Here is a 70,100-nt window from a genome sequence, read left to right as displayed (position 1 = left end):
GGATTTCTTTTATTTATAGAAAATCTTTTAAAATTATTTTTGGGGGAATTTTATTTTTTAATTGTTTATAAAATATATTTACTACAAGAAATGTTCCTTTTTGCAAATGTTTTCTTTGTGATGCAATATGTTCAGACCAGGTTTATGTGTCTCAAAGTGGCTGCTATTCTATGGGCAGGCCAGGTTGGTGCAAGGCAGCTTTGCCAGATTGAGTGTATTTCACCCTCGTTGAATTTTATATCGTATAAAATCGTATAATTTTAATTTTTTTTAGATTATTAACATAATGAGTAAGAAAAGAGGATGCAAATTCAACGATGATCTAAGAAGTGAATTTCCTTTTCTTAAAAAAACTAAAAGCGATCACATGGTAAAATGTGAGAAATGTAATGGTGAATTTTCTATTTTGCACGGCGGGAAGAATGATATTTCAAAGCACTTGGACACACAGAAACATAAAAGATATTTAAATGCTGCTGCATCTTCCTCCAAAATACAGGATTTTTTTGGGAAAACAACTTATGGAGACGAAGAAAAGAAATTAGCATTAGCAGAAGGACTTATGTCTTTTCATGCTATTAATCACCATTCCTTCAGATCTATGGACTGTACATCACAAGTTGTCAAAACGTTAGTCAACAAAAATTTTGCCTGCGCTAGAACAAAATCAGAGGCAATTGTGTGTAATGTGCTTTCCCCATATGCATTTTCAGAATTAAACAAAAATCTAGAAAAAATTAATTTTATATCCATATATTCTAATACATCTAATCATAAGGATATAAAGTTATTTCCAACCATTATTAGATTTTTTGATTCGGAAACTGGAATACAAATTAGAATTTTAGATTTTGTTTCTTTGCCCGGCGAAACTTCTGAAATAATTTTCAGTTCCTTTATTAATATTTTGGAAAAAAACAATTTAAAACATAAAATAGTTGCACATTGTGGAGACAACACGAACACAAATTTTGGAGGAAAACCAAGAAGAGATACAAATAATATTGTTTATAAATTAAACAAAAACCTTAATCAAAACATTATTGGTGTTGGTTGTGCAGTGCACATAATACATAACGCTTTTCAAACAGCTGCTGACTTGTTGCCCGTAGATGTGGAAAATATTGTTTTTAAAATATATTCTTATTTCTATACATACACTGTGCGCGTTGAAATGCTTAAAGAATTTTGTGAAACTCTGGAAGTCGAATATCAGAAAATACTTGGATGCAGTAAAACGCCCTGGTTAGCTCTTTTGCCAGCTGTCGAAAGAATTTTGAAAATATACGATCCTTTGAAGTCCTACTTTCTATCACAGGATAAATGTCCTAGAGTTTTAGAAGAGTTTTTTGAAAAAGAATCTTCAAAAATTTGGCTAGAGTTTGTACACAATCAAGCAGCTGTTTTTCAAAACAGTATAAAACTTATTGAAGGTGACAAAATTTCGGTAATCGAAGTAGCAAATGAAATTAATAATTTAAAATTTCACTATCAAGAGCGGTTAGAAAATATTTTTATTCCGATAACTATCCGTAATAGTATAAGCCAGCTAGAAGAAAAAGGTGCAATAAATCATGCAGACATCATCAATGACATTCAAAAGTTCTATAGTAACTGCGTAGATTATTTAGAAGAGTGGACGGTACAGTACAATGATATTGAACATTTTCATTGGGTTGCATTAAAACAAGAACTTAATTGGAATGATGTGCAAAAATCATTCGATCATATTAATCAAAATTTCCCAAATAATAATATTTCTGTAAATAATCTTTTTGATGAGGTATCATTGTTAAAAAAATATATTGATAAGGAAAAGGTTGAATCTTGGGCATCAGCAAAAATCACAATAGAGAACAAATGGTTAGAAATATTTCATCATTTTCAAACAAACCATATTCCATACAATAATGCATTAAAAATTGTGGAATACGCGCTGTCCTTACCAGGAACTAATGCTGCGACTGAACGCGTTTTTTCTATGGTAAATGAAGTGTGGACATCAGAAAAATCACAATTAAGTGTTGAGACTTTGAAAGCCATTTTATGTGTGAAATATAATTTAACAAATTCTTGTGAAAAATTTCATGACCTTTTAAACAACGACAGCAATCTACTAAAAAAAATTCAGTCAAGTGAGAAATATGACAAAGAATAAAATAATACTGTATATAATTTTGGTAAATATATTTATAAATATAAATGTAAATAAATGTATTATATTTGTAAATTATAGTTATGTTGAAATAAAAATATATATATTACAATACTATTTTTGCGTTCTATGAAAATTTTTGTTGCTCCACGTAAATTTTTTAATCAAAACACACACACACACACGGTCAATGGTGTCCCTCTTTACAAATATGAATATCTGGTCACCTTACATTAGGCTCCTCTCCAGATTATAAAAAGACTGCTTGTGCACACGGCCCTCTTGCAGAAGTCAACGCAGGAACTAATGTTGGAGAACATTATGGTGAGCTTGGCAGGCTGGATTGCTGCCACGTCTTATCTGTGCTGGATTGCTGCCCAAGCTTGTCTGTGCCGGTTTGCTGCCAAGGACCTGTCTTTCTGTTAATTAAATGCCGTAACTTATCTTTGGCTCGGAGTGTTTGTGGGTGTGGAACGAGGGGGTCAGAACACATAACTATTGTTTTTAAAGATCAAAACATTTAATAAAAATTATTTTTTAAAAATAACACATACAAATAAAACTTTTCTTTGTTTTGCTCCTGGGGGAGTTTTATTTGCTTTTGATTCCATGTTGCTCTTTTGGTTGATTTTTCTTTTTACTAGATGGTTCTTTTAAGTTGTTCAGAAGGCCTACGCACAGCCTGTTTTTGGGAAAGTTTTTTTTCTTGCTATTCTCTTTTTTTTGGAGGGATTCATTTCCCTTTTTTCATTGTCTTTTTCATATATTTACCCACAGATATTTGTATTCTTTCTGTGCATATAATCCTTAAAGGTATTGCTCAAACCAATCAGGAGGGCCTTTTTCAGGAGACGCACTGGGAGGGGCCACGACAGACAAGATGGCTGTGCAGTCAAAGTGGGGGGAGGAAGTGGCTCTCAGATCTCCACTGGAGCAGGAAATGAGGGGCAAGGAGGAGGAGGAACCCATCAGGGAGTCCAGGGCCCATAGTTCCCAGCAGCTACTTAAGAGGAGGGAGCCACACTTCTCAGAGGAGGGACAGGAAACATGAGAAAAAGGCTTCAGGACGATGCCCCCTTGAGGAGAAATGGGGAATTGTCTCTTCCAGAGGGATCCACCCTTGGTGGGGGTTCTGGAGGGGGGAGGAAAATGAGGGGAAGGGGAGGCACTTCCTGATGCACTGCTTCCACCTTCCAGAGTAGAAAAGGGCAGGCAGACGCTAGCAGTCCTCCTAGCACTCTGGAGGGGCCCTTGGATCATGGTGGGGCCTTGGTGAGGGGGATTACAATAAGGATACTTACCCCCATCCTCCTGGGTTCCTCCAGCGCTTCAACCCCCACCTATCCTGGATACACCAAACGTTTCTTCTTCTGGCATGAAGAAGCCCCCTTCCCTCTAGTCCCGGCATGAAGGGGGCTTCTTCATGCCGGGACTAGAGGGAAGTGTGGGCTTCCTTCCCCCTGCCCGACTCTCAACCGGAATCTTTCTCTGATTGGAGGGGTGGACTAGATGCCCCCTTAAGGACTTTTAAGGCCGCCACGAGTCCAGGTTGGGTCTGCCAAGATTTCAGAAGGGGAAAGTGGAGCCAGGGGTCTCTATGGAGAGCCTCCATCCTCCAGGTCATGGTTGTCCCTAAGATGCTTTTCCAAAAGGAAACGGGACTTTCTTGGTTTTTCCCCCCTGAAAACGTTTCCCTTCTCATCCCAGAAGCTTCCCCAGTTCTGACTGAGTTGTGGAGGATGGAAGGATTGATATTCCTTGCAGTCCTTTGGTTCTGAATCAGGGTGCAAAGGGGTGCGGAGCCTTCCTGAGGCTGCTGAAAGGACCCTGTTGTAGACCGTAGGAGGGGCGTCCTTTCCCCCCTTCTGTTGTGGGAGGGCTGCTGGTTTTGGCAAAGATGGCCGCTTTGGCCCCTCTCTCCATCCAGGGCTCCTCTCTGTCCAGAAGGTGGACGTGGCTGTCCCAGAAAGAGCCACCCAGGGCTTTTCAGGTGCAGATGGACCTCTCCTCCTGATGGGTTTCTCCTTTGAGACACAATACAAATCCTTCCTTTCTCCCCCCACCCCTCTCCTAGTCAGAACTGAAGAAGCTTCTTAGATGAGAAGTGAAACATTTTCAAGGATTCTTTTTTCCTTCTGACTCAGACCCGGGGGGGGGGAGCCCCCAACAGCGGCCAGTCCGGAGTCTTTTTTAGAGGATAACAGGAAGGGGGAGGCAGAGAGACGCTGGGGCCCCCAGACACCCCTCCCTGCAGCCCTGTTTCTGCCTGCATTGGCTGGTTAAATTCTCAAGTTTCCAGAGATGAAAAGTTCTTCCTCCCGAGAGCCCAGAGTGAAGGAACCCCCAGATAAGTTCCCCCCAAGCCCACCCCCAGGAGAGACGTCCCTTCAGCACCAAGGACTCTGCGTTGGCCTGTGGGACAGACCCTCCCTCCAGAAGTTGCTTCCTGCTGCAGCTGCCCTGGAACTACAGTTGAGGAATGGGAAGCCAAAGTTCTCTCCTTGGGGGGCCAGCTGGTCCTGGGTTCAAATCCCGATGCTCCCAACCTCACCTTTGAGCCTGGTATGGTCTGGCCCAGGTCCTGCTTTGATCAAAGGTCCGTAGAGCCAGGTCGGATGATCTCCGGGGAAGGAGCTTATTGAAGGGGGTGAGTCGGGACCCTGAGGAGCCCCTTTCTCCCTCCTCCTTCTCTCACAAGTACTGAGGGTGCCTCTCAGGCCCGCTCCTCCCACAGACAAGCCCCCTCCTTACGGGGAGTCTCCTTCCCCGCTTCGCTTCCAGGGAGCCAGCACCCCCCTCCCCCGCAGCAGCATCGGGGGAATCCTAGCAGAGCCCATCGATGCTGCCACACAAGCTCCCCCAAAGAAAGGCGAGAAAGACGCAGATGGTCCCAGCCCCAGAGGCCGCATCTGTGAGTCTGGATTGTGGGGAAGGGAGCGTTCTCCTTGGACTTGGGAATTGGGAGTAGCCGCGAAAGCGAAAGGACCAATGGGAATTCTCCTTTCTGCAGCGTCATCAGTCTCCGGGCAGAGTCTCTTGTCTTCACACGCTGGAGGAGAGAGTTCAGTCTTTGGGGAGGGGGCGCAGCTCGAGGGGGGCGTTCATTTCAGAGCCAGAGGAGAGCGTGGACTTCTTTTACCCCTCCCCACCGATCAGGCGTGGAGTGGGGCTGCATTGGATGAAAAAAGAGGAGGCGCAGCCCAAGAGCCCGTGAAGACTTTGGGGTTTCAGAGTCTGAAATTGGCTGGTTAAATTCCCTGTCTCAGCATCAACTCCTGGAGAGGTAAAACGCCCCCGCCAAGAGCCTAGAGTGAAGGAGCCCCCAGGAGATGCCCCTCAAGGAGAGACACCCCTTCAGCAGCAAGGACCCTGTTCTACGCCTGTGGGACAGACCCTCCCTCCAGAAGTTGCTTCTTGCTGCAGCAATCCCGGGCGACAGATGAGGAATTAGAGGCGAAGGTTCTCCCCTTAGGGAGCCAGCTGGTCCTGCGTTCAAATCCTGATGCTGCTGTGGCCTGGCCCAGGTCCTGCTTTGAGCAACAGTCCTGCAGAACCAGTTCAGATGATTTGGGGGGGGGGAGGCTTGACTGCAGGGGGTGTCTGGGTGATGTGAGAAGGGGACTCCCAGATTCCCTGGTTATACCCAACTTTTCTTCTCCCCACAACTTGTCCTACCAAGGTGGCGCAGTGGTTAAATGCAGCACTGCAGGCTACTGCTAGATCAGCAGGTCAGCGGTTCAAATCTCACCGGCTCAGGGTTGACTCAGCCCTCCATCCTTCCGAGGTGGGTAAAATGAGGACCCAGATTGTTGGGGGCAATATGCTGACTCTCTGTAAACCGCTTAGAGAGGCCTGAAGGCCTATGAAGCGGTATATAAGTCTACTGCTATTGCTATTGCTATCAGCATTTCCATGAAGTTGGGGTTCATTCCTCTGTCCCCTACAGCCCCCCAAGGTCATCTTAAAGGGAGGGTGTCCAGGGCCCCTCAACAAAGGAAGTTTGTGGGACCCAATTCAGGGGAGCAACACCCCCCCCCATATGCTTCTCCCTCAATTTCCACTTCCCATCCAGGTTCGGATTCAGCAATAGGGCATTATAGGATTGGGGTGGTGGTGGTTCTGGGTCTCCTCAAATTCAGGATCTCCCCCCAAAAGGGAATTGAAGCTCAATTTCCCATACCTTAAAAATGGAGATTCAGAAGAAAAACTGAAGTTGCAAAAACACTTTTGCCAAAAAAAAAGCATCTTTTTCGATGCAGGAAACTCAGTCTCTATTTCAGGCTCCGGAAGATCCCACTCCCACCCAGCCACGAGTGGCGGGGGGGCATGTCTTATCCACATCGGGGGGCCTCTCCGCCACCCCTTCCCACCTCGGCCACAACAAGGGAATGGGGGGGGGTCCCTCTTCGTCCAGCGTGGGGGGATTGCGACAAGCAAGGGGGCGGAGACCATGCGGAGATCGAGATTCCTGCAGGATCCCGCCTCTCTTATCCTCGACCCCTTTTCCCACTGCGGAGATCACAGCCTCTTTCTCCCCCCCCCACTCCTTCCCCCAGGAGCAGCGAGGGTCCCTCTCCTCCCACAGAGGAGCCCCCTCCTTACCCCCTTCGCTTCCAGTAGAGCCCATGGATACTGCCCCACAAGCCCCCTTAAAGAGAGGAGAAAGACACAGATGCTCCCAGCCCCAGAGGACGCATCGGTGGCTCTGGATTGGGTGGGGAGGGAGCGTTCACCTTGAACTTGGGAATTGGGAGTAGCCGCGAAAGCGAAAGGACCAATGGGAATGTCCCCTTTTGAAGCGTCATCAGTCTCCAGGCAGAGTCTCATGTGTTCACACGCTGGAGGAAAGAGTTCAGTCTTGGGGACGGGGCGCAGTTCAAAGGGGGCGTCCGTTGCAGACCCAGAGGAGAGCGTGGACTTCTTTTTGCCCTCCCCACCGATCCGGCGCGGAGTGGGGATGCAGTGGAGGAAAAAAGAGGAGGGCAGCGGCCCCAAAGCTTCCGAAGACTTGGGGGTCTCTGTGAGGACTGAACGGGGAATCCTTGGGCACCTTAAAACACCTGCGCACGCACAAACAGAGAGTGTGAAATTTCCCGCGTGGGAGAGTCCCTCCCCTAACCAGGTAGGGTCGCTGACACCTCAGCCCTTCCCGAGCCCCCACCCAACATTCCACTCCCCTGGGAAATTCGCCGCTGCGCTCTCTCGGGAAAGGCTCAACTTCGCTTCCCGGGAAAAAGAACCGAGATTCCTTTCTTGAAACACGTGTCTCTCTTGCTCAGAACGTCGGTAGGAAGCGGCTCCTCCGCATTTCCCGCCCCTCGACCCCAAACGTGACACAGATACCTATCGGAGGATCAGAGGAGGATTCGGAGCACGTGGTCCTAACTGGGGGCGATATTGGACTGAAGGGGCAAAGAGAGGAAGCGGCTAAGGGGCGGGGCTTCAGGGCGGGGACGGGACCCGAGAGGAGAACAGAAGCCCCGCCCCATCCCATCCCCCCTACTGGATCTCCATTTCCCTCCGCGTGTCCCGCTTCGACGCTGGATCCCTCGGGAGAGATTCCTGGATCCCGCTCGGGTCAGGTAGGGCTTCTCTCCCTCCAGCCTGGAGATCTTTTCCCTGCCAGGAGGGAGGGAGCTGCGGATCCCGCTCTTTGGGTTTTCCTCGGGTAGATCCGGCTCTTGCGTTCCCTGCAGGTAGCGGATCCCTCCCTTCCTTCCAGGGAGACAAAGGGGGCTCCGTCCACGCCTGGATCTGCCCCCTCCTCGCCAAGGCTCCTCGGGGAGCTCCGGGTGGAGCCGGGAAGGAGCTTTGGGGAGGTCGCTTTCAGAAGGTCTCTGTATGATCCGTCAGAGCATGAGGTCTCTGAGGAATCCTATCCAGCACGTGCAGGTGGAAAAATGGAGCTTTAAAACCTTTGTTGAGACTAATCCCACTGCAGTAGGGAGGGGGAGGGTTTTGGAGGAAATAAAAGTTTAAATAGAATTGAGTCCCTCTTTCTTTCTTCCCAATATATAAGGTGAACAATGAAATCCTTTGCTTTTTCACTGATGATTATTTTGCTTCTGATTTTAAAAGCTGGGTAGAGTCAGTAAATACCAGCATTTTCCTTCTTCTTCCCTGAAAGGGCTATGAAGTGGCAGCCCCTTCTTGATGGATTTTATACAAAGCACAAATTCTAAGGAGGTTTTGAGGCTGGTCTTGTAAAGCAGGTAACAGAATAAACTGATGGCCAAAATTTGGCTGCCTTTCATAATTGTAAATATTTCCCAAAAGGCCTATCCAAGTTGGCTCTAGGGCCCAGGAAGCCTTGAATATTTGCAGCCTCCAAAAGAGCCGGAAATAGCATCTCTTTTCACACCTGCTCTTCCTCATCTGATCTCTCTCACCTTCCTTTGAGTTTCTCTACTCACAACTATGCATTGGTCCCTCCTGGGCTTCCACCTTGCTGGTTTCTTCCATGGAGGTTTATCAAGATCTTCTTGAATTTTAGATCCTCTCTCCATTATTTGTAACATAAACAATTAATTCCATTTCCTCCTCCCTCTTCCAGGTCATTTATAGACTATGTTCAACATTACAGTCAGCATCTGAGTCTCTTTCATTTCTCTTTGCAGGAGATCAGTGAGGATGTCTCCGTGAACTCCAAAGAGGAGAAAGGGGCTTTGTGGGATCACAACCCACAAAGTTTTATCTGTGACTCCGTTCTAGAGAATTGGGAAATCTTGGTTCAGTTGGAGAAGCGGCTTCCTGCGCAAAGGGCCAATCAGTTAAGGAGAAATCTAACCGGTCAGTGGTTACGGTCATACCTGGCCTTGACCCAGAGGTGTAACAAGTAACCCAGAGGCCTCTTAACTGCAAATTTAAAAGTGAGTAAATAAATCTTGGTGACATCTTGATTTGGAAAATAAGCATTTTGATCTTTAGTGGACAAATGAGCAATGTAGAAAAATTGGCTTTTGCTCCAAAGGTGCTGAATGAAAGTAAAATATAATTCCATTCGGGTCTTCACATTGAGTGCTATTGGTCAGCCAGTCATAAATCCATCTGGTGGTGATGCTGTCAATCCCTCATTTTTCTACCTTGCAAAGAAGTAGGCCGGGGTCTACTTTGTCACACTCCGTCCCGAAATCCAAGTATATTGTCTGCACTGAATGTTCCTGTTCCATTAATTCTGTCACGTGGTCAAAGAATGCAATAAGGTTTCTCTGCCATGGTCTGTTTTTGACCAACCCATGTTGGATTCTAGTAATAGCTTTGCTTGTTTCTAGACTTCCCCAGATCCCTTTTTGATTATCTTTCCCAGGATCTTCCTAGGTACTGATGTCAGGCTGTTGAGCAATTTCACGGGTCATTAAGCAGACAAGATCCCAGGTAAACAATCTGGGGTTGCCTTATGTGGGAGGAGAGGCCATGTGAGTCCTGGCACAGGTCATAGGCCAGTTGAGGGGCTCCTGGAGAAGTTTTGGAGATGCTTTGTCTCCAAAGGACCTTCCCCGCCGCAGAGACTCCCCTGAATCCCCTGGCTGGGCCTTTCTCCACTTAAGAACCCATCAGATCACTTCATATCCGCAAACAGGAGTTTGGGATTATGATTGTTCAGACCTGACCCCTCATTTACTGAATGCTTCACTGAATGACCAAGATTCCAGTCCCAATTGTAGCCATAAGTTGAGGACTAGCTACATTCAGAGCGTCCTTTTCACTGTGTCAAGGGACAGGAACCAAGGAGAAATAGATAAGAGTCAAGGAACAACAGAAGAATTTGCTTCCTAGGTGTGTTGGGCGACCAAAATAACTGGATATTTCATCTTCGGTGTCCTGGGGGCCCATGTCCCATTTTGGAGGAAGAGGCGAGACTGGAAGACCTTCAAAGTCCCCTCCAAATGTAAGTTTTTGTGATTCTCTGTGTTTCTCAAAATAAAATACAACTCCTTTGTTCTTCCTTCCAGCAGGAAAACAGCTGTAACCAAAGATTTACCCACTAGATAGTATCTTCTATCAGTAGATAGTAGAAATTCAGAAAAGCCGCCGCCGCCAGAAAGCATGGAGGATGGGAAATTCTGGGCTCCCCCGTCAGACACAAGCAGCACCCCAAAAGACCACAAAGGAACCCATGAATGCTCAGAGTGTGGGAAATCATTTGATTTTCAGTCCCTCCTTTTGACCCACAGGAAGGTCCATGTGGGAAATGGATCCAGTCAAGATTTGGAGGAAGAGAAATCCTTCTCTGGAAAAGACGCCAAAGTTCTCAGAAGTCCCCCAAGACTAAAACCCTATAAATGCGTGGAATGTGACTTATGCTTTGATCAAAAATCAAACCTTCTTACACATCAGAAAATCCACACAGGAAAGAAACCTCATCAATGTCCGGAATGTGGGAAATTTTTCGGTCAAAAAGCCGACCTCAGAAACCACGAGAGGATTCACACAGGGGAGAAACCTTACAAGTGTTGGGAATGCAGGAAGAGCTTTTTTTACGAGTCAGGTCTTCGGCGCCATGAGAAGATTCATTTGGGAATAAAGCCTTACAAATGTTTTGAGTGTGGGAATTGTTTCACCCGGAGTACATCTCTTCACAATCATTGGAAAATACACACAGGGGAGAAAAATGAAAAGTGCCTCGAATGTGGGAAATGTTTTATCCAGAAATCACACCTGCGGCGACATCAGAGAATTCACACCGGAGAGAAACCCTATGAATGCCCAGAATGTGAGAGACGATTTGTGGATTCTTCTGAACTTCAGACACACCAGAAGAGGCACAAGGGGGAGAAACCCTATCAGTGTGGGGAGTGTCGGAAACAGTTTCTTACTCAAGGAGAGATCCAGATTCATGAGAGGAGCCACACGGGGGAGAAGCCGTACGAGTGTGGGGAGTGTGGGAAATGCTTCTCCACAAAACAACATCTTGGAAGGCATCAGAGGGTCCACACAGGAGAGAAGCCTTACAGATGCGTAGAATGTGGAAAATGCTTTCGATTCGTGGGAGACCTTTCAATACATCATAGAACCCACACAGGGGAGAAGCCATATCAATGCAACGAATGTGGAAGATTTTATCGTAGCTCATCAGCCCTTAGAAGTCATGTGAAGATTCACACAGGGGAAAAAAGCTACAAATGTTTAGACTGTGGGAAAGCATTTGCTCATTCATCTCGCTTTAGAAGTCACAGCCGAATCCATACAGGAGAGAAACCTCACAAATGCTCAGAGTGTGATAAATGTTTTTCACGGAAAGATTCTCTTGTGCTGCATCAACGAATCCACACTGGAGGAAAAAATGTCTGCAATGTGGGAAATGTTTTGCCCAACCTTCAGAACTTTGCAGAAATCACGCAGGAGACTGGCATCACAAGTGTGCAGAGAGTGAGAAATTTTTTCATTGTAAATCAGAACTAAAAATGTACCAGAAAGTCCATAGCAGAGATAAATCTCTTCAGTTGGGAACAAGGCAGGAAACATTTTCTTTTCAAAAATCACACCTTACCGTTCATCAGCAATTTCACACAGTGAGAAGAGGGAAATCCTACAATAGATAATTAAATTATAAAGGTTGTTCTTTTAGGGTTGATGTTGAATTTGCTGGCTGAGGATGAAGAGGGAAAGTTTATTTTTCCTATTATGTTTTTTGGAAGGGTTTATTTCTGTTTTCACCTTGTCTTTTTCATATATTCGCCGACATATATTTGTATTATGTTTCTTTGATCTCTGTACAACATCCTTACTAAAATTATTGTTCAAAATAATCAGGAGAACTGTTTTCAGGATACAGGCTAGGAGTTCAAAAAAGTCAAGATGGCCGATAGATTGTGCCATGCTTTGCAGTCAAAGTCCTGCTGCTTTTTAGCTTTATATGTGATGCCCTTTAAAACAGCCGCCATCTTGATTCTTTTGACTCCATCTTCTCTAGATGGACACTGCTGACTTCCAGGGTGGAATCAAAAGGAGTAGATTTCGGGTGAACTTTAGGGAAAATGTCCTGGAGATTTGGATGGACTCCTGCTCCTAAAGGCAGATCACTGGTGGCTACCTACATGTGCCTGACACACTCATGATTATTTTGCACCACATCTTACTTAGAACATATAGGTCACCGGAAGTACGACTTTGAATTATGTAATCGGTTTGGTGTGAATAGTTAATTGGTAACAGGTTGCATCTCAGGCACTCCAAAATTTAGTGAATTTAGTTAGTTTCAAGTGCTCATAATGGAGGGTCACACAAGCACCATACTAGTGGCTATTATAGACCAGTTTATGACCTGAAGATACCTGAATTTTTTAAAAAATCCCAAGAGTTAAATTAAAATGTTTACCATCCTGTTAAGAGAGAACACCAACAAAGTCTTCAAGCAGCTTAGAGTTTGGTTCCAACCGTATGAGAGATGAAACACAGGCCAGATGTCCCCCCAGAGAAGCTGCCTTTATTAAGAGACAGTCAAAGGCCTTTCCCACCTCCCTCCCTCCTGGGGGTTAGATACGGAGGTCGTGGGTGAAGGCTGTAGAAAGCCAAAGGCTCAATGCTCCTAGGAGATCTCTTCTTTGACCAACAGTCCCATCAGGAAACCCACCCAGGCTCATGGTCTTCAGAGCCCCCCCCAATTTAAATTCTCACGATGGAATTATCATCATATAACCTCTGAACCGGGGCTACTACAGATCAGTGTATGACAATGATTGCTGAATTAAAAGCTGCTGAGAGTAAAATTAAACATTTACTATCCAGTTAGTTGGAATCACCAACCCAGTCTTCTAGCACAGTGGTCTCCAACCTTGCGTGACCTGTCAAAACCACGCTCGACTAAACCGCGCCCGATTAAACCGCGTCGCTGATGTCATCAACAAGGTGACAACAGCCAGCGCGGAGAAAGAAGGACGCTTTAAATAGCGCTTTGAAAGCAAGCCGATTCAACTTAAGGTAAGGGTTAGGTTTAGGTTTAGGGTTAGGTTAAGGGTTAGGGTTAGGATTAGGTTTAGGGGGGTTAGGGTTAGGTTTAGGGGCTAATTTTAGGTTTAGGGTTTACAGCGTGCTTCTGTCTCCGTGCTGTTGTCACCCTGTTGATGACGTCAGCTACGCGGTTTAGTTGGACGCGGTTTAGTCGAGCGCGGTTTTGTGGTGGAACCCCAACCTTGGCAACTTTAAGACCTGTGGACTTCAACTCCCAGAGTTCCTCAGCCAGCTGGCTGAGGAACTCTGGGAGTTGAAGTCCACAGGTCTTAAAGTTGCCAAGGTTGGAGACCACTGTTCTAGGAGAAAGAAAAAAAAGGTGACTGAAGATGGCTGGGACTTCTTGCCCCTTGAACAGAGTTTTCCTAAACAAAAAATAAACTGAAAAGGGGAATCTCTCTTTTGGCCTCTCTGCCTGCCCTCCTCACCCAAGTCCGATCCGGGATATTGATCTCCATGGTTTTTTTTTTACGTGTTTCTTCGTGAACACCTTGAAAAGTTCCCTGTTAGCTTAATAGCCCAGTTTTGGGGTTTTCTAACTTGCTTGTTTGTGGATTGGCCAATTGTACTGTTAAGGTTGCAACAGTTTCCTGGAGCCAGTGAAATGCCAGAGAGAGGGAGACTTGAGACGAGGCTTGCAAAAAATAATCAGCTTTTATTTATGGTTATCGTAAAGATGGTGACAAAACTATATCCAAAATATTCAAACAGATGCATGTAGGAAATATCTACACCCTGCAAGAGTGGCTCAGAGTATTCTATACATTTTAGGCAGATAGAAACAAAGTTTAATCAGAGACAAAGATTCCTTACCAAAGTGATCTTTAAAGCGTTCTATTGTTCAAGCACCCGAATCTGTCTACTTTATCTATGGAATATTCCTATAGCCTTATTCAGGGGTGGCAGCCTCCATTTGCCAAGTTGTTTTTCGGCAGAATGTTTTAAGGCAATGATGGCTAACCTTTTCCCTGTTGCGTGCCAAAAGAGGGGGGAGCGCAGGGGGGGGGTCGTGCACGGGTGTGCCCACCCATAATACTATGTGTTCTGTCTCCCCTCCATCTGGTAATGAACACAGACACAGGCTTAGCTGTTTGCCACTCTTTATTCACAGCAATTATAATCCTGTTGGCTGAAAGCCCAGACACAACTCACTGGCAAGACGTTGGCAGCAACCCAGACTCCAACAGACACGGGAACACAAGGCAGACCAGACAAGGAGTTCTCCAGATTAGTACGAACGGTTGTGTCCTGCAAAAGGACTCCTCCCAAAGTCTCTTCTTATATACTCTCTTGGGAGGGGCCAAACCACAACCACCTGGGCTTCATTATATCTTATGAGTCTGTCTCTGTAACTGCTGCCTCCATTTCTCTGCCCTCCGTTGCATGGCATCAGGGACAAACTCCCTTTGATCTTCCACACTGCTCCATGCCTCAGGCGCATCCTGGTGGCCAACCAGCCTCTGTGGTCCCTGCTCTGAGTCTGAACTTTGCCCAGGATCCTCCACTTCTTCCATAGCAGACTCATAGGGGTCCTCGCTATCGATCCATCTGCAGTTCCAACTGCTCCTGCTGGGCAACAGCTATGCATGCGACCCCCACGCTCCCCGCTTTTGGCGTGCAATGGACCCATTTTTCGCCCTTCCCAGGCTCCAGAGGCTTTCTAGGAGCCTGGGGAGGGCAAAAATTGCCCCGAGGTCCTCCGGAATGTGAAAATCCAGCCCGACAGCCAAACCGGAAATCGCTTCCGATTTGCTCATAGGGCCGTTTTTCGCCCTCCCTTCAGGGAAGCCTCCGAAGGGCGGAAAAGGGCCTTAAAAGATATATCTCGGAAGGCCCATTGCAGAAACGGAGTAAACAAAGTTTTAAAGCATTTCTTGAGATTCATAGTGTGGTATTAAAACGCCCCGACCTCGTTTCAATGGGGAGGAGAGAGTTTGGGGGAAAGAAAATGTTTAAATTCACCGAATTGAGCTCAGCCCACCTGAGATCCTCTTTTTTCTGCTCCATCTAAAAGGCGAGCAAGGAAACCAATGGCTTTTATGCGAATGTTTACCTTACTTCCGCTTTCAAAAGCTGTTTGGAGTCTGTCCAAAGCAACATTTTCCTTTTATTTTTATCTATTTTTGCCCTGAAGAGGCTGTGATGGGTCAGCCCCTTCCTGGTGGTTGTTTTACCAAGGAGAAATCCTAAGGAAGTTTAGAGGCCCATCTTACAAAGCAGGTAAGAGAAGCTGATGGCTAGAAAGGCTGCCTGAAATCATTTTCAAGTTTCAAGTTTAATTTTATTTATAGGCCCAAAATATTTTAAATATTTTGTTCAAAATGCCTATCCTATCCAAGGCAGCTCCAGAAACACAGAATTTTTATGCTTTGCAGCCTCCAAAAAGAGCAGGAAACAACAGCCCTTTTCCCCATCTGACCTTTCAGTTTTCCTATTTACAACTGTTTCATCTCCTGTCCTCGACCCCTTTCCCCACTACTAAGTTTTCAAGGGGGAAAAAATCCAAGAAAGTCCAGCTTCCTTTTGGAAAAGCATCTTAGGGACAACCATAACTTGGAGGATGGAGGCTCTCCATAGAGACCCCTGGCTCCTCTTTCCCCTTTTGAAATCTTGGCAGACCCAGCCTGGACTCCCAAGGGCCTTAAAAGTCCTTAAGGGGGCATCTAGTCCACCCCTCCAATCAGAGAAAGATTCCCGTTGAGAATGATGGGGTGGGGGTTGAAAAGGAAGTCCACACTGCCTCTGGTCCTGGCATGAAGGAGCCCCCTGAAGCTGCAACCCACCCCCAGACAATATCTTCCCCTCTCTCACCTTTTCTGCTTCTATTTGCGTGGGGGTCCGAGTTTCTCTTCCAAACTCTCCCTTTGGGGCCCCTCCCTTTGAGATGGACTTGTGGGGGCTACAAGGGAGTCTATTTGGGCGTGGGCAGGAAAGAGGCATTGAAAATTGTTCAAACGAAGCTCTCAGGGCTGAAGATTGGGGGGGGAGAAGAAAAGTTTGGGGTATCCAGGATAAGTGAGGGTTGAAGGGCTGGAAGAGCCCAGGAGGATGGAGGTAGGTATCCTTATTGTGACGCCCTCCCCAGATGCCCCCCAAAGGCCCCACTGGGATCCTCTCAGCTTACACGTTCAGCAGCAGGCTTGGTCCCTTAACAGGGTCGCTTTTCTCTGCGCCCAAGAAAGATCAAAAGGTGCGGAGCAGCAGCCTTTAAGGACAAAGCTGGCATAGCCGCCTACAGGTAAGAAAATGGACCAGTGAGGGAAGGAGCCCCCCTGAAGGTGCCGGTGTTGCAGCCATCCCCCCATCCCGCAGTTGGAGCTCCCAAGCGGAAGATGTCCTCGGCTGTTGTGAAAAAAGCGGCAGCTCTGGGTGTGCCACACTCGCTTCATCCTCGAAGAACGATGCGGGCGTGGCCCACCCGCAGCTGCCACTTCTTCGCAAAAGCTGAAGACGGAAAAGTTTGCTCAAGAGAATGCTAACATGTAAGGCGGACGCGTCACAGGGCGGCGTAGCCCAAGCTCTCTGGCACGGGTAAAGAAGTGTGCAGAGGCGAAGGGGAGAGAGAAGAGACAGCGCTGGGCAGCAGCCACAGGAGGAGGTCGGTTCTTCTTCTTCGCCCCTGCCTGGAATAGGATGCTCCCAGCGCAAGGAGACCAAGAGAGGGAGGCTTAAGATGGCTCTCCATCCTAACCCAGAGGCGGCTGGGGCTTGGCCTCGCCCTCGGGCTACAGGCTCCCCGCCTCCTCAAGGCTGGAAAGGAAGCTCGCTCCTCCCACCAGATCCACTCAAGGAAGGAGGGAGGGAGGGAGGGAGGGGGAGAGAGAGAGGGAGACCGACGGGGCCAAGCTGCCTCTCCCCAAGCCAGAAGAAGCAGCAAGCACCAGGCTGGGGCTCTTCGCTGTCGTTTTTTTGGGGGGGATCCTCAGAAGCATGTGATCAGGGCGGCGTGCTGCTCCGAGAAGCCGTGCTCAGCTGCCTCCTACCTGAGGATGGTGGATGGAGCGGTCCAGGTGCAGCGAGTGCCGCAGAGCCAGGAAGCACTGCCAGAGGCGGCCTATGGAGAAGCCGTGCGGGTGGCCCAGCACTCTGCAGCAGTCCTTGTGGGGCTCCGGCGGCTGCAAAGCGCAGCACGAGGGGCAGAAGCCGCCAAACCCAGCGAGGGCCCGCAGCAGCAGCAGCATCTGTCCACCTGGGATCAGGTCCGCCATGGGGGACTCGTGTGCATCGCCCGCCGCCATATCCGTCCCCGCCCTGCTCCTCTCCATGCAGCAGGAGCTCTTCGCTGTCCTGCTCGGGAGATGGAGCCCGGGGAGGAAGAAAACGGCAATCCGATTGCGGCGCGAGGGAGCCCCAGGCTGAGCAGGGAAGCGTCTGCCAGCTGCCTTGGCTGCCCGGCAGTTATTGAGGGGGTGACCCCCCCCCAACAAAACAGCTTTGCCAGAGCTAAGGGAGTGCATGCAAACTACCCACCGTCACTGGGAGCGACCAATGCTGAAAACTCTGCAAAAGACAGGAGGGAAAAGGGGGTTGTTGTTGGTGGTAGTAAATGGTTCTATTAAGTGTAATGCGAGAATGCGTCCTTCTCCGGCCTAGGGGGACTCGCTCTCGGCAAAGGCTGGCAGGCGAAGGCTTTTGGAAGGGAAAACCCAACTCCAAAGAGTTGAGAGAGGCACTACGTTCCCTGTTCTCCGGAGTGCAGTCAGAAAGAGTTCCAGAGATGGGATTTTCTTTCGCAAAAATGGAGGTGTTTTTGCCTTCCCACAGAAGCATTCTGCAGGCTTCAACAGAGGGGGAGGCAAAAACGCCTGTTTTTGCGAAAAACAACCTGTTTTCTGCCCATTTTCCGCAAAACCCTGCAGTGTTCCTGGGGGCCAAGGAGGACAAAATCCTTTTTCCTTACTGGATAGTTTGCAGGCGCTCCCTTAGCTATGGTGAGGCTGGGGGCCCCACCCTGTCAAAACTTTTGGCCATTTCGGTGGGCATGGCTTGGTGAGGGGGTCATGTGACTGAGTGTCTGTGAGTGATGTCAACGCTCACTCAGTCACATGCCCCTCATCTAGCCACGCCCACAGAACTGATAGTTAAAAAGTTTGAAACCCACACCTGGGGCGGATCCTATTGGACAGACAATTCCCCATCTCTCCTCTAGGGGGTGTTGTCCAGTAGCCTTTTGTCTCATGTTCCCTGTCCCTCCTCTGAGAAGTGCGGCTCGCTCTTCTAAGAAGCCACTGGCAATGATGGGCCCTGGGCTCCTTGATGGGTTATTCCTCCTCCCTGCACCCCATTTCCTGATCCAGTGGAGGTCCGAGAGCCACTTCCTCCCCCCACTTTGACTGCACAGCCATATTGCCTGTTCTGGCCCCTCCCAGTCCATCTCCTGAAAAAGGCCCTCTTGATTGTTTTGAACAATACTTTTATTAATGATTATATGCACTGAAAGAAACTTAATATCTGAGTGAATATATGAAAAAGGCCATGAAAAAAGAGAATAGGAAGGATAAAACATTCCCTCTTAAATAGAAATACAATAGCAGACCTTGGAGGTTTTCTAGTCTAACCCCCTGCCTAGGCAGGAAACCCTATACCGTTTCAGACAAATGGCTATCCAACATCATCTTAAAGACTTCCAATGTTGGGGCATTCACAACTTCTGGAGGCAAACTGTTCCACTGATTAATTGTCTTCATCCTCATTGTGTGGTTGTTCTGCGGTATGGATTCTCTGATGCTTTAAAAGAGCAACTTTCTGAGAAAAACATTTATTACACTCTGAGCATTTATAGGGCTTCTCTCCTGTATGGATTCGGCTGTGACGTATCAGGGAGCCTGACTGAATAAATGCTTTGCCGCATTCCAAACATTTGAAGTTTTTTTCCCCCGTGTGAATTTTCCTATGCGTTCCAAGGGCTGATGTGGTACTATAAAACTTTCCACATTCGTTGCATTGATATGGCTTCTCCCCTGTGTGGGTCCTATGATGTATCGAAAGGTCTCCCACGTGTCGAAAGCATCTTCCACATTCTCCGCATTTGTAGGGCTTCTCTCCTGTGTGGATCCTCTGATGGGTTTTAAGTTGTTGTTTTATGGAGAAACATTTCCCACACTCTTCACATTTGAATGGCTTCTCTCCCGTGTGGATTGTCTCATGATTCCGGATCTCTGTTCGTGTAAGGAAACTTTTCCCACACTCCCCACATTCATAGGGTTTTTCTCCTTTGTGCCTCCTCTGGTGTATCCGGAACTCAGAAGGATCCATAAATCTTCTCTCACATTCTTCGCATTCATAGGGTCTCTCTCCAGTGTGACGTCTCTGATGTTGCACCAGGCTTGATTTAAAGATAAAACATTTCCCACATTCGAGGCACTTTTCGTTTTTCTCCCCTTTGTGTCTTTTCTCATGACTGTAAAGAGACTGACGCAAGGTGAAACGTTTTCCACAATCAAAGCATTTGTAAGATTTGATTCCCAAATGAATCTTCTCATGGGCCCTAAGGCTTGCCTCCTGACAAAAGCTCTTCTCACATTCCCAACACTTGTAAGGTTTCTCCCCTGTGTGAATCCTCTCGTGGCTTCTGAGGCTGCCTTTTCCACGGAAACGTTTCCCACATTCCAGACACTGATAAGGTTTCTCTTCGGTGTGGATTCTCTGGTGTCTCAGAAGCTTTGACATTTGATCAAAGGGTAAGTCACATTCCTCACATTTATAAGGTTTTGGTTCTGGGGGGCTTCTGAGACCTTCGGCTTCTTTCCCAGAGGAGGATTCCACGTTCTCCAAACCTTGACTGGATCCGCTTCCCACATGGACCTTCTGGTGGGTCAAAACGATGCAGCAGAGAGGGAAGGATATCCAACCCTCTGGGTGTTCCTGGGTTCCTTGGTTACTTGGAGTGTTGCTTGTGTCTGATGGGGGATCCGGGGGTTTCCCTCCCTCCATCCTTTTTGGCAGCTGCTGCCTCGCTCTGATTTTCTATCCACTGTCAGAAAGAAAGAGAAAGAGAGAATAATATTTCCTTTTGAGAAAACACATCTCAGCCTTAGGGACCATGAAGGTCCTCCAATCCCACCCACTGCCCAGGGTCCTCAGTACACGCCATTAATCCAGCTCGTGTGGGACCGCTAGGCTGCCTCGCCCACCCACCTTCAGGAGGTGGTGAGGCCAAAAACAGGCTGTGGAGAGGCCTTCTGAACAACTTAAAAGAACCATCTAGCAAAAAGAAAAGTCAACCAAAAGAGCAACATGGAAACAAAAAGCAAATAAAACACCCCCAGGAGCAAAACAAATTAAAGTTTAATTTGCATGCATTGCTCAATGGCCTACGAAATTGGTCCCACTCACCCGGTCAAATGGCCACCTAGCTACCTCCCCCCGCCAGCCAATCCGGGGACCATGAATTTGCCCCTCGTTGAAAACGTTTGAGGACTCCTGGCCTAGGCAATAATTGTGGGGCTCCCTCGGGGTGGGGGCTGCTCCAAGACAGGGGTCTGCAACCTTAAACACCCAAAGAGCCATTCGGACCCATCTCCCACCGAAAATAAAACACTGGGAGCTACAAAACCTGGGTGGGTGTGGCCAACTCAACATCACTCCCATCCTGTAACATCTCACACACACACACATACACACACACACACACACACACTGGCATTCCTAGCCCTCTCTCTCCCCTGCTTCTCTCACACTTTTTCTTTTTCCTCCCCCTCTCTTTCCCTCCCCTTCTCTCTCTCTCTCTCTCTCTCTCTCTCTCATTTCCCTCTTACTCTCCCTCCAGCTCTCATTTCTGTGTCCCTAGCCCTCTCTCCCCCTGCTTTTCTCTTGTTTCTCTTTTTCCTCTCATTTTCTCCCTTCATCATTTTCTGATTTCTCTTTTTTCTCCCCTTTTTGTTGCAATACGCGCAGGCATACATTAGCTATGCTGAAACGCGTATAGAATAGAAGCAATGATTAACCATATGATTGGATCAGTAAGACCAACTGTTTACCTCCTAACACTAAGTAAGATCAGCAATCACAGACTCTTAATTATAAGCGTTGATTAAATCAGGGAGTTCGTTGATTAAATCAGGGGTTACAACTGTTTAACTCTCAAACATTAATTAAGGATTGGAAGTTTACACGATGATAAAAGATTATTGACTATGAGTATTCTTTAGGTCTACATGGAAGTAAATGAGTTACCATATACTGTAAGCTTGCACAATCATGATTGGTCCCCATTGGCTATGTGAATCCACCCCTCCCTTGTGTATGCTCAATAAAAAAGGACCCCCGGACTTCGTTCTGGGTCGGTTTCGTCCCGAAGGAAATTCGTGTCCGAGTCTTCTTTCCTCATTGGCTTCATGAACGACCCGCGGAGAAATCGCACCTTTTCTCCCTCTCATCTCTCTCTGTGCCTCCCTCTGTTTTCCTCCTTCCCTCCCTCTCGCATGTGTGTCTCTGTGTGTTTGTTTTCCCTCTTGAAACATTTCCAAAAACAGGCGAGGGTTGGGGTTTATGTTTTTTGATCATGTTCTTTCTTCTTCTTTCGGTGCTTTTTACCATATATTTTAAATCATTTCAGGGTCCCAGATAAATGAAGCTTTTTCCTTCCCATGTGGCTCCCTGTCGGCTGGCTGGCCCCGCCCCTCATCCTCCCCTCCCAATCACACTTCATGTGGCCTGAGAAGGCCGATAGTGGGGATGGAAATTCACTCCACATTCCAGAGCAGGAAGAAAGCCCCCCTGTATTTGTCTCTCATCTCGCGGGTGCTTGTTGGTGCTGTGCGCACATCTTTGTCACTCAGGCAGATGCGCGACTTGATCGCCCAGCTGCAGTTGTAATGGGCTCCAGGAGGAGGAGGGACCTTCTCACGCAATGAGTGACTGGGAGGGGAAGGGGCGGGGCCAGCCAGTGATGGGTTCAGCAGACAGGTAACCACACCAGCGGGAGGAAAGAGCTTCGTTTATCTGGGAACCTGAAATGACTCTTGATTTAAATCATATGGTAAAAAGCACCCAAAGAAGAAGGAAAAAAAAACATCAGCACAAAAAAAAAACCTTGCCTATTTTTGGAAACAGAAACATGAGACAGAGGGGGGGGAGGGAGGAAGAAATGAAAGAGTGACAAAGAGAGATGAGAGTGAGTGATGACAGAGAGAAAGAGGAGATGAGGGAGAGAGAGAGGGAGAGAAGGAGAGAGAGAGAGACAGAGAGGGGGGAGAAAGAGAAAGAGAGAGGAGGGAGAGAGAGGGGAGAGACAGAGAGAGGGGGGAGAAAGAGAGAGGAGGGAGAGAGGGAGGGAGAGGGGAGAGAGAGAGAGAGGGAGAAAGAGAGGGAGGGAGAAAGAGGGGGTGTTTCCTAGAGAAAAGAAAATACCTGGGTAGGGGTGTTGAGTTGGCCCAGCTAGGTTTTTTTAGCTCCCCGGTATTTTGTTTTCTGTGGGAAAAATGGCTCTTTGAGTATTTAAGGTTGCAGGCCCCTGGGCTGGTGTAACCAAGCAACCCCTTTCTCATCCCCTTTTCATCCTTCTGATTTTGTAGTTAGGAGCTCCACCCCACTATGACTATTTCATCCTGACTATCTTGGCAAATATTTTGTATATTCTACAAAATACTACCAAAAGGAAAAGCATGGATCCGGGAAACTACAGATCAATCATCCTGACAACAAAACCTGGGAAGGGCCACCATTCTGAGGGGTTCATTTGAGCCTGGAACTGTCTTGAAGGGACAGTGAGGAATGAGAGCACGGACAGAGGTAAAGGGGGGCGCCACAAACCTCCCACGAACATCTGCAATAGCTTTGAACATCTGCAATAGCTTTCGACCCAGATGGGAAAAAAGATAGCCATTGTGAGTTGTCAAAAATTGAGGCGGCTTCACAAAAAGAGAGAAAGGGGCTTGAAATGTCTAGGTGAGATCTTGTTAATACCCCCGGGGCACACTGCATTCAAAAGTTTATTTGTTTGTTTTTCTCCCTGAATGACTGACTGAGAACAAAGAGAGAAGGCAAAAGGCGGGGGAGTAGATTACCCCTCCAGGAAGTAGCGGCAGAGAAGCAAACACCAATACAAGTAAAGGATTCAGAAAATAGTTTTGGGAGGATGGTTTAAATTTTGATATTGATATTTGAAGAAATTGATCTCCGAGATTGCTCTTGGAACTTTTTTCCTAACTACTCTTTTAAGAACTGTGCCATCTAGTGGCAACAGAGAGATATGCAACTGGGTTGGCAGGCATTTCTGTGGTATGGGAAAAATAGAATACATGGTTATTTTCAGAGACACTATGTAAGAAATGATTTATACGCAGTACGGAAAAAGTAAAAGAAAAGCACTATATGGGAGTACAAATGTGGCTTTCAATGGTAGAGGCTTTGACACATCCAAATATTAGTAGTATGAAAAAGGTTATTAGGTACAAAGATATATTAACAGCACAGGGGCAACTAAAACAGACAAAAGAATTAGAAGAACAAGGGATTGATATAGGATGGTTTAAACAAATGCAAATACAAACAAGATATGAGAAAGATATCAAAGAGTATGGTTTTAATATGGAAAACTCAGAATTAGATAGGATACTCATGGGAACAGATGAAAAAAATGATTTAAAAATTGTAGAATTATCTACTTAGAATATACCTAGAAGAAGAGGTTAAAGAAACAATGATAAGATGGGCAAAAAACTTTGGATATAGAACAGAATTAGAAAAATGGCAACAACTATGGGAAAGGAATTATAATCTTACAATGGCGACAGCATATAAAGAGAATTTATATAAAATGTTTTATAGATGGCACATGACATCTGAAAGATTAGCAAAAATGTTTAAGGATAAATCAGCTAAATGTTGGAAATGTCACCAATTGCCAGGAACATATTATCATATCTGGTGGATGTGTAGGGATGCAAAAAGTATTGGGTTAAAATACAAACACGGTTAGAGAAAATGATACATAAATCCATGGAGTTTAAGCCTGAGATATTTTTATTGGGTATTCTACCAGAGAAATACAGTAAAGAAGATTCATATTTGATTGTACAAATAATAACAGCAGCTGGAATTGTATTTGTACAAAACTGGAAAGCAGACAAAATCCCATCGGTAGGGGAGGTAATAAAGAAGATATTATACTGTGCAGAAATGAATAGGTTGACACTGAGAATAAAGGACAAAGAGGAATCAGTGTGCTACAGGACATAGGGGCGATTTTATGAGTGGCTTGAAAAAAGATATAAATAGAAAGAAAAAGGAACAAAACATGAAATAAGTATCTCAGATGACACATGATTAATATAGGGGAAGGGGAAATAAGAAAACATCAAAACGTAAATATACAGGCGGAAAAATGATATGAACTATAGCAATAGCAGTTAGACTTATATACCGCTTCATAGGACTTTCAGCCCTCTCTAAGCGGTTTACAGAGTCAGCATATTGCCCCCAACAACAATCCGGGTCCTCATTTTGCCCACCTCGGAGGGATGGAAGGCTGAGTCAACCCTGAGCCAGTGAGATTTGAACAGCCGAACTGCAGAGCTGCAGTCAGCTGAAGTAGCCTGCAGTGCTGCATTTAACCACTGCGCCACCTCGGCTCCATGTGTCTGAACTGACACGTGTTAAATAACAATTATAAGAATGTATATCTAAGAATGAATTTGAAAGGAAAAATAAAAAAACTTTTTACAAAAAGCTCTGGGAAAATCCCTAAAAAGATAATCAAACAATGGATCTGTGAAAGACTAAAGACTGTGAAAAGCTAGCATTAGAGGCCAACATGAGTTGGTCAAAAAGAGATCAGGGCTGTTAGAACTTATTGCATTCTTTCACCAAGTGGCAGAATTATTGGAGCAGCAAAACTACTTGGACACAATATTATTGGAGTTCAGCAAGGAAAGTGACAAAATAAACCACAGCCTACTTCGTGGCAAGAGAGAAAAATGAGGGAGACAGAATTACTACAGATAGATTCATAACTGGCTGACCAATCGCATTCAACGTATAGTCCTCAATGGAACTAAGCTAGGCCTTCACCCAGCACCTTGGATTATTACGGCATTACTGTTTTGTCAAATGAAGATTTTAAAAATACATGCTTATTTTCCAAACCAAGATTTGTTTACTCACCTTTAAAGTTAACCTTAAGAGATCTCTGGGTCCCTTGTTACCCCTCTGAGTCAAGGCCTGGGATGACCCTCACTGCTGACTGGTTTAATTGCTTCTTAATCGGCTGGCCCTTTGTGCAGAAAGCTGACTCTCCATCCGGGCCACGATTTCCAAATTCTCTAGAGGGGAATTCCGAACAAGGACGCCCCTTCTCCTCTCTGGAGTTTAGGGTCCCATTCCCACTGGTCTCCTGCAAAGAGTAAAGAAAAAGGCCTGATTGCTGATGGGAATGCTGAACATAATCCATAAGAGGGAGGAGAAAATAGGACTATTTTTTGAGTATACAAAATAACAGAGAGAGAATCGCAACTTCAAGAAGGTCTTGATAAGTGAATATGGAAGAAACCATCAAGATGAAGTCCAACAGAGCCCAATGCATAGTTGTGAATAGGAAAACTCAAAGGTCCGATGGGGCACAGCATGCGGGAAAAGGGAAGGGAGGGATACGATCCCTGCAGGCAACGCCCAAGCCAGATCCCCCTAAAGAAAAGCCTGCGAGCCGAAGAGCGGGATCCGCAGCTCCCCTCCTCCTGGGGGGCAGGAGATCTCCTGGCTGGAGGGGCGGCCGGGAGGGAGAACAGCCTTACCTGAGAGGGATCCAGAAGCCTCTCCAGGGGGATCCAGCGCCGACCCTCCAAGGAAGAAGCGGAACACGAGGCAGGAACCGGAGGTCTAGTTTGGGAGAGGGGGAGGGAAGGCGGGGCGGGGGATTGTACTATCTCCTCGGACTCCGCCCTAGCACCTTGGCCCCCCGCCTCTTCTCCCCCCCCGCTGCTCCCCACTTATCTTCCTTCCCAGCCAGGAGCGTGTGCTCCGAAACTTCTTCTGTTCCTCCGATCGGCGTCGGTGTCGAGGGTGCCTCTGCCCATGGGAAGAGTGTCCCTCTCTGCACATTGGAAGCGGGGCTGCTCCTCTTGCTCCAGGGTGTGTGTGCATGTGTGAAAGCTTAAGCTCTGCGGATGGCCCTGACAGAGTTGCGCAAAGACTGTTGGGGGGGGGTGTTGATGGAGAGTTGGGGGGTGCATGATGGTCTCTGTGGTGGATCGGTGGGTTTGCACTCCAGAGAAGAGGGGAGGAGGCGCACCTCGAGGCCCGATCCTGGCCCGGAGGAAGAGCAGCTCCGTCTCCCTTCGATTTAGGGGCTCCTCTTTCCTTCCATGGGGTGCCAAGGTGGGAAATCGGAGGGGGAAACCTTGAGTAGGAGGAACCCCGTTACCCGAGTGGATCAGGGATTGTTTGGGATGATGATTGGCCAGTGTTAGAACCTGGGTTGTCCTTTCCAGCTATTGTCCCTCTCGGAATGGCAGGAAACGTCGCTGTGTACATTTTGAAAGGACCTGGGTGATGAGGGCAGGCAGAGAGACCAAAAGAGAGATTCCCCTTTTCAGTTTATTTTATGTTAAGGAAAACTCTGTTCAAAGGGCCAGGAAGTCCCAGCCATCTTCAGTCAGCTTTTTTTCTCCCTGCTAGAAGACTGGGTTGGTGATCCCAACTAACTGGATAGTACATGTTTAATTTTACTCTCAGGAGCTTTAAATTCAGCAATCATTAAGCCTTACACTGATCTGTAGTAGCCTCTGGTGCAGAGGTTATGTGATGATCCTCCATCGCGAGAATTTAAATCGAGTGGGGGGGGGGGGGCTCTGAAGACCATGAGCCTGGGTGGGTTTCCTGCAGTGTCGCCCTCTTTGGGTTGGTCATCTCCCAAACCTCAGAACCCCGGCGACAGGAACGAGTGGAGTTTTGGGGAGCAGCCCAGATCTCTTGCTTTTTCTCAGAGGGACAATACAAGCACAGGTAGTCCTCGACTTGCAACAACTTCATTGAGTGACCTTTCAAGGTTGAAATTGCCCTGGAAAAAGTGACTTTTGACCATTTATCACACTTATGACCATTTCATAATATTTTTTTTAAAAATAATAAAAAGAAGAGACAAAATAGAAAAAGGTAAGAAAAATACAAGAGACTAGGGATAGAACTACAGAAAGATCTGTGGGAAGTTATCATCCAGCCCTCTCCCAGAAAAATGAAATATCCTAGGAAATATTGAAAAGGCAGAATATTTCTTTGGATATGAAAACAAAGAAACATGTTTTAAAAGAGAGAATAGCTGCCTGTAGCTTCCTGCCCATCCCCACGTTGTCAATGGGCCATTAAGAAGGCCAAGCTAGTCCATTTTACATAATAAAGGCTTCTCCACTGCAGCCCCAGGGGGGATGGGAGTAAAGGCATGATAATATTGGCCCTTTACTCAACTGACCACATTGCATCTGAGAACTCAACTAAACCTGGATTCAAAACACAGCCCAGAGAGTTGCCCCTGCATGGCCCTATAGGAGTCTGACAACCAATCAGAATACATTTCTTACACAGGAACAGGAAACAGAGAGGTGGGACTAAACAGGGTATAAAAAGCCTAGCAAGCCCCTTCCTCAGCCCTTCTCTTCTTCTTCACCTACATCAAAGCATGTGATCACCTTTTCTGTTCAGGACTCAAGCCATGTGGTCCTGTCCACCAATAAACCATCTTTCCAAGCAGCCTCCATGTCTCCAGTGTCTTTTTCCCCACTTGGAGCTGAACCCAGAAGGACATTTCTTTTATCAGATCAACACAAAAAAAGAACCAAATTGATTTTACAAAATATGTCGATTTTGATAAAAAACTAGCATGAAAAATCAAGTGTTAAACAAAATTTCTTTGAAAATGCAAATAAACTTAAGAAGATGGTTGGCATATAAATTTAAAAAAGGGAAAGAAAAGAAATTGATAGACAAATTAGTGGACAATGAAGAAAATACTATCAAAATGACCACAAAAAGAAAGTGATTCAAAACTACTACGAGAAACTATGATCGAGGTAATCTCAGAAGAAAAAATAAAACAATATTATAAAAAGTAGAACTACCAAAAATACCTGTGACACTGAAAGCAATGTTAGATGAATGTATATCAAAAATGGAATTAATAGAAGCAATCAAGAGGCAAAAAAAAAAAAAAAGGAAAACACCAGGTCCGGATAGATTGGCAGGGGAATTATATAAAGGCTTACAAGACACTGCAGGCTACTGCTAGATCAGCAGTTCAGCGGTTCAAATCTCACCGGCTCAGGGTTGACTCAGCCTTCCATCCTTCCGAGGTGGGTAAAATGAGGACCCAGATTGTTGGGGGCAATATGCTGACTCTCTGTAAACCGCTTAGAGAGGGCTGAAAGCCCTATGAAGCGGTATATAAGTCTACTGCTATTGCTATTGCTACTTTAAGTATCCCAATGTTGGAAGTATTCAACCAACTTTTGTTAGAGGCAAGGGTACCAAATTCATGGATGGAAGCATATATTACCATCACACCGAAAGAAGATGCAGACCTACAATGGATTAAAAACTAATATAGACCGATATCTTTATTGAATGCTGATTGCAAAATATTTGCTTCAATAATTGCAGAAAGGCTAAAAAGATTTTTAAATCTATTTATACAGCCAGATCAAAATGGTTTTCTACCTAAGAGACAAATTAAAGACAATATGAGAATAATTTTAAATACATTGGAGTATTATGAAGAACATACAGAGAAGCAAATGGTGTTGATCTTCTTAGATGCACAGAAAGCGTTTGATAATGTGAGCTGGCAATTTATGCTAGCACAAGAGATGGATTTTGGGGAGACATTTATTAACATGATTAAGATGATATATTATAAACAAGCTGCAAAGGTAATGGTAAATGGAGATATGACTGAGAAGGTAAGCATTAAGATAGGTACAAGACAAGGATGTCCCTTGTCTCCACTATTATTTATATTGACACTGGAAGTATTAAATAGAAACATTAGACAAGATAGAGATAAAAGGCATGGAAATAAAAGAAATGTATAAACTACAGGCATTTGCAGATGACTTAGTTTTTTTTTCTTGGAAGATCCACAAGAAACAGGGCCTAAATTAATAAAAAAGATAGAAGAATATGGAGGTGGTAGATCTGAAAATTAATAGAAAACTAAGATCTTTGTAAAAAAAAACTTACAGATAAGCCAAAAAAGAGTTAATGAAGAGAATAGATATTCAGATTACAAAGAAAGTAAAATACTTAGGGATTCAGCTGACAGCAAGATGTGTAACGATTAAAGAAGATAACTATAATAAATTGTTGAATTAAATTCATATAGATCTGTATAAATGGGAAAATCTGCAGTTATTAATAGGAAGAATAGCTACAGTTAAAATGAACATATTGCCAAGATTATTGTACTTCTTTCAAACAATTCCGATAAAATTTGAAAAATATATTTTGAGGAACTTAACAGAATAATACATAAATACATTTGGCAAGGGGAAAAAGGAAGAATTAGCTTTAAAATGTTGCAGGATTCAAGAAGTAGTGGAGGTTTTGGGTTACCAAATTGGAAATTGTATTATCAGGCCGCTATATTAACATGGATGAAAGAATTGATTGTATTGAGGCAATCAAGATTATTGATTTTGGAAGGACATGATTTGCAACTAGTTAGGCATGCTTTCTTGTGATGTAGGGAAAGTAAGATACATGGTTATTTTCAAAGACATGACATAAGAAATAGCATTAATGTTAGTATGGGAGAAAATTGAAGAGCAACATTATTTAAAGGTATCAGTTTGGCTTTCAACAATGGAAGCACTGACTCACCCAAACATTATTAACATGGGAAATACTGTTAGTTATAAAGATATTTTGAATGAAAAGTGGGAACTCAAAACTAAATAAGAATTAAGGGATTGAGATAGTATGGTATTCACAAGTGCAGATATATTCTAGATATGAGAAAGATGTTGAGTTATATGTTTTTTTATAAATAATTAACAGAATTAGATAAAATACACAGAGGAACAGAAGAAATATTGATAAAGAAATTGTATAGCTATTGGGCATAAAACTGGAAGATGAACAAGTAAAGGAGGCAATTATAGCATGGGCAAAAATATTTAGACATACAATAAATGGCAGAAACTGGGGGATAGGAATTACAAATTAACGATGTCAACTGCATATAAAGAATATTTGTATAAGATGTTTTATAGGTAGCATTTTACATCGTTGAGGTTAGCAAAGATGTTAAAGATAAGTCAGCTAAATGTTGGAAGTGCCACCAGATACCTGGGTCTTATCATGTGTGGTGGACATGTGTAGAAGCAAAAAATATTGGACAAAAATACATACATGGTTGGAAAAAGATGATAAAACAGAACATTGATTTAATATTGCTGTTGGGGATTTTACTTGAAATTTATAGTAAAGAGAATACATATCTAATTATTCACATATTAACCGCATCTAGAATTGTATTTGCGCAACACTGGAAAAGTGAAGAGATTCCTACTGATGACAAGGTAATTAGGAAAATATTAGAATGTGCAGAAATGAACAAATTGACGTTGGCAATTAAGGAGAAAGAACAAACTGCATTTTATGCAATATGGAAATTATTGTCAGGGTTCCAAATAGCAACCAAAATTAAATCAGAGTCCAAGGCAAAGTATTGCTCAAAGTTCCAATTCATTAAGAGAGCCATGTTGGCACATCTGGGAAAACCCGAATCTGAAAGTTTCACAGTTTTCCCCACCCCATTGAAAGTTAATGATCTTGCCTCCACACCCACAACTCCATCACATGGTCCAATCTTCCACTGCCATGCTGGCAGTTCCACCCTTCCAGTTCCGGTCAGGTGCAGAGCTGTAGAGACAAAGGATGACCTTGGCCTTCTAGAAAGGAATTTTATTTTGGCTACATATCATTTAATTCCGTACCATCCACCCTCCCATTTTCCCACAATAGAAACTGCAAAGTAGAATAATAGTAAGTGTGGCAGGCCAAAGATCCCAAAGGAATATGGCTGCAGGCCTGACAATTATTTTATCAATGGTTAGAGAATATAAATTGAAGTTGGACATAGAAAATTAAAGAAGCGTAGAAAATATGTTAAGATAGAGATATAAATAATATAATTGTTAGTATTATGATGATGATGACTCTTCTGTTTAATGTAATAATTACTTTTTATTAGGAGGTATGTTAAGTGGAAAAAATGAACAGGTTCACTATGTTGAATTATTTAATATACTATAATTTGAAGATTAGATAATTAACATTAGTGTAAATGATGTAAATTTTGATAGTTATTGCACAGATATTTGTACCCAGATGACACACTGTTTAAGGAAAGATGGAACGATGATGATCATATTTTTTTTTAAAAAGAAAAACTAAAAAAAACCCACTTATGACAATTTTAGGACCCCCATGGACATTTGATTGACATTAAGATGCTTAACAACTTGTATATATTCATGAAGGTTGCAGTGTCCCAAGGTCATGTGATCACCTTTTGTGACCTTCTGACAAACAAAATCAATGGGAAAGCCAGAGATTCACTTAACAACGGGGTTACGACCCCGCCTCATCTCTGGCCAAGGAGCCCCTGTTGCCTCAGTCCATGGAACTTCTCTTCCCACCATCCATTGAGACTGAAACCTCATCCATTCCCGCAATTGGGATTTTTTTAAAATTCAGATATCTCCAGATCTTAGACTGGTCACTGGTTGTGTGACCCTCTATAATGAGCACTTCATAATGCGAAGTGCTGAAGGTTGGGAAAAATATTTCCCACACTGCAGACATTTTTTCCCCAGTGTGGATTCGTTGATGCATCACAAGAGAATATTTCCGTGAAAAACATATATACACACTCTGAACATTTGTGAGGTTTCTCTCCTGTACGGATTCGGCTGTGAACTCTTAAGGGAAAACGAATGAGCAAATGCTCTCCCACAGTCTAAACATGTGTAGTTTCTTCCTCTGTGTGACTTTCCACATGACTTCGAAAGGCTGATATGGAAATATAAAAGCTTCCACACTCATTGCATTGATATGGCTTCTCCCCTGTGTGGGTTTTATGATGCCTTACCAGGTGGTGTTTTCGGAAGAAACATTTCCCACACTCCTCACATCTGAATGCCTTCTCCCTGGTGTGGCTTCTCTCATGAACCTGGATCTCTCCTTGTGTAAGATAACTCTTCCCGCACTTTCCACATTTGAATATCTTCTCCCCCATGTGGCTTCTCTCATGAACCTGGACCTCTCGTTGTGTAAAATAACTTTTCCCACACTCCCCGCATCGATGGGCTTTCCCCCCCTCGTGCTTCTTCTGGTGTCTCCGAAGGTCAGAAGAATCCACAAATCGTCTCTCACATTCTGGGCATTCATAGGGTTTCTCTCCGGTGTGAATTCTCTGATGTCGCATCAGGGATGATTTCTGGATAAAACATTTCCCACATTCGTGGCACTTTTCGTTTTTCTCCCCTGTGTGTATTTTCAAATGACTGCGAAGAGATGAACCCCGGGTAAAACCATTCCCACATTCAAAGCACTTGTAAGGCTTTATTCCCAAATGAATCTTCTTATGACGCCAAAGACATGACTCCTGAGAATAGCTCTTCCCACATTCCCAGCACTTGTAAGTTTTCTCCTCTATGTGAATGCTCTCGTGCCTTCTGAGATAGGCTTTTTTACGGAAAAATTTCCCACATTCCAGACATTGATGAGGTTTCTCTCCAGTATGGATTTTCTGATGTGCACGAAGGTATGACTTTTGCCGAAAGCATAAGTCACATTCCTCACATTTATAGGGTTTTAGAGTTGGGGGGCTCCTGAGATCTTTGGAGTTTTTCCCAGAGAAAGATTTCTCACCCTCCAAACCTTGACTGGATCCACTTCCCACATGGACCTTCCTGTGGGTCAAAAGGAGGGAGTGGAGACTAAAAAATTTCCCACACTCTGAGCATTCATGGGTTCTTTTGTGATCTTTTGGGGTGCTGCTTGTGTCTGACGGGGGATCCCAGAGTTTCCCATCCTCCATGCTTTCTGGCGGCAGCGGCTTTTCTGAATTTCTACTATCTACTGATAGCAGATAGTATCTTGTGGGTACATCTTTGGCCACAGCTGTTTTCATGCTGGAAAGAAGAACAAAGGAATTGTATTTTATTTTGAGAAACACAGAGATTCACAAAAACTTACATTTGGAGGGGACCTTGAAGGTCTTCCAGTCTCGCCTCCTCCTCCAAAATGGGACATGGGTCCCCAGACACCTGAGACGAAACCTCCAGTTATTTTTGTCACCCCACACGCCTAGGAGGCAAACTCTTCTGCTGTTCCTTGACTCTTTTCTATTCCTCCTTGGTTCCTGTCCCTTGACACAGTGAAGAGGAAGCTCTGAATGTAGCTACAATTGGGACTCGAATCTTGGTCATTCACTGAAGCAGTCAGTAAATGAGCGGTCAGGTCTGAACAATCATAATCCTAAACTCCTGTTTGCGGATATGAAGTGATCTGATTGATGGGTTCTTAAGGGAGGAAGGCCCAGGATGTTGGGGGTGCTGAAAGGCCCAGGATGTTGGGGGTGCTGAAGGCCCAGGATGTTGGGGGTGCTGAAATAGGATGCAAAGCTGCAGCCACTCCTGGAAGTCTCAGTCGCTCCATCCCAGCCATGCAAAGACCCCTGACTTGACAGCAATGTTGGAGCTGGACCTAATGTGGAGGCCCTCAACACTTTCATCCAGCTGCCACTGACCCCAGGACTGGATTTCAGCCCAGCGTCCCAACTGCTAGTGTGAAATGCGGCTGTAATGCTGGGACTGGTTGCCTTTGCAGTCTTGTGCCATTCTCCAAGCTGCATGTTCCAGATTGTTTCCAAGCAACATCTCCCAAAGCATCTCCAAAGCTTCTCCAGGAGCCCCTCAACCAGCCTATGACTTGTGCCAAGACTCACATGGCCTCTCCTCCCACATAAGGCAACCCCAGATTGCTTACCCGGGACCTTGTCTGCTTAATGACCCGTGAAATTGCTTAACAGCCTGACATCAATACCTGGGAAGATCCTGGGAAAGATAATCAAGCAAGGGATCTGGGGAAGTCTAGAAACAAGCAAAGCTATTACTAGAATCTAACATGGATTGGTCAAAAACAGACCATGGGAGAGAAACCTTATTGCATTCTTTGACCAAGTGACAGAATTAATGGAACAGGAACATTCAGTGCAGACAATATACTTGGATTTCGGGAAGGAGTGTGACAAAGTAGACCCCGGCCTACTTCTTTGCAAGGTAGAAAAATGAGGGATTGAGAGCATCACCACCAAATGGATTTATGACTGGCTGACCAATAGCACTCAATGTGTAGACCCGAATGGAACTATATTTTACTTTCATTCAGCACCTTTGGAGCAAAAGCCAATTTTTCTACATTGCTCATTTTCCCACCAAAGATAAAAATGCTTATTTTCCCAATCAAGATGTCACCAAGATTTATTTACTCACTTTTAAATTTGCAGTGTCTCTAGGTTACTTGTTACACCTCTGGGTCAAGGCCAGGTATGACCGTAACCACTGACCGGTTTGATTTCTCCTTAATTGATTGGCCCTTTGTGCAGGAAGCTGCTTCTCCAACTGAACCAAGATTTCCAAATTCTCTAGAATGGAGTCATAGATAAAACTTTGTGGGTTGTGATCCCACAAAGCCCCTTTCTCCTCTTTGGAGTTCATGGAGACATCCTCATTGGTCTCCTGAAAAGAGAAATGAAAAAGCTCAAATGCTGAATGTTGTATAAATAGTCTATTAATGACTTGGAAGAGGGAGGAGAAAATGGAATTAATTGTTTATGATATAAATAATGGAGATAGGATCTAAAATTCAAGAAGATCTTGATAAGCCAACATGGAAGAAACCAGCAAGTTGGAAGCCCAGGAGGGACCAATGCATATGTGTAAGTAGAGAAACTCAAAGGACAGCGTTTCATTGTTCACCTTTTATATTGAGAAGAAAGAAAGAGGAACTCAATTCAATTTAAACTTTTCCTCCCTCCCAAACCTCCCCTCCCCATTGCAATGAGGTTAGTGTGAACAAAGGTTTTAAAGCTCAATTTTTCCAAACCTTCTGAAAGCGACCTCCCAAAAGCTCCTGCCCGGATCCACCCGGAGCCCCCCGGGAGTCTCGGACGGGCGAGGAGGGGGCAGATCCAGCCTAGGAACGGAGCCCCCTTTGTCCCCCTGGAGGGAAGGGAGGGAGCCTCTCCCTGCAAGCAACGCCAGAGCCGGATCTCCCCGAGGAAATCCCTGCAAACCTAAGAGCGGGATCCGCAACTCCCTCCCTCCTAGCGGGGAAAAGATCTCCAGGCTGGAGGGAGAGCAGCCCTACCTGACCCGAGCGGGATCCAGGAATCTCTCCCGAGGGATCCAGCGTCGAAGCGGGACACGCGGAGGGAAATGGAGATCCAGTAGGCGGATGGGATGGGATGGGGCGGGGCTTCTGCTCTCCTCCAGGCCTCCGCCCTCGCCTTGAATCTCCGCCCCTTCGACTTCTCTTCTCCTTGCCCCTCCGCCCCTCCCAGTTAGGACCACGTGTTCCGAATCCTCCTCGGATCCTTCGATAGATGCCCGTGTCGAGGGTTCTTCTGACCATGGGAAGAGTGCCCCTCTCTGTACAGGAGGCTGCCCAACCTGCTCCAGTGTCCTTGTGTAGGAGCTGCCTTGTTTCTTGCCTTGCAGTTGTTTCTTCACCTCTTACAGTGATCTGCAAGAGCTACTGGTGCAGAGTTTATATCATGAGAATTTAGATTGGGTGGGGGTCTCTGAAGACCCTGAGCCTGGGTGGGTCTTCTGCAAAGCCTCAGGCTCTTTGGGTGGGTCATCTCCAAATCCCCAGAGCCCCCAGGACAGGAAAGAGGAGAGTTTGGGGGAGCAGCACAGATCTCATGCTTGCTCCTATGGGGGCAATACCAGTATATACTGAGAGGGGAAAGAGGCCTGGGAACCCTGCTAGGCCTCTGCAGAGTAGAGTTTTTTCTTTATAATATTGATTTGTCTCCCACCTTTATTAGTTTTACACTCAAGGCAGTGAAGATACCCCACACATCTCTCTTCTTTTATTTTCCTCACAACGATCCTGCGAGGGGGGTCAGGCTGAGAGAGTGACCGGCCCCAGGTCTCCCCAGCTGGCTCTGATGGCCAAGGAGGGCCTGGACCTTCCTTTCTAGCCCCGGTTCATTCATTTGACCTCAGCTCCAGAATCGAGAGGGCAGCCTTTCCTGCACAGCTGAAGTTCCCTCCCTTCAAAAGGCAGCCCTCCCCCTCAGCCCGCTCTGCCACTTCATCTCATTTTCTGCTGAAAGAGGGTCCCGGGAGATTAGGGGAAGAAAAAAGCGAAGGAGAAATGACAAACTTCCGGGATCTTCATTCGGGTCTCTTTTGCCCAAAAAAACACCCCGGGATCCTGAACCACAGAAAGAGGGAGATTCCTTCACATGTGGGGTTGAGGGGCGGGAGCCGCTTCGTCCAGACGTTCAGTGCAGGGGAAACACGTGTTTCAAGGAAGGGACTCGCTTGTTTCTCCCGGGAAGCGGAGCTGCGTCTTTCCCGAGACAGCCGAGCGAAGGATTCCCCAGTGAAAAGGGAAGGCTGGGGGTGCTGTTGAAGGGGTAGAGTTTTCGGGAGGGGCGGGGGGGGCTCAGCGACCCCACATGATTAGGGGAGGGACTCTCCCACGCGGGAAATTTGTGCGTTTGTGTGTGTTAAGGTGCTCAAGGACTCCGCAGTCAGACGACTCAGAAACCCACCAAGTCTTCACGGGCTCTGGGGCTGCGCCTCCTCTTTTTTCATCCCATGAAACCCCACTCCACGCCTGATCGGTGGGGAGGGCAAAAAGAAGTCCACGCACTCCTCTGGCTCTGAAATGAACGCCCCCCTCGAGCTGCGCCCCCTCCCTAAAAACTGAACTCTCTCCTCCAGCGTTTGAAGACAAGAGACTCTGCCCGGAGACTGATGACGCTGCAGAAGGTAAGATTCCCATTGGTACTTTCGCTTTCGCGGCTACTCCCAATTCACAAGTTCAAGGAGAACGCTCCCTTCCCCCCAATCCAGACCCACCGATGCGACCTCTGGGGCTGGGGCCATCTGTGCCTTTCTCCCCTCTCTTTGGGAGCGCTTGTGGGGCAGCATCGATGGGCTCTGCTAGGATTCCCCCGATGTTGCTGCCGGGGGATGCTGGCCAGGATCCCTGGAAGCGAAGGAGGGAAGGAGACTCCCCGTAAGGAGGGGACTTGTCTGTGGGAGGAGCGGGGCTGAGAGGCGCCCTCAGTACTTGCGAGAGAAGGAGGAGGGAGAAAGATTCCCATTGGTACTTTCGCTTTCGCGGCTACTCCCAATTCCCAAATTCAAGGAGAACGCTCCCTGCCTTCCCCCCAATCCAGAGCCACCGATGCGGCCTCTGGGGCTGGGACTATCTGTGTCTTTCTCCCCTCTCTTTGAGGGGGCTTGTGGGGCAGCATCCATGGGCTCTACTGATTCTGCTGGTGGGGGCTCTGGCCCGGATCCCTGCAAGCGAAGGGGGAAAGGAGACCCCCGGTAAGAAGGGGGGTCGTCTGTGGGAGGAGAGGGGCCCTCGGTGCTCTTGGGGGAAGGAGGGAGGAGAAAGAGGCTGGGATGCCAGTAGTGGGAAAAGGGATCGAGGACAAGAGAGGCGGGATTCTGCAGGATCTCGGCGTAATCTCCGCCCCCCTCGCTCGTTGCCTTTCCCCCCGCAGGACGAAGAGGGAGTCCCACTCTTATTCCCTTGTTGTGGCCGAGGTGGGCACGGGTGGCGGAAAAGCCCCTGATGTGGATAAGAGGAAGCCGGACTCCTCTCCCGCCCCCTCTACCCGCCACCCGTGGCTGGGGAGGGAGTGGGACCTTCCGGACCCCGAAATAGAGCGTGAGCCCCAAATTTCCCTGCCTCGAAAGAGGAAGGAGACAGAAAGCGAAAGTGAAAGAGGAAAACTGGGGTCCTCCTGATTTTGCTTGTGAGGGCTCTGGCCCGGATCCCTGCAAGCGAAGGGGGACAGGAGACCTGAATCCCCAAATTCCACCAAAGGTATATGAAAAAGATGCTCTTTTTTTTTTGCAACTTCAGGTTTTTCTTCTGCGCCCCCCATTTTTTAAAGGTGCGTGAAGTTGAGCTTCAATTCCCTTCTTGGGGAGACTCTGAATTTGAGGAGGGGAGACCCAGAAAACTCTCCACCCAGTAATCCCCCATTGCTGAATCAGAACCTGGATGGGAAGTGGGAACTGAGGGAGAAGCATATTAGGGGGGGTTTCTAATAGCAGCCCCTTTCTCCCTCTTCCTTCCCACAGAAGTATTGAGGGCGCCTCGCAGCCCCGCTCCACCCCGACGAGCGCCCTCCTTACCGGGCGTCTCCTTCCCGACTTCGCTTCCAGGGATCCTGATCAGCATTTCCCGTAGCAACATCGGAGTTCAGTTTTGGGGAGGGGCGCAGCTCGGGTGGAGCTTTCGTTGCAGACCCGGAGGAGAGCGTGGGCTTCTTTTTTGCCCTCCCCACCGATCCGGAATGGAGTGGGGCTGCAGTCGCTGAAAAAAGAGGAGGCGCAGCGACCCCAAGCTTCCGACCCCAAAGCTTCTTTGGCCACTTTGAAGGGAGTTCCTCAATAGAAACACAGGGAACAAGGCAGCTCCTACACAAGGACACTGGAGCAGGAGAGGCAGCCTGTACATTCCGATGTACAGAGTGGGGCACTCTTCCCATGGTCAGAGGAGACCTCGACACAGACACCTATCGGAGGATTCGGAGCACGTGGTCCTAACTGGGAGGCGATATTGGAAGGAAGGGGCAAGGAGAGGAGGATCCTAAGGGGCGGGGCTACACGGCGGGGGGCGGAGCCCGAGAAGAGAGCAGAAGCCCCGCCCCATCCCCTCCCACCCCCCTACTGGATCTCCATTTCCCTCCGCGTGTCCCGTTTCGACGCTGGATCCCTCGGGAGAGATTCCTGGATCCTGCTCGGGTCAGGTAGGGCTGCTCTCCCTCCAGCCTGGAGATCTTTTCCCCGCCAGGAGGAAGGGAGCTGCGGATCCCGCTCTTCGGTTTGCAAAGTTTTCCTCGGGGAGATCCGGCTCTGGCGTTGCCTGCAGGGAGCGGCTCCCTCCCTTCCCTCCAGGGGGACAAAGGGGGCTCTGTCCCCGGGCTGGATCTGCCACCTCCCCGCCGGGCCAAAGCTCCCTGGGGGGCTCCGGGTGGATCCGGGAAGGAACTTTTTGGTAAGTTGCTTCAGAAGGTCCCTCTGTGGTCGGTCAGAGGACGAGGTCTCTGAGCAATCCTATCCAGCACGTGGAAAAATGGAGCTTTAAAACCTTTGTTGAGACTAATCCCATTGCAATAGGGAGGGGCAGGGTTTGGGAGGAAAGAAAAGTTTAAATAGAATTGAGTCCCTCCTTCTTTCTTCTCAATATGAAAAGTATGGGGAGGTCGCTTTCAGAAGGTTTGGAAAAATGGAGCTTTAAAAACTTTGTTGAGACTAACCTCATTGCAATTGGGAGGGGAGGGTTTAGGAGGGGGGAGTTTACATTGAATTGAGTCCCTCTTTCTTTCCTCTCAATGTAAAAGGTGAACAATGAAATCCTTTGCTTTTTTCGCTGACTTTGCTTTTGATTTTAAAAGCTGGGTATAGTCAGTAAAAAACAGTATTCTCCTCCTCCTTCCATGAAGGGGCTATGAAGTGGCAGCCCTTCTTGGTGGATTTTATACAAAGCACAAATTCTAAGGATGTGTGGGAAGTAGGTTCCACCACAAAATCGCGGAGGACAAAATTGCGCTCGACGAAAGCGCGCATTTGATGTCATCACAGCGCGATGAAAACATCGCGCTGTGATCGAAAAATGTAAAAATAAAGCTAAAACCTTACCCTAACCCCCCCAAACCTAACCCTAAACCTAACCCTTAACCTAACCCTAAACCTAACCGTTAACGTAACGCTAAACCTAACGCTAACCCTTAACTTAACGCTAAACCTAACGCTAACACTCTAAACCTAAACCTAACCCTTAACCTAACCCTAACCCTAACCCTTACCTTTATGTGAATCGGCTTGCTTTAATTTTAATTTTATTTCAATTTTTAATTTTTTTTGTCACGCTGTGATGACGTCACATGCGCGCTTTCGTCGAGCGCGATTTTGTCCTCCGCGCTTTTGACGGGTCACGTGGGAAGTGCACCCAAAAAGGACAGTGCCAGGAATCTCATAGCACCAGAAACCTCAGTAAAAAGTGCCAAGAAACTCAAGCCAGCCCTTCCCCCTTAAAGGAAACACCAGGCAGAAACACCTGCTGAAAGAAACCCCCAGAGCGGCCCTACTAATGGAGCTGACAATGGAAACACTTTAAGCCATTAAGATAAGGGACATCAGGCCAAAAATAACTCACCTGGAACTTCCTTTTTCCTGGCAGAATCAACCCCCCCCCCCCTTTGGGATTCATTTCTTTTCAGCCTCACTGCTACTTCCCAGCTGGGAAGGAACCAGGGAAATTATTTGTATCATAAACAATTAATTCCATTTTCTCCTCCCTCATCCGGGTCATTTATAGACTATTTGTACAACATTCAGCATCTCAGCCTCTTTCGTTTCTCTTTCCAGGAGATCAGTGAGGATGTCCTTGTGAACTCCAGAGAGGAGAAAGGGGCTTTGTGAGATCAGAATCCGCTGGGGCAACTGAGGCTTCCAGGAGTGGCTGCAGCTTTGCATCCTAGTTCAGCACCCCCAATTCATGAAGGGGGGGGGCTATTCCATGTCTCCAGGACCTCCCCCACCCCAGAGACTCCCCCACCTCCCTTGCCTCGGCCTTCCTCCACTTAAGAACCCATCAGATCACTTAATATGATCCCAAACAGGAGTTTGGGATTATGATTGTTCAGACCTGACCCCTCATCTACCAACTGCTTCACTGAGTGACCAAAATTCGAGTCCCAATTGTAGCCATGTTGGAGACTCACTACATTCAGTGCTTCCTTTTCACTGTGTCAAGGGGCAGGAACCAAGGAGGAAAAGATAAGAGGCAAGGAACAGCAGAAGAGTTTGCCTCCTAGGCGTGTGGGGTGACCAAAATAACTGGAGGTTTTGTCCCTGGTGTCCTGGGGACCCATGTCCCATTTTGGAGGGGGAGGCAAGACTGGAAGACCTTCAAGGTCCCCTCCAAATGTAAGTTTTTGTGATTCTCTATGTTTCTCAAAAGAAAATACAATTCATGTATTCTTCTTTCCAGCAGGAAAAGATGCTGTGAGCAAAGATTTACCCACGAGATAGTATCTGCTATTAATAGATAGTAGAAATTTGACAGAAGCCGCTGCCACCAGAAAGCATGGAGGATGGGAAATTCTGGGATCCCCCGTCAGACACAAGCACCACCCCAAAAGATCACAAAAGAACCCATGAATGTTCAGAGTGTGGGAAATCCTTTAGTCTCCAGTCCCTCCTTTCGATCCACAGGAAGGTCCATGTGGGAGGTGGATCCAGTCAAGGTTCAGAGGGTGAGAAATTGTTCTCTGGTAAAAACTCCAAAGATCTCAGGAGCCCCCCAACACTAAAACCGTTTAAATGTGAGGAATGTGACTTATGCTTTGGTCAAAAGTCATACCTTCATACACATCAGAAAATCCATAGAGGAAAGAAACCTCATCAATGTCTGGAATGTGGGAAATTTTTCCGTAAAAAAGCCCATCTCAGAGACCACAGTAGGATTCACACAGGGGAGAAACCTTACAAGTGTTGGGAATGTGGAAAGAGCTATTCTCAGGAGTCAGGTCTTCGGCGCCATAAGAAGATTCATTTGGGAATAAAGCCTTACAAATGTTTTGAGTGTGGGAATTGTTTCACCCGGAGTACATCGCTTCACAGTCATTGGAAAATACACACAGGGGAGAAAAACGAAAAGTGCCTCGAATGTGGGAAATGTTTTATCCAGAAATCAACTCTGGTGCGACATCAGAGAAGTCACACTAGAGAGAGACCCTATGAATGCCCAGAATGTGAGAAACGATTTGTGGATCCTTCTGATCTTCGGAGACACCAGGAGAGGCACAAGGGGGAGAAACCCTATCAATGTGTGGAGTGCGGGAAATGCTTCTTCCGAAAACACCACCTTGAAAGCCATCAGAGCATCCACACGAGAGAGAAGCCCTACAGATGCGTAGAATGTGGAAAAGGCTTTCGACTCGTGGGAGACCTTTCGATACATCATAAAACCCACACAGGGGAGACGCCATATCAATGCAACGAATGTGGAAGCTTTTATATTTCAATATCAGTCTTTAAAAGTCATGTAAAAATGCACACAGAGGAAAAAACTACAAATGTTTAGACTGTGGGAAAGTATTTGCTCATTCATTTTCCCTTAGAGTTCGCAGCCGAATCCGTACAGGAGGGAAACCTCACAAATGCTGAGTGTGATAAATGCTTTGTTTACGGAAAGATTCTTTTGATGCCTCAACGATTCCACACTGGGAAAAAAAAATCTGGAATGTGGGAAATGCTTTGCCCAACCTTGAGCACTTTGCAGGCACATCAGAAATCACGCAGGAGACTGGCATCACAAGTGTGTAGAGTGTGAGAAACCTTTTCATTGTAAATCAGAACTAAAAATGCACCAGAAAGTCCATAGCAGAGATAAATCTCTTCAGTTGTGAACAAGGCGGAAACTTTTTTTTTTCTTCAAAAATCGCACCTTACTGTTCATCAGCAATTTCACACAGTGACAGGAGGGAAATCCTACAATTGTTTGGTGTTGGGAGTGTGAGGATGTTTTGCTGACAAAGTTGCATTAGTAACTTACCATCATGATGACACAAAAGACCTACAAGTGTTTGGAGATTATATATAATGTTTTGCAGAGTACAGATAGTCCTCGAGTTATGCCCATAACTGGGAATGGATTTCCAGTCATAAATCAAGGCACCCAGGTGTTTTTGATAATTTTTACTAGAGCCGTGTTGATCAATGAGAACTGAAGATTCATAGACGAGAAAAATGGGATGGGCTTGAATGAAGATCCATCTGTTTGCTTTAAACAGCCAGATGCATCTTCATTCAAGCCTCACTCCATTTTTATGGGGTGATAAATATAGTAGTGAATCTGCTGGCTGAGGATGAAGAGGGAAACTTTATTTTTCCCATTATCTTTTTTGGAGAGGTTTATTTCTCTTTTCACCTTGTCTTTTTCATATATTCACTGACATATATTATGTTTCTTTGTTTGATCTCTGTATAACATCCTTAATAAAATTATTGTTCAAAATAATCAAGAGAACTGTTTTTAGGATATGGGCTGGGAGTTCAAAAAAAGTCAAGATGGCCGATAGATTGTGCCATGCTTTGCAGTCAAAGTCCTGCTGCTTTTTTAGCTTTATAGGTGATGCCCTTTAAAACAGCCGCCATCTTGATTCTTTTGACTCCATCTTCTCTAGATGGACACTGCTGACTTCCAGTATTGAATTAAAATAAGTTGATTTCAAATGAACTTTAGGGAAAATATCCTGGAGATTTGGATGGACTCCTGCTCCTAAAGGCAGATCATTGGTGGCTACCTACATGTGCCTGACACACTCATATGATTATTTTGCACCACATCTTACTTAGAACATATAGGTCACCGGAAGTACGACTTTGAATTATGTAATCGCAGTGGTTAAAATGCAGTACTGCAGGCTACTTCTGCCGACTGCCAGCAGCCTGCAATTTGACAGATCAAATCTCACCAGGCTCAAGATTGACTCAGCCTTCCATCCTTCCCAGTTCCATAAAATGGGGAAAAAAGCTGGAAACGATAACCCAGGTTCTAACACCGGCAAATCACCATTCCAAACAAGCCCTGATCCACTTTGGTAATGGGGCTCCTCGCACTTGGGGTTTCCACCTCTGATTTCCCACCTTGGCACCACATGGAAGGAAAGAGGAGCCCGTAAATCAAAGGGAGACGGAGCTGCTCTTCCTCCGGGCCATGATCGGGCCTTGAGGTGCGCCTCCTCCCCTCTTCTCCAGCGCCGCAAACCCACCAACCAACCACAGAGACCATCAAGCACCTCCCTACTCTCCATCAAACATCCCCCCAACAGTCTTTGCGCAACTCTGTCAGGGCCATCCGCAGAGCTTAAGCTTTCACACATGCACACACCCTGGAGCAAGAGGAGCAGCCCCACTTCCAATGTGCAGAGGGACACTCTTCCCATGGGCAGAGGCACCCTCGACACCGACGCCAATCGGAGGAACAGAAGTTTCAGAGCACGCACAGGCGGGGCTTCAAGGTGAGGGCGGAGTCCAAGGGGATAATATAATCCCCTGCCTCCCCTTCCCTCCCCCTCTCCAAAGCTGGACGTCTGGTTCCTGCCTCCAGTTCCGCTTCTTCTTTGGAGGGTCGGCACTGGATCCCCCTGGAGAGGCTTCTGGATCCCTCTCAGGTAAGGCTGTTCTCCCTCCAGTCCGCCCCTCCAGCTAGGAGATCTCCTCCACCCATAGCAGGAAGGGAACTGCGGACCCCGGTTTTTGGCTCGCAGGCTTTTCCTTGGGGTGATCCGGCTTCGGCGTTGCCTGCAGGGAGCGGCTCCCTCCCTTCCCTTTTCACACATGCTGTGCCCCATCTGACCTTTGAGTTTTCCTATTCACAACTATGCATTGGGCTCTGTTGGACTTCATCTTCATGGTTTCTTCCAATGCACTGACCAATCTCAGAGACCTTCAAGCACCCCCCCCCCAACTCTTGCAGTGCCTTTGCGCAATTCTTTCAGGGCTATCCGTAGAGCTTAAGCTTTCACACATGCACACACATATGCACACAATCACACAGACACATACTGGAGCAGGAAGGGCAGCCTCGCTTCCAGCCTGCAGACACTCTCCCCATGGTCAGAGAAACCTTTGTCAGGGACACACATCAGAGGAGGTTTTAGAGCATCTGATCCTGGCTGTGAGGGGAGGGGCAGAGGGGGAGGAGAAGAGGTGCTAAGGGGAGGGGATGAGAGGACGAGGTGGAGCCCAAGAGGAGTATATGAGCCCTGCCCCTCCTCTCTTGGCCCACTGGCTGGATCTCCACTAAATCCATGATTCCCGCTTCTTCCTTGGAGGATCCCTTGGGAGATGCTCCTGGGTCCTGCTGGGGGTAGGTGGGGCTACTCTCCCTCCAGCCTCCAGGCCACCATTCTAGCCAGATCTTCTCCCCACCAAGATGAAGTGTTCTGCTCTTCGGCTTGCCAGGGTTTTCCTCAGGGAGATCTGGCTCTGGCGTTGCATGCAGGGAGCAGCTCCCTCCCTTCCCTCCAGGGTTGCAGAGGGGGCTCTTTCCCCTGCCTGGATCTGCCCCCACCTCGCCCAGCCAAGGCTTCCTGTGTAAATGCGGGAAGGAGCTGTGGAGAGATTGCTGTCAGAAGGTCTCTCTGTGGTCTGTCAGAACACTAGGTCTCTGAGCTTGCGTATCGCACAAGTGCATTTGAAAATATAAAGCTTTAAAGCATTTGTTGAGATGTGTAATGTGGTTTTAATACGGACTGATCTCAATGCAATGGGGAGAGAAAGGTTGTGAGGGGAGTTTAAATTATTGAATTGAGCTAATTTTGTCTTAAGGTGGAAGAATTCCTCTTTCTTTCCTCTCAATATAAAAGATGAACAATGAAATCTTTTGCTCATAAGTGTTCTTCCTTGAGTGTTGTAGGCTTACTCGGGGCATGCAGTTAATTCCACGCTTAGGAATATTCAGATCAAGTTTATTATCAGGCATTCTTAATAGCAAAACTTACAGTTCGGTATTAAAATACTTCTGATTTTCCATCTGTCCCATCACATGGTGTAAAAAGATGATGATTTCACTCCCATGCTGAGCAGAGATACAAAACACTACTATTCTGGTTTACAAAGGCATTTAAATTGGCCGGCTATAAACTTTGCACGCAGGCAAAATGTCCCAGTGGCCAATCAGAAACATAGATGTGATCACATGTTATGGAACTACATTTCCCCTAAGGCAATCTCTGCCTACATTTCCCATGAAATGCATTCAGCCCGCCAAAGCCATTAATGCGGCCTGCACTGGATCACCAGGCTGCCCCGTCCACATCGCCCCACCCACCCTTTGGCTGAGTACAGGACTTACCTTCACAAGCCCCACGGCTGGAACTGAAACAATTTTGTCCTGCAGAGAGGTTCTGGAGGCAAGGGATTTGAAAAACAGACCACACAAACACCCCAGGAGGGGAAAAATGGGCCTATTTTGCCTGTTTTTGGCTGGCAAAATGCTTCTGGAGGTAGGGAGGATGAAAAATGGGATGCACACATCCCAAGAGGCCAAAAAACTGGTGAAAAGGGCCCATTTTTCACCTCCCCTGCCTCCAGAAGAGAGGGGGGAGGAGGGAAACAGGGAGAGACAGAGAGAGACAGAGGAAGAGAGAAAGAATCAGAGAGAGAGAGGGAGATTTCTCAAGCTCCTTGGAGCTGAGAAGTGATGAAAGTAAGGTGACCAGATTTTCAGATTGGTAAAGAGGGACACCATTGACCGGGGGGGGGGGGGGGGTCGTGTTTAAAAATTTTATATGGAGCAACAAAAATTTTCATAGAACGCAAAAATAGTATTGTAATATACCGTATTTATCGGCGTATAACACGCAGTTTTAAAACTAAAATTGTAAGCTGAAACCCTGCCTGCGTGTTATACGCCGATACTGCGCGTTATACGCCGGGTCCACTGTTCCCTCTAAGGTGCGCGGCCGCAAGAAACCCCCGCGCAGAGGTTTCTAACTCCCGCGCAGAGGTTTCTTTCAAAGCAAACGTGGGGAAGTCCTTTGCAGGCAGCTAGAACTGGCTGCCTGCAAAGGACCTTCCCAAACTTGTTTCAGCGGCAGCTCTCAGCCTGGCGGCAGCGTCACACAGACTGTGGAAGGAGGGGGAGGAGGAGGGAACTAAAGAGAGCTTTTACCGAGTCTGCGCCCCACAGCCAGGACTGTCCTTGCGCCCCTCAAGCCGCGTTTCTTCCCCGCAAAGCCCTTCGGGCAACCCGAGAGTTCCGCTTGACGCCAGAAGGGCTTTGCAGGAAGAAACGCGGCGTTTCTTCCTGCAAAGCCCTTCTGGCGCCAAAAGGAACTCTCGGGTTGCCCGAAGGGCTTTGCGGGGAAGAAACGCGGCTTGAGGGGCGCCAGGACAGTCCTGGCTGTGGGGCGCAGACTCGGTAAAAGCTCTCTTTAGTTCCCTCCTCCTCCTCCTCCTCCTCCTTCTTTCTGGAGCCCCTTCCTCAAAGATTTGGTACCAAAGCAATGGCGGTGAGGAAGTTGTGTCTTTTGGATTTTGCACTGTTGTCTTTTCAATGGTTCTCAGACTGGTTGAACCTTTAGCAGCTGGGGTGATATTCTTTACTGTTAAGGTTACAATTGGATGTGTTGGACGAATCTTAAAAGATGAAACTTTTATTAAAACGTTTGACTTAACTAAAAACGTCTTCCTTTTTCTTCTTCTTCTTAAATATGATTTATTTATTTATTTTTACTTCAGAAGTTTGATGACCGTTGTACAAACTAATCCAACCTAAATGTAGAGGAGGAGAAGAAGGGGGGGGGGATTTAAAAAGAGCAGAGGAAAAAGAAAGCATGAAGAAAACATAAAGAAAGGGATGGGAGGGAGGGAAGGAAGGCACTTTATGTTGAAACAGAAAATATTATATAAGGAAGAAAATGGAAATAACTTTTTGCTCAAAGAGGTGTTTTTTCATTTCATATTTGCCTTTTAAGAGGAGTTAATGTTATAATTCATGTTCTAATGTTATAAATTTTAATCCAACATTAAGTTCCGAGCTTCCAAGTCATTTATTTTTAATGAAAAAAAATTTTACTCAAATTTTTGTGTTAAAATGGGGGATGCGTGTTATACGCCGGTGCGTGTTATACGCCGATAAATACGGTATATATTTTTATTTCAACATAACTACAATTTACAAATATAATACATTTATTTACGTTTATATTTATTAAATATATTTACAAAAATTATGTACAGTATTATTTTATTCTTTGGCATATTTCTCACTTGAGTGAATTTTTTTTAGTAGATTGCTGTCGTTGTTTAAAAGGTCATGAAATTTTTCACAAGAATTTGTTAAATTATAATTCACACATAAAATGGCTTTCAAAGTTTCAACACTTGATTGTGATTTTTCTGATGTTTACACTTCATTTACCGTAGAAAAAACACGGTCAGTCGCAGCATTAGTTCCTGGTAAGGACAGCGCGTATTCCACCATTTTTAATGCATTATTGTATGGAATATGGTTTGTTTGAAAATGATGAAATATTTCTAACCATTTGTTCTCTATTGTGATTTTTGCTGATGCCCAAGATTCAACCTTTTCCTTATCAATATATATTTTTAATAATGATACCTCATCAAAAAGATTATTTTCAGAAATATTACTATTTGGGAAATTTTGATTAATATGATCGAATGAGTTTTGCACATCATTCCAATTAAGTTCTTGTTTTAATGCAACCCAATGAAAATGTTCAATATCATTGTACTGTACCGTCCACTCTTCTAAATAATCTACGCAGTTACTATAGAACTTTTGAATGTCATTGATGATCTCTGCATGATTTATTGCACCTTGTTCTTCTAGCTGGCTTATACTATTACGGATAGTTATGGGAATAAAAATATTTTCTAACCGCTCTTGATACTGAAATTTTAAATTATTAACTTCATTCGCTACTTCGATTACCGAAATTTTGTCACCTTCAATAAGTTTTATACTGTTTTGAAAAAGAGCTGCTTGATTGTGTACAAACTCTAGCCAAATTTTTGAAGATTCTTTTTCAAAAAACTCTTCTAAAACTCTAGGACATTTATCCTGTGATAGAAAGTAGGACTTCAAAGGATCGTATATTTTCAAAATTCTTTCGACAGCTGGCAAAAGAGCTAACCAGGGCGTTTTACTGCATCCAAGTATTTTCTGATATTCGACTTCCGGAGTTTCACAAAATTCTTTAAGCATTTCAACGCGCACAGTGTATGTATAGAAATAAGAATATATTTTAACAACAATATTTCCCACATCTACGGGCAACAAGTCAGCAGCTGTTTGAATAGCGTTATGTATTATCTGCACTGCACAACCAACACCAATAATGTTTTGATTAAGGTTTTTGTTTAATTTATAAAAAATATTATTTGTATCTCTTCTTGGTTTTCCTCCAAAATTTGTGTTCGTGTTGTCTCCACAATATGCAATTATTTTATGTTTTAAATTGTTTTTTTCCAAAATATTCATAATGGAACTGAAAATTATTTCGGAAGTTTCGCCGGGCAAAGAAACAAAATCTAAAATTCTAATTTGTATTCCAGTTTCCGAATCAAAAAATCTGATAGTGGTTGGAAATAACTTTATATCCTTATTAGATATATCAGAATATATGGATATAAAATTAATTTTTTCTAGATTTTTGTTTAATTCTGAAAATGTATATGGGGAAAGCACATTACACACAATTGCCTCGGATTTTGTTCTAGCACAGGCAAAATTTTTCTTGGCTAATTTCTTTTCTTCGTCTCCATAAGTTGTTTTCCCAAAAAATTCCTGTATTTTGGAGGAAGATGCAGCAGTATCTAAATATATTTTATGTTTCTGTGTGTCCAAGTGCTTTAAAATATCATTCTTCCCGCCGTGCAAAATAGAAAATTCACCATTACATTTCTCACATTTTACCATGTGATCGCTTTTGGTTTTTTTAAGAAAAGGAAATTCACTTCTTAGATCATCGTTGAATTTGCATCCTCTTTTCTTACTCATTATGTTAATAATCTAAAAAAAAAAAATTATACGATTTTATACGATATAAAATTCAACGAGGGTGAAACACACTAAATCTGGCAAAGCTGGCCTGCCCATAGAATAGCAGCCACTTTGAGACACATAAACCTGGTCTGAACATATTGCATCACAAAGAAATGTGATCACAAAGCAGCTCAGGCTGCTGTCGCTAAATGCCAGGTCTGTGGTACATAAAGCTCCTCTCGTCCGGGACTTAATTTTAGACGAGAGGGCAGACCTGGCATGTATTACTGAGACCTGGCTGGGCCCAGAGGGAGGAGTCCCCCTTGTAGAACTGTGCCCAGAAGGATTTCAGGTGCTGCACCAGCCGAGAGCCCAGGGAAGGGGTGGGGGTGTGGCCGTTGTTATCCGGGAGTCGTTAGCTCCTCGTAGGGTCCCTGCTCCGGAGCTTGTCGGGTGTGAGTCTCTGCTGATAAAGTTGGACCTCAAGGGTCAAGTGGGTCTGCTGTTAACGTACCTGCCTCCCAACAGCGTTGCAGCAGCCCTCCCCTCGCTCCTCGAGTCGGTAGCCGAGCTGGCAATTGAGTTCCCTAGGTTGATGGTCCTGGGGGACTTTAATTTGCCTTCGCTCGGTGAAAAACTCTGATGGGGCGCAGGAGTTCATGGCTTCCATGACAGCCATGGGCTTGACCCAAGTAATTCGGGGCCCAACCCATTCGGCAGGTCACACGCTTGACCTCGTATTCCTCTCGGAGCAGTGGATTTGTGACCTTGGTCTGAGGGGTAACGACATCATACCCCTGTCGTGGTCAGACCACTGCCTACTGAGGCTCGACTTCCGGAGACCAAACCCCCACTGTAGGGAGGAGGAACCGAACAGGTGGTTCCGCCCCAGGCGACTTATGGAACCGTTAAGGTTCCAGACAGAGCTTGGGGTCATTCCTGATACTTTCGCCCACAGTCCGGTAGAGACTCTGGTTGCCGCTTGGCATTCGGCGGCATCAGAGGCCCTCGACCGGATTGCGCCACTACGGCCCCTCCGAGGCGGCGGATCCCGGAGACCTCCTTGGTTCACCGAGGAACTCCGGGAGATGAAGCGCCGGAGGAGATGCCTAGAGCACCGATGGAGGTCCGATAAGTCCGAATCGAACCGAGCAATGGTAACCACCTGCACCAAGGAATACACCAGGGCACTTAGGGCAGCGAAAAGATCTCACATAGCCACCTTGGTTGCGTCCGCTGAGTCCCGCCCAGCCGCCTTGTTTAGGATAACCCGCTCCCTATTAAATAAAAGGGAAGCGGGGGAACCCTTGCAGGGCAGAGCTGAGGATTATGCCCAATTCTTAGCGGACAAAATTGCTCGGTTTCGGTCGGACTTGGACTCCATCCCCGCAGTTCCAGCCGAGGCACAAGAGGATCAGGTGGAACATCTCTGGGTTGAGTTTCAGGATGTTACCCCCGGGGATGTGGACAAGGCCATGAGGGCTGTAAGTGCCTCCACCTGTGTACTGGACCCGTGTCCCTCATGGCTGGTTACTAACAGCAGTGAGGTGACACGAGGCTGGATCCAGGCGGTTGTGACCGCCTCTCTTCGGGAGGGGAACTTCCCCGCCGCACTGAAAGCGGCGGTGGTGAGACCCCTCCTAAAGAAGCCATCTCTGGATCCAGCTGTTCTTAATAACTATCGCCCAGTCTCCAACCTTCCCTTCCTTGGGAAGGTTGTTGAGAAGGTGGTGGCCTTCCAGCTCCAACGGTCCTTGGAGGAAGCAAACTATCTCGACCCCTTCCAGTCAGGCTTCAGACCCGGTTACAGCACTGAAACCGCTTTGGTCGCATTGACCGATGATCTCTGGAGGGCCAGAGATGGAGGACATTCCTCCATCCTGGTCCTCCTTGACCTCTCAGCGGCTTTCGATACCATCGACCATGGTATCCTTCTGCGACGACTGCGGGAGGTGGGAGTGGGAGGCACCGTGTTGCGGTGGTTCTCCTCCTACCTCTCGGACAGGTCGCAGTCGGTGTTAGTGGGGGGGCAGAGATCGTCCCCTAGGCCCCTAACTTATGGGGTGCCTCAGGGCTCGGTCTTATCCCCCCTACTATTCAACATCTACATGAAACCGCTGGGAGAGATCATCCGCAGGCACGGGATCAGATACCATCAATATGCGGACGATACTCAACTGTATCTGTCCGCCCCGTGCCAACTCAATGAAGCGGCAGACGTGATGAACCGAGGCCTTGAAGCCGTTATGGACTGGATGAGGGTTAACAAGCTTGTGCTCAACCCAGAAAAGACCGAGTGGCTGTTGTGTTTCCCTCCCAAAGATTCCACCAATATTCCATCTCTCAGGCTGGGGGGTCAAATTCTATACCCCTCAGAGAGGGTTCGCAACTTGGGAGTCCTCCTGGACCCACAGCTATCGTTTGACCACCACTTGACGGCTGTGACCAGGGGGGCATTCGCCCAGGTTCGCCTGGTGCGCCAGTTGCGGCCCTACCTGAATCGGGAGGCTCTCACAACAGTCACTCGGGCCCTTGTGACCTCTAGGCTGGAATACTGCAATGTGCTCTACATGGGGCTGCCCTTGAAGAGCATCCGGCGACTTCAGCTAGTACAGAACGCGGCCGCGCGAGTGATTGTGGGTGCACCTCGGTTCACCCACATAACACCTATCCTCCGCGAGCTGCGCTGGCTGCCTGTTGGTCTCCGGATGCGCTTCAAGGTGTTATTAGTCACCCATAAAGCCCTACATGGTAGTGGATCCGGATACTTGAGAGACCGCCTCCTGCCAATTACCTCCCTGCGACCAATAAGATCACATAGATTAGGCCTCCTCCGTATTCCATCGGCCAGCCAGTGCCGGCTGGCAACTACAAGGAGGAGGGCCTTCTCAGTAGTAGCCCCGACCCTTTGGAACGAGCTCCCCGTGGAGATTCGTACCCTCTCCACCGTCCAGGCCTTCCGCACAGCCCTTAAGAACTGGCTAGCCCGTCAGGCCTGGGGATAAGGATAGCCGCCCCTCCCGAATGATGAGTGTATGTTGCTTACCATTTTATTATATGTCACTATGTCAATGTCTGTATTCCCCCTCCCTGATTTTATGTGAGCCGCCCTGAGTCCCCTTAGGGAAAAGGGCGGCCTACAAATATTAATAAAATCAAATCAAAAAAAATCAAAACATTTGCAAAAAGGAACATTTCTTGTAGTAAATATATTTTATAAACAATTAATAAATAAAATTCCCCCAAAAATAATTAAAAAAGATTTTCTATAAATAAAAGAAATCCTTAAAAACCGTTGTTAAGTATTACACCAGCAATAATTTACACTGTAACCATTTCAAACTATTCCACACAGAATAAATTGAAGTACAACTATTTTTAAAAATTCTATACTCAATACTTTGAAATGTAATGTGCATAGAATTTTTAAAAATAGCTGTACTTCAATTTATTCTGTGTGGATTCTTTTTTTAAATTGTCTTAGACTATTTAAGAAAAGATTCTATCCAAAATAAATTAAAATAAACCATTTTTAAAAATGCTATGCACAATATAGAATTTTTAAAAATGGTTTATTTTAATTTATTTTGGATAGAATCTTTTTTAAATTGTCTAAGACAATTTAAAAAAAGAATCCACACAGAATAAAACTATTTTAAAAAATCCTATGCACAATAAATAAAATATTATTTTAAAATACATTAAAAAAATAAAAGAAAAAAACCCGGGTCACTTACCAGTAGACAAAATCAGCAGAACTCCGATGCGATGGATCCTTGCAGCGATGGATGGAAGCAACAGGGAGCAGGCAGGTAGAGAGGCAACACGAACAGGTAAGACACTGAACTGGACTGTGGAGGGACAACAAGGCTAGGATCACTAAGCAGGTCCGGAGAGGGGGGCCGGGGGGGGGGGGAAGCTAGACCGCTTTCGCCGCCAGCCAGCAGTTTTTGCGAAAGCTAGGCTGCGGCGGGTAATGCCTTCCCTTGCGAAAACTAGGCCGCAGCTGTTGCAGTATGATGCATAGCTATGCTGGAACACTATACAATAGCAGTAATCATTTACCATAAGACCAGAGGTCACAAACTGTTAACTCTCAGTACTAAGTAGGTCAGAGGTGACAACTGGTTAACTCTCAGCATTAACTAGGGGTCAGAAGTTTGCATGCTGACTTTGCAATATCAACTAGAGGTCAGAAGTTTGCATGCTGGTAAAAGATTTATTTGCTGACTATGGGCATTCTTTAGGTTCAGAGGTCTACATGGAAGTATAAATGAGTTACCATATACCATAGACTTGTACAACCATGATTGGTCCACATAGACCATGTGACTCCACTCTTTCCTTGTGTATGCTCAATAAAAGAGGCCTCCGGATTCTATTCCGTGTTGGCTCATCCCGAGAAAGACCTGCCTCCGAGTCTTCCTTCATCATTGGCTTCATGAATGACCCGCGGAGAAATCGCACACAGCGGTTACTGCCAGCCCGCGGCCTCGCTATGGAAGGCCTTCCCTTGCTAAAGCTAGGCCGCCGCCGCCCCCCCGAAGCCTCCTGAGTCCCGCCGCCAGGGCTTAGTTGCTTACCTGAGGGGGAGGCAGCAAGCTCCTGGAAGGCGAAGTCGAAATGGTGGTCAGACTCAAGCTTTGGATGTTTTAGTGGCAGTGTTTATAACCTGGAAGAATGGCGCAACATGAAGAAGAAAACAATTAACATTGCAAATGATTATGTTTGAAATTCAAAAAGTATAGATAAGTACAAAAAACATTGAAAGGAGGATGGAGAACACAGAACAAATAACAGAAAAAATAGAGGGAAGAGTGAAAATACTTATAAAATGATGAAATTTGAGGATAGAGTTCAAAAAAAATGAAGAAAAATATGAACAAAGTAATAACAAAATTGTTGAAATTGGCAGCAAACCGAACGTGGTTGGAAACGACAGGAGTGGAATGTTGAAAGGAGACGTTAACGAACTGGAACCCTATCTCAAACCTCAAAACATGGAAGAGGAAAAGGCAGAAACAATGAGAGAAATTCTGGCAGAAGCACCGGTGATAACTAAAGGCAAGCAGATGGAAGGAACAGATGGAGGGTTTTGAGTCTTTACAAGATACGCAAGGAACAACAAGGTGCCAAGAGAATTTCACATAAGACTTATCAAGAAAACAATTAGAATACAAATACCATAAATGGCAAGAGATATAAGACTGTACTACTACTGGAAGGATACAGGAAGATGAAATGAAATATTAGAATAAAAATTAAGTTAAACTTAGTTAAATTTAGAATATTATGTATAAAATAAAGTAATAATAGTTATTGCTAAATAAATGATTAATAATAATAATACATACTGTATATACTCGAGTATAAGCCTAGTTTTTCAGCCCACTTTTTGGGCTGAAAAAAGCCGCCTCGGCTTATACTCGAGTCAGTGAAAAATTTGCCCGAAATGGAGGAGAAAAAGGGGCGGGGCCATGCCGCTGGGTGACACTCGTGAATGGCCCAGTGCCCCTGTGAGTTTCCCCTCCCTCTGTGTCAGTTTGCCGCGCAGCGCGCACCGCACCATCCCCCCTCCTCACGTTCTAATGTAATGCAGGGCTGTCTTACGATTCCCCTTCCTCCCCCTCCTGCCGCTCTGCAACGATGTCCCACCTCCTCCTTGTTATGGCAAGCAGCCACATAGCGATGTCCCACCTCCTCTGGTACAGTGATCCAATGATAGGAATCACTGTGCCGTGTGTCATAGGAGGCGGGACATCGCTCCCGCGGCTGCACGGGACATCATCATCACAGCGGGACATCAGCATCATGAGGTGAGTGAAGTATTTCATTGAATACACCGCTAGTTTACTGTTTTTCTTTGAAATAAATATTCAAAAACATTATTGGTATCTATTTTTATTTTTGAAATTTACCGGTAGCTGCTGCATTTCCCACCTTAGGCTTATACTCGAGTCAATAACTTTTCCAGTTTTTTGTGGTAAAATTAGGTGCCTCGGCTTATATTCGGGTCGGCCTATACTCGAGTATATACGGTATATATATAATTGATTGATAGATATGAAATTTTATATAAATTATAGGTGAGAACTATGGAGAGGATGTTTAAAAGCTTTGTTATAAAAGATAAATAATTCTATGTAAAATAGAATATGAAGATGTAATACTATTAGATGATTTCAGGATGATGTAAATGCCATAATATAATTTTATCTTAAATTTAGAATATTTTACATAAAAGGATGTAATAATAGCTATAGTCAAATGAAAGTTTAATAACTATAACGATTGTATACATATATATTAGAATGGATATGAGTCTTTATGTAAATTGCAAGTGAAGACTATTGTGAGAAAACACAAAATCGACACACTGTAAGTAATTGGAAGATTTTTATTTTGTGTGTGTTTATGTCTGTTTGTTTTATGTTTGTCTAAAAATAAAGTTTTTTTTTTTAAAAAACTTCCTTAGGTTTTCTCCTTCGTAAAACACTCAACAAAAAGGGGCTGCCCCATTCCAGCAAAAATAGATAAATAAAAGGAAAATGTTGTTTTTGAGACTCCACACAGCTTTTGAAAGCGGAAGTAAGGTTTTCCTCGGGGAGGAAAGTATTTGCATAAAATCCAATGGTTTAATGTATTAATAGAAATGGATTCGGAAACAGTTAGTTAAAGACTGTATGATAAAGTGGGCACAAAATTTTGAAGAACCAATAATGTTGGATACATAGGAAAAGATTTGGGTAACAAATGTAAAATTTACACAAGCTCAAAATTTGAGAGAAAACTTTTACAAGATGTTTTATAGATGGCATTAAGATCCTTAAAAACTGGCCTCTATGTATCCGAATTTACAACCCAAATGTTGGAGATGTGATTGTCTCAATGCTACATACTATCATATATGGTGTTCTTGTAAAAAGGTAAAAGCATTTTGGATAAAAATATGGTGGATTATGCAAAATGTTCTTTAAAAAAGGATAAAGTTTACCCCTCAGTTATTCTTGTTAGGTATAATCACTGATTGTACAGTTATAGAGACTAACTTGATTTTGCATTTAATAACGGCAGCAAGACTGTTGGTGGCGTAATACTGGAAGAAGGAAGATTTGCCTACTATTCAAGAATGGACATTAAAAATAACAAACCTAGCAGAGATGGCTAAAATATCAGCATATCTCAAGGATCACTCAAATGAGAGATATAAACTGGAGTGCAGAAGATGGATTGACTATACTCAAAATAAATATGGGAGTAAGAAATTCCAGATAGTTTATGACTGAAGAAACAAGGAATGATATAATCTGTTTAGAGTTAGCCTAGCAAAGAGGAGTTAAATTAAAGCTCAAATGGAAGATGATATTAACTTTCTTTTTTTAAAAAAGTTTATCTTAGAATATCTTTGTTAAAGAATTTTACCCTGTATTGGTTCTGGGAAGTCGGGGGGGGGGGGGGGAGGTAAATATTTGTAAAAGTTTTGTTTTTAAAATTTTCAATTAAAAAAAAAAAGCCATTGGTTTCCTTGCTCGCCTTTTAGACGGAGCAGAAAAAAGAGGATCTCAGGTGGGCTAAGACAACCTGAGCTCAATTTGGTGGATTTAAACCTTTCCTTTCCCCCAAACTCTCCCCACCCCATTGAAACGAGGTCGGGGCGTTTTAATGCCACACTACGAATCTCAAGAAATGCTCCAAAGCTCCGTTTCCTCCGTTCCTGCAACGGGCCTTCCGAGATATGCAATGCTCAGAGACCTCGCGCTCCGACGGACCACAGAGATCTTCTGAAAGCAACCTCCCCCGAAGCTCCTTCACGGATTCCCCCAGGATAGCCTTGCCCGGGCAAGGTGGGGGCAGATCCAGGCGTGGACGGAGCCCCCTTTGTCCCCCTGGAGGGAAGGGAGGGATCCGCTCCCTGCAGGCAACGCCGGAGCCAGATCCCCCTAAAGAAAAGCCTGCGAGCCGAAGAGCGGGATCCGCAGCTCCCCTCCTCCTGGGGGGCAGGAGATCTCCTGGCTGGAGGGAGAACAGCCTTACCTGAGTGGGATCCAGAAGCCTCTTCCGGGGGATCCAGCGCCGACCCTCCAAGCAAGAAGCAGAACACGTGGCAGGAACCGGATGTTCAGCTTGGGAGGGGGGGGGCAAGGCGATGAGGCGGGTAATATTATCCCCTCGAGCCCCGCCCCTCGCCTCTCAGCCCCGCCCCTTGGCCTCCGCCTCTTCTTCTCCCTTCGCCCCTCCCCTCTAATCTCCCTTTCCATCCTGGGCCACGTTCTCCGAAGCTTCTTCCAGACTCTGTGTGTTTGTGATATTGTGTGTAGTAGCCAAAACTGGGCCATTAAGCTAAGCGGGAACTTTTCAAGATGTTCACAAAGAAACTCTTTTTTTTAAAGTGCTTGGCCATTTGCCAAGAAATATCCCAGAAAGGATCTGGTTGAGGAAGGCAGGAAGAGAGGCCAAAAGAGAGATTCCCCCTTTTCGGTTTATTTTATGTTAAGGAAAACTCGGTTCAAAGGGCCAGGAAGTCCCAGCCATCTTCTGTCGCCTTTTTTCCTTCCTGCTAGAAAACTGGGTTGGTGATCCCAACTAACTGGATAGTAAATGCTTAATTTTACTCTCAGTGATCATTAAGTCTTACACAGATCTGTAGTAGCCTCTGGTGTAGAGGTTACATGATGATCCTCCATGATGAGACATTAAATCGATTTTGGGGGTGTCTCTGAAGACTATGAACCTGGGTGAGTTTCCTGCAACCTCACCCTCTTTGGGTTGATCATCTCCAATCGGCAGAGCCCCTGGGACAGGAAGGAGTGGAGTTTTGGGGAGCAGCCCTGATCTCTTGCTTGTTCTCATTGGGCCACTACAAGCACAGGTAGTCCTCGACTTGCAACAACTTCATTTAGTGTCCTTTCAAGGTTGCAATTGCCCTGAAAAAAAGTGACTTATGACTGTTTATCACACTTGTGACCATTTCAGGAGCCCCATGAACACGTGATTGACATTAAGATGCTTAACAACTTGTTTCTATTGATGAAGGTTGCAGTGTCCCAGTGTCATCAACTTTTGTGACCTTCTGACAAGCAAAATCAATGGGAAAGCCAGAGATTCACTTAACAACGGTATTGCTGCCCCACCTTATGTCTGGCCAAAGAGCCCGTTATCTCAGTCCATGGAGCTTCTCTTCCCACTGTGGGAAGTTACCATCCAGCCCTCTCCCAGAAAAATGAAATATCCTAGGAAATATTGAAAAGGCAGAATATTTCTCTGGATTTGATTTTGATTTGATTTGATTTTATTAATATTTGTAGGCCGCCCTTTTCCCTAAGGGGACTCAGGGCGGCTCACATAAAATCAGGGAGGGGGAATACAGACATTGACATAGTGACATATAATAAAATGGTAAGCAACATACACTCATCATTCGGGAGGGGCGGCTATCCTTATCCCCAGGCCTGACGGGCTAGCCAGTTCTTAAGGGCTGTGCGGAAGGCCTGGACGGTGGAGAGGGTACGAATCTCCACGGGGAGCTCGTTCCAAAGGGTCGGGGCTACTACTGAGAAGGCCCTCCTCCTTGTAGTTGCCAGCCGGCACTGGCTGGCCGATGGAATACGGAGGAGGCCTAATCTATGTGATCTTATTGGTCGCAGGGAGGTAATTGGCAGGAGGCGGTCTCTCAAGTATCCGGATCCACTACCATGTAGGGCTTTATGGGTGACTAATAACACCTTGAAGCGCATCCGGAGACCAACAGGCAGCCAGCGCAGCTCGCGGAGGATAGGTGTTATGTGGGTGAACCGAGGTGCACCCACAATCACTCGCGCGGCCGCGTTCTGTACTAGCTGAAGTCGCCGGATGCTCTTCAAGGGCAGCCCCATGTAGAGCACATTGCAGTATTCCAGCCTAGAGGTCACAAGGGCCCGAGTGACTGTTGTGAGAGCCTCCCGATTCAGGTAGGGCCGCAACTGGCGCACCAGGCGAACCTGGGCGAATGCCCCCCTGGTCACAGCCGTCAAGTGGTGGTCAAACGATAGCTGTGGGTCCAGGAGGACTCCCAAGTTGCGAACCCTCTCTGAGGGGTATAGAATTTGACCCCCCAGCCTGAGAGATGGAATATTGGTGGAATCTTTGGGAGGGAAACACAACAGCCACTCGGTCTTTTCTGGGTTGAGCACAAGCTTGTTAACCCTCATCCAGTCCATAACGGCTTCAAGGCCTCGGTTCATCACGTCTGCCGCTTCATTGAGTTGGCACGGGGCGGACAGATACAGTTGAGTATCGTCCGCATATTGATGGTATCTGATCCCGTGCCTGCGGATGATCTCTCCCAGCGGTTTCATGTAGATGTTGAATAGTAGGGGGGATAAGACCGAGCCCTGAGGCACCCCATAAGTTAGGGGCCTAGGGGACGATCTCTGCCCCCCCACTAACACCGACTGCGACCTGTCCGAGAGGTAGGAGGAGAACCACCGCAACACGGTGCCTCCCACTCCCACCTCCCGCAGTCGTCGCAGAAGGATACCATGGTCGATGGTATCGAAAGCCGCTGAGAGGTCAAGGAGGACCAGGATGGAGGAATGTCCTCCATCTCTGGCCCTCCAGAGATCATCGGTCAATGCGACCAAAGCGGTTTCAGTGCTGTAACCGGGTCTGAAGCCTGACTGGAAGGGGTCGAGATAGTTTGCTTCCTCCAAGGACCGTTGGAGCTGGAAGGCCACCACCTTCTCAACAACCTTCCCAAGAAAGGGAAGGTTGGAGACTGGGCGATAGTTATTAAGAACAGCTGGATCCAGAGATGGCTTCTTTAGGAGGGGTCTGAAAATGGATGTGAAAAGAAACATGTTTCAAAAGACAGAATAGTTGCCTACAGCTTTCTGCCCATCCCCAGCTAATGGGCCATTAAGATGGCCAGGCCAGCCCACTTTACATAATAAAGACTTCTCCTAGCTGCAGCTGTAGGGGGAAGGGATATTACTCAACTGACCACAAGGCAACTGAGAACTCATCACAGTCTAGAGAGTAGCCCCCTGCATGGCACCATGGGAGTCTGACAACCAGTCAGAATACATTTCTTACACAGGAACAGGAAACAGAGAGGTGGGACTGAACAGGGTATAAAAGCCTAGCAAGCCCCTTCCTCAGCCCTTCTCTCTTCTTCTCCATCAACATTGAAGCATGTAATCACCTTTTCTGGTCAGGGCTCAAGCCATGTGGCCCTGTCCAACAATAAACCATCTTTCCAAGCAGCCTCCATGTCTCCAGTGTCTTCTTCCCCACTTGGAGTTGAACCCAGAAGGACATTTCTTTCAACACCACCATCCATTGAGACTGAAACCTCATCCATTCCTGGGCTGGTTGGTCAAAGGAGAGATCTCCTAGGAGCATGGAGCCTTTGGCTTTCTACAGCCTTCACCCACGACCTCCATATCTAACCCTCAGGAGGGAGGCAGGTGGGAAAGGCCTTTGACTGCCTCTTAATAAAGGCAGCTTCTCTGGGGGGACATCTGGCCTGTGTTTCATTTCTGATACAGTTGAAACCAACCTTTAAGCTGCACTTCAAGTGCCGGTGAGTCCCAGCAATTTACAGCTGGCTTTTCTGGCAGCTGCTTGAAGACTTTGTTAGAGGTGTTCTCTCTTAAGTGAATGGTAAACATTTTATTTTAACCCTTGGGATTTTTTTAAAATTCAGGTATCTTCAGGTCTTAGACTGGTCTATAACAGCCACTAGTATAGTATATAGTGTAGATTTCTCCGTGGGTCGCCCATGAGGCCAATGATGAAAGAAGGCAGGTCTCTCGGGATGGGCCGACATGGGATAGAATCCGGAGGCCTCTTTTATTGAGCATACACAAGGAAAGGGCGGATTCACATGGTCTATGTGGACCAATCATGGTTGTACAAGTCTATGGTATATGGTAACTCATTTACTTCCATGTAGACCTAAAGAATACCCATAGTCAGCAAATAAATCTTTTACCAGCATGCAAACTTCTAATCCTTAATTAATGTTTGAGAGTTAATCAGTTGTAACCCCTGATTTAATTAACGAATTCCCTGATTTAATCAACGCTTCTGTGATTGCTGATCTATTTAGTGTTAAGGGTTAAACAGTTGGTCTTACTGATCCAATCATATGGTTAATCATTACTTCTGTATGTGTTTCAGCATAGCTAACGTATATCGCAACAATATAGTATACTCAGATCACATGCTTCAATGTTGGTGGAGAAGAGAAGCAGAGTCCCTGGTTTTATGCCCTCTCTGGCCTTTGATCTTCAGCTTGTATTCTGATTGGTTGTCAGACTCCCAGGGAGCCATGCAGGGGAAACTCTCTAGGCTGCGTTTTGAATCTAGGTTTGGTTGAGTTCTCAGATGCCATGTGGGGAGTTGGGTAAAAGGCCAGTATTATCATGCCTTAATCCCATCACCTTGGAGCTGAAGAGGGAGAACTCTTTATTATGTAAAGGGACTGGCTTGGCCTTCTTAATGGCCCATTGACAAAGTGGGTGGGGGCAGGAAACTACAGGGAGCTATTCTCTCTTAAAACATGTTTCTTCCTTTTCACATCCAGAGAAATATTCTGCCTTTTCAATAATTCCTAGAATATTAAATATTTTTCTGGGAGAGAGCTGGGTGATAACTTCCTACACTACCAAAAAAGGCAGATGTATTTTGCCTCTCCTTACTAGCACTTCAAACTGAGTTCCTCAACAGAAAGACCTAAAAAGAGATCTCTCTCACTGGCCCCATACAAGCGCAACACACGCACACACAGAGACACAGACACGGCCCCCCTTTCAGCGTGCAGAGGGACACTCTTTCCATGGGCAGAGGAACCCCAGACACGGATGCCCAGCGGAGGAATAAGGAGTCAAGGCTCTGGAGGCAGGGAGGGGCGGAGTTGGGGCTGCCAAGGGGCGGATCCCTCGAGAGAGAAGAAGCCCCGCCTCCGTCTCTCCCCTCCCTCGGCCTGGATCTCCGCTTCCCAATGCGAGTCCCGCTTCTTCCTTGGAGGATCGGCGTTGGATCCCTCGGGAGAGGCTCCCGGATCCCGCTCGGGGCAGGTGGGGCTGCTCTCCCTCCAAGCCGCCCCTCCTGCCAGGAGATCCTCCCCCCGCCGGGAGGAAGGGAGCTGCGGATCCCGCTCTTCGGCTCGCCGGCTTTTCCTCGGGGAGATCCGGCTCCATTGTTGCCTGCAGAGAGCGGATCCCTCCCTTCCCTCCAGTGGGACAGAGGGGGCTCCGTCCCTGGGCTGCATCTGCCCCCTCCTCGCACGGCTTAGGCTTCTCGGGGGGGTGGGGATACGGGGGGATAAGTGAAGCAGCTTTTGGGGAGGTCGCTTTCAGAAGGTCTCTCTGTGGTCCGTTTGAACAGGAAGCCTCTGAACCTCCGTTTCCTTCAAGTGCAGTTGCAAAAATGGAGTAAAAGGAGCCTTAAAAGGTGTTTTGCGATATGCAATGTGCAATTAACCCAGACTGAGCTCATTGCAGTGGGGAGGCTGGGATCTGGCAGTTCCTCCTTGGTGGATCTTTTGGAAAGCACAAATTTTCAGGAAGTCTTGTGAGCAGCTGATAGAAGAAGCTGATGGCCAGAAGGTTGCCTTACATAATTGTAAATATTTTCCAAAATCTCTGTCCAAAGTAGCTGTAGGTCCCAGGATGTCTGGAATTCTTATGGCCTTGCAGCCTCCAAAAAGAGCAGGAAAGAGGAGCCCTTTTCTGATCTCTCTCACCTTCCTTTGAGTTTTCCTACTCACAACTATGCATTGGTCCCTCTTGGGCTTCATCCTGCTGGTTTCTTCCATTTTGTAACCTCCACAAACAACCCTATTTTTCCCTTCCTCATCCAGGTCGTTTATAGATTAACTCTAGAGAAAAGAAGGACGTTATTGGATCAGAAACCACAAAATTTTGGCCAGGACTCTGTTTTAGAAAATTAAGAGATTGTGTCCCGGTTTGAGAAGCAGCTTCCTATACAAAGGACCAATCAATTAAGGAGAAATCAAACTGGTCAGCAGTCAGGGGTCATCCCGGGCCTTGACTGAGAGGGGTAACAAGTGGCCCAGAGACCTCTTGAAGGTGAGTCAATGAAACTTGGTTTGGAAAATATGTTTTTAAAAAATCTTTATGTGGCAATGCAATGAAATTGGGCTTTTCTACCAAGGTGCAGAGTGAAGGCATAATTTGTTTATATTAGTTATAAGAAGGCACTCTCGGGCAGGTTGGAGCTGGACCCTGGGACGAAGGCTACGGAGTAGGGGAGTCGCATCGGCTGCGTGGATGCAGCCCTGAAGCCCAAAGAGGCTGCCAAGGGACTCAAGTGGAGGTGGGGCTGTGCCTGCCCAACTTTCATCCTGTCCCTTTATGGGGAAATGTTCTCTCAGCCCAAACTGGGTCTTGTTTCAACGATACAATTTTAGCTATGAGGTGTGCAGATTGTTCCTGTTTAGGCCTTGTCCCATAATGCACTTGGGGTTACAGTTTAGTAAGCTGAAGCACTTAGGCCTTCTCCTAAAGCTTAAACGTTAATTGAAATTCTCTAGATCCTTTATTTGGGCCTTTTCCTTCTGAAGGTATTCAGTGAGCCCCCAACTCCCCCTTCAGAAACTTTAGAAACAAATTTAGCCCAGGATTAAGCCATGTCACAGATTGTTGGTTTATTTATTTTTCTTCTATTGCTTTCGGGGCCAGTTGGGATAACAAACAGGATCATTCATTTCAATTTTGGGAAGCTCTGTGTAGCTTGATCGGCAATGATCCTTTTCAGGGTGCCTGTGCTGTCGCCCCTGGAGAAGAATGAAACGGCAAATCAGAGCCATTTCTCCATCCTCCTTTCCTGTGTGATCTTCTAAATGTCAGGATTCCAAGTAATAGATCCATCACAAAAGCTTTATTGGAAAAATGAAATTGGCTCTTTTAATATAGTCCTCAACTTCCTTTTTTCATCTTGGGCCACCAGAACTGTCTTCTGGCCAGGTACAAGGTTTTTAAACAATTGAAATGCCCTTCCTGCTTGGAGTCATGGCTTTTGGGGAGAAGTTGAAGCCTGGAGCAGGCCCTCGATGAGATAGGTGGCAGTTTTAAACAGCACACAAACAGCAGGAAGGAGAGTCGCATGGTCTTCCCAAGAGGAAGAGACTGAGCCGTGGAAGGGATCCATGCAGGGGGAGCCAATGTGTCACAAGGAAGCCAGGATGAAGGAGTCATGATGGGATGGAGCTCGTAAGTGGAATAATCAGAAAAGGGAAGAAAAAATGGGTTGCTTACACTCACCTCAACTCTCTTTCCTCCTCTTTGGCTTCCGTGATGCCTTAATCTTTTGGGGGGCCTGTAGGTAGTCCTCGACTTATAACTACCAATGGAATTGGAATCTCGCTTGTTTAGCAAAGTGGTCATTATGTGAGGTATCACGTGATGGCTTTGCTCAATTAGTGTAATAATTTCACTGGTCATTGAGTGGATGAAGTCCCAGGTGAGAAGCACGGCTTTGTCTTGTGGGGGAGGGAGGCCATCGGAGTCCCAGCACAGTTTGACTTGAGGGGTTCCTGGAGAAGCTTAGAGATGCTTTGGGACACGTTGCTTGGAAACAACATGGAACAGGCGGCTTGGAGGATGGCATGAAGACTGCAGAGGTCTCCGGTCTGGGGATTAAGGGTGCATTTCTGGGTGGTAGCTGTGACACTGGGCAGTGTCACCCCCTTCAGGCACCCCTCCACCTCTTCTCTGGGTCTGCCTTCACTTAACAACCTCCCAAAAATCACCTAATGACCACAACAGCATAAGTGTTTTCCTTCTAGAGATTTTGTGACTCTCTACATTTCCAAAAAGGAAATACTCTTCTTTTTTCCTTCCAACAGTGGATTTACCTTGAAGACAACAGAGGGTAGAAAATCAGCCCAAGGCAGCAGCCGCCCGAAAGGATGATGGAGCCTGGGAAGCTCTTGGATCCCCCATCAGACATAAGCAGGAGTCCGAAAAAATCCTATGAATGCTCAGAGTCTGGGAATTCCTTTGCTCATGGGTCCCTCCTTTCAACCCACAGGAAGGTCCATATGGGGAGTGGATCCAGTCAAGATTTGAAGGGTCAAAAATCCTTTTCTGGAAAAAATAACGAAGATCTTAGGAGCCCCACAACACTAAAACCCTATAAATGTGAGGAATGTAACTTATCCTTTGCTCATAAGCCAAGCCTTCGTACACATCAGCGAATCCACACTGGAGAGAAACCTTATCAATGTCTGGAATGTGGTATTTTTTTCCGTGAAAAAGCCATTCTCAGAAACCACGAGAGAATCCACACAGGGGAGAAACCTTACAAGTGTTGGGAATGTGGGAGGAGCTTTTCTCAGAACTCAAGTCTTTGGGCCCATGAGAAGACTCATGCAGGAATAAAATCTTACAAGTGCTTTGAGTGTGGAAAATGTTTCACCCAGAGTTCAGGTCTTCGGAGTCATTGGAAAACACACAGAGGGGAGAAAAACGAAAAGTGCCTCGAATGTGGGAAATGTTTTATGTCGAAATCAACTCTGATGCGACATCAGGGACGTCACACGGGAGAGAGACCCTATGAATGCCCAGAATGTGAGAAACGATTTGTGTATTCTTATGAACTTCGGAGTCACCAGAAAAGGCACAAAGAGGAGGATCCGAATCAATGTGGGGAGTGTGGGAAAAGTTTTTTTTCGCCAGGAGCATTACAGGTTCATCAGAGAATCCACAGGGGGGAGAAACCCTACAAATGTGGGGAGTGTGGGAAATGCTTTTCCCAAAAACAACACCTTGCAACCCATCAGAGGGTCCATACAGGAGAGAAGCCGTACAGATGCGCAGAATGTGGAAAATGTTTTGCTCAAATGGGAGTCCTTTGGACACATCATAAAACCCACACAGGGGAGAAGCCATATCAGTGCAATGAATGTGGAAGATTTTATCGTACCTCATCAACCCTTAGAAATCATTTGAAAATTCACACGGGGGAAAAAAATCACAAATGTTTGGACTGTGGGAGAGCATTTGCTGAGTCATCTGCCCTTAGAGTTCACAGCCGAATCCATACAGGAGAGAAACCTCACAAATGCTCAGAGTGCAATAAATGTTTTTCACAAAAAGTGTCTCTTGTGAAGCATCAACGAATCCACACTGGAGAGAAACCATATAAATGTCTGGAATGTGGGAAATGTTTTGCCCAACCTTCAGCACTTCACATGCACACCCGAAGTCACACAGGAGAGTAGCCTCACAAGTGTGCAGAATGCAAGAAACCTTTTGCTGGTAATTCAAAGCTAAAAAAGCACCAGAAAGTCCATAGCAGAGATAAATCTCTTCAGTTGTGAACAACATTGGAAAGCCTTTTTTTTTCTATATTCAGATGTTAACATTTGCCAGGAACTTCACACAATGACAGAAGGGAAATCGAAGAAATATTTGATGTGGGGAAAATGCTTTTCCTAGTCAGGCAACCTCAAATCCCATCAGAGAGAAGACAATGAGGCAAAAGGGCATAAGTGTTGGGAATGTGAGGATGATTTGCTCACAAGGCCGCATTAGTAATTTATGTGGGGAATAGTTGTAATGTTTTGCAGAGAATAGGAAATCCTCGACTTAGGACCAAAACATGGAATGGATTTCCAGTCATACTATCAGGCCTGCAGCTGGTTCCTTTTAGGATCTTTGGCCTGCCATACACTCTATTATTTTACTATGTTTTTTCATTAGTGGGTAATTGGGAGGGGAAATAGTAAGGAGTAGAATGTGTTGTTGTCAAAATAAAAAAATCCTTCTAGAAACCAAGGTCATTTACACAACTGAGCCTGACCGGAACTGAATGGGTGGAAATGCCAGCATGGCAGTGGAAGATTGGACCATGTGATGGACTGGTGGTTGTGGGGACAAGATCATGAACTTTCCACTGGGTGGGAAAACACGGGAAGTTTTCAGATTCAGGTTTTCCACAGATGTGCCAACATGTCTCTCTTAAGAAATTGGAAGTTTGAGGAAAGCTCTGCCTTGGACTCTGATTTATCAAATTTTGGATGATATTTGGAACGCTGACACATAGGTTGCTACAGTTGTAAGTGAAGGCACCCAGGTATTTTTCCCAATTCTTACTAGACTTTGTTGATAAATAAGGAGAACTGAAGATTAAGAGAGGAGATAATTGGGTGAGGATGGAATGAAGATGCATCAGTTTTTCTTTTTAATTTAAGGATAAAGTGTTGATGTTGTGTATGGTTGCTAAAGATGAAGAGGAAGTTTATTTTTCTTATCATTTTTGGAGGGATTTTTTTCACATTGTCTTTTTTATGTACACAGACACACACACACACCAATACTTGTATTGTTTCTTTGTTGGATCTGCAAATAACAATCCTTAATAAAATTATTCTTCAAAATAATCAAGAGGACTGTTTTCAGGGTTTGGATTGGCAGGATGTCAAAAACCTCAAGAGGGCAGTCAAATTGTGCCATAGTGTTTAGTCAGACTCTTGGTTTTTTTTTTAGCTCTGTGTGTGATGCCCTTTAAAACGGACAGGAAGCCAGTTGTTTACAAACAGCTGCCATCCCAATTCTTTGGGCTCCATCCTCCCCTCCTGGATACTTTTGACTCCCTGTGTTGCATTCAAAGGGGAACTTTAGGAGAAATGTCCTGGGCTGGGATTTGGAAGGATCCCTGCACTTGAGGGAAGATAAGTGGTGGCCACCTACGTGTGACTGACACTCCCAGGATTAAATGAACTGCATCTTACTCAGGACACACATTGTAAGTCACAAGAAGTGCTACTTTCAAAGATGTGGTTTATTTATTGCAAATTGTAAATTGACACCAAGTTGCGTTTCATGGGACCCCCAAATTCAGTTACCGTGAGGCTGTTGTGTGTGCAGTTAAGGCCACTGTATGCACACTTGTGGATTTAACCATAAATTTACATTTCTTTAAGTCTATTCTGACTCTTTACTGAGATATTACATTATTATTCCTAAATCATGTGACATTAAATATTTTATTTGCTTATTTCCATCAGTCCAAACCCAATATATCTATTTTTCATTAAAATATCACTTGAAGTAATGTACGTTTAATGAGATCTTTTTGTGGGATTCCTGAACCTCACTAAAGAGGACCTACCTTAACTCCTCGTTTGCCTTTAACCCTGGTTAATTCTCTCCTCCTCCTCCATCCTCCATGGAATGGCATCTCCTCAGCCCAACACAGCACAATGTTTGTCTAGCTGTTTTACCTTGGAAGTGGCCTTTTCCCTCTTGACCCCATAAAAATGTCCTTTATGACACCATTCCTGAGCTGGGATCAGCCTGACTCCTATTGGTTACTTCAGGGCCAGAAACCTCCTCCAAGCACAGGGCGGAGCCCCCTGTGAGCCCCTTGATTCTGACACCTGGTTCCCCAGAGGCACCTGGTACCCGGATGTTCCTCAGGTCTCATGGAGGCTCTTCTTCCTCCCACACCCCCCATGTGCCTCTGTGAGCCTTCAGCTCCTCCTGCCAACAAAGGGGGTTTCATTATTTGTGGCCCTTCCTGTGTGGGGTTGTTTCCTTCCCTTCTGAGCTCAAGTGGGAGAGGCTCAGTTTGGGTCGGTCCCCCCTTTCAGCCCAGAGCTCATCAGGCACAGCTGGAGGGCAGAGGCAGCCATGGGGGTTCACCACAGGCAGCCATCACCTTATGACCATTGGAAGTTATGATGGACACATCCCCAAATGGGACCTATGACCCAGACCCATAATGGGCAGACCCCATTAGGTCAAGGACCACCGGTGCTTATTCATTATCACATTTAGAAACTTAAAATCTCACCCACAGAGTGACTTATTTGTTGGGAAAACATTTCTCCGTCCCTTTGACTTTTGTGTCCGCCCCTCTTGTGAGACACAACTTGGGAGGTGGGGGGGGGGGGTTCACAACAAAAATAAAACCAAAACCAAGAGAACCAAAAAGAATCACACACACACACCCTTGCACACATAGACACACACACACCACAATCTCCAACCCTCCATTCCCAGCCTTCCCCTGTGCCAGACATTGGGGAGGGAATCTCTAAACCCTTCCAGAAAGGGGGGGGGGGGAAGCTGCATTAAAGTAAAGGGTTAACATAAAATATAAAGTTAAGCCGGACAAGAATGCCCCGAGCCTTACCCATTCCACAGGGGATTAAATACCCTATCTACCTGACTAGGTTTAGGCAGGAAATTGGTAAGATTCT

The 70,100-nt window shown here is 46.0% G+C and overlaps 4 protein-coding genes and 2 long non-coding RNA genes across 6 annotated transcripts in view; 4 read left to right on the top strand and 2 right to left on the bottom strand.

The window, feature by feature from the left end:
- Positions 1-302, top strand: part of LOC116502794 — a 2,058-nt gene extending 1,756 nt beyond the window's left edge. The window contains exon 4 of the long non-coding RNA XR_004254590.1: positions 275-302. This is a non-coding gene — a long non-coding RNA (uncharacterized LOC116502794). The remainder of the gene's footprint in view (positions 1-274) is intronic.
- Positions 303-10,201: 9,899 nt separating this feature from the next.
- LOC116502509 (zinc finger protein 501-like) lies at positions 10,202-11,557 on the top strand. The gene is made up of 2 exons (XM_032208389.1): positions 10,202-10,721; positions 10,866-11,557. The coding sequence occupies exons 1-2, from the start codon at positions 10,202-10,204 to the stop codon at positions 11,555-11,557; spliced, it is 1,212 nt and encodes a 403-aa protein (XP_032064280.1).
- A 7,166-nt stretch (positions 11,558-18,723) lies between these two features.
- LOC116502508 (zinc finger protein 850-like) lies at positions 18,724-33,230 on the bottom strand. The gene is made up of 3 exons (XM_032208388.1): positions 32,132-33,230; positions 31,754-31,962; positions 18,724-20,071 (listed from the first exon to the last, which is right to left on the bottom strand). Exons 1-3 carry the CDS (start codon positions 33,228-33,230, stop codon positions 18,779-18,781), a joined length of 2,601 nt encoding a protein of 866 aa, XP_032064279.1. The 3' UTR covers positions 18,724-18,778.
- An 8,222-nt stretch (positions 33,231-41,452) lies between these two features.
- LOC116502507 (gastrula zinc finger protein XlCGF17.1-like) lies at positions 41,453-42,451 on the top strand. The gene is made up of 2 exons (XM_032208387.1): positions 41,453-41,798; positions 41,895-42,451. Exons 1-2 carry the CDS (start codon positions 41,453-41,455, stop codon positions 42,449-42,451), a joined length of 903 nt encoding a protein of 300 aa, XP_032064278.1.
- A 7,424-nt stretch (positions 42,452-49,875) lies between these two features.
- On the bottom strand, positions 49,876-58,010 carry LOC116502793. Its single transcript, XR_004254589.1, has 4 exons — positions 57,923-58,010; positions 54,472-54,560; positions 53,626-53,739; positions 49,876-49,915 (listed from the first exon to the last, which is right to left on the bottom strand). It is a non-coding gene; the product is annotated as an uncharacterized LOC116502793 (long non-coding RNA).
- A 4,842-nt stretch (positions 58,011-62,852) lies between these two features.
- LOC116502782 (zinc finger protein OZF-like) lies at positions 62,853-67,548 on the top strand. Its single transcript, XM_032208711.1, has 3 exons — positions 62,853-62,946; positions 63,732-63,960; positions 65,739-67,548. Exon 3 carries the CDS (start codon positions 65,802-65,804, stop codon positions 67,113-67,115), a length of 1,314 nt encoding a protein of 437 aa, XP_032064602.1. The 5' UTR covers positions 62,853-62,946; positions 63,732-63,960; positions 65,739-65,801; the 3' UTR covers positions 67,116-67,548.
- Positions 67,549-70,100: the final 2,552 nt, after the last annotated feature.

The sequence above is a fragment of the Thamnophis elegans genome, chromosome 2 (assembly GCF_009769535.1).
Source record: "Thamnophis elegans isolate rThaEle1 chromosome 2, rThaEle1.pri, whole genome shotgun sequence".
Taxonomy (NCBI): domain Eukaryota; kingdom Metazoa; phylum Chordata; class Lepidosauria; order Squamata; family Colubridae; genus Thamnophis; species Thamnophis elegans.
Note: the sequence above shows the minus strand (reverse complement) of the source record. Positions and strands in the feature narration are given on the sequence as shown.

Excerpts from the sequence above, each read along its gene's own strand:
- LOC116502509 (XM_032208389.1), top strand. The coding sequence starts at position 10,202 with ATGGAGGATGGGAAATTCTGGGCTCCCCCGTCAGACACAAGCAGCACC. Across the intron at positions 10,722-10,865 it reads TGGGAATTGTTTCACCCGGA|AATGTGAGAGACGATTTGTG; the intron begins GTACATCTCTTC and ends ATGAATGCCCAG.
- LOC116502782 (XM_032208711.1), top strand. The coding sequence starts at position 65,802 with ATGATGGAGCCTGGGAAGCTCTTGGATCCCCCATCAGACATAAGCAGG.
- LOC116502508 (XM_032208388.1), bottom strand. The coding sequence starts at position 33,230 with ATGAAAACAGCTGTGGCCAAAGATGTACCCACAAGATACTATCTGCTA. Across the intron at positions 31,963-32,131 it reads ATATCAATGCAATGAGTGTG|ATATATGTTTTTCACGGAAA; the intron begins GAAGCTTTTATA and ends TTCAGAGTGTGT. Across the intron at positions 20,072-31,753 it reads CAATTGCGGGAATGGATGAG|AAAATCAGAGCGAGGCAGCA; the intron begins GTTTCAGTCTCA and ends GACAGTGGATAG.
- LOC116502507 (XM_032208387.1), top strand. The coding sequence starts at position 41,453 with ATGGAGGATGGGAAATTCTGGGATCCCCCGTCAGACACAAGCACCACC. Across the intron at positions 41,799-41,894 it reads GGAATGTGGGAAATTTTTCC|GTCTTCGGCGCCATAAGAAG; the intron begins GTAAAAAAGCCC and ends CTCAGGAGTCAG.